Below are 72,089 nucleotides of genomic sequence, written 5' to 3' on the forward strand. Positions count from 1 at the left end.
TGCTAAGGTTAGTATGATGCGAGAGGTATGCTGCACTGTGCTGCTAAAGTTACTATAAGCTGAGAAATATGCTGCACTAAACTGCTACAGTTACTGTAAGTTGAGTGGTATGCTACATTAGCTGCTAACATTACTATATGCTGAGAGGTGAGCTATACTGAGCTGCTAAGGTTACTATAAGTTGAGAAGTAAGCTAAACTGCACTGCTAAGGTTACAATAAGTTGAGAGGTGTGCTACACTGTGTTGCTAAGGCTACATGTGGAGAGGTATGCTGCATTTAGCTGCAAAGTTTACTATAAATTGTGAGGTGTGCTACACTGAGAGGTTAAAGTTACTATAACCAGAGCAGTATTATACACTGAGCTGCTAAGGTTACTGTAAGCTGAGAGGTATGTTGCACTGAGGATTTTGAGGTAGTATAATTTGAGAGGGATGCTACACTAAGCTGTTTTGGTTACTATAAGCAGAAATGTGTGCTGCACTGAGCTGCTAAACTTATATGTTTTGAGGTGTGCTACACTGTGCTGCTAAGGTTACTATAAGCTGAGAGGTATGTTGCACTGAGGTTTGAAAGTTAGTATAAGTTGCAAGGTGTGCTAGACTAAGCTATTGAGGTTATTATAAGCAGAACTGTGTGCTGCATTGAGCTACTGCACATTATATGTTTCGTAGTATGCTACACTGACCTGCTAAGCTTACTATTAGCTGAGAGGTATGCTATACTGAACTGCTTTGGTTATTATAAGCTGTGAGGTATGCAACACTGAACAACAGTTGTTACTATAATGCTTCTTTGAACTGTTAAGTTTACCATAAGCTGAGAAGTATGCTACACTGAGCTGTTATGGTCACTATAAGTTGAGAGGTGTGCTACACTGAGCTTAGTTACTATTAGTAGAAAGCTGTGCTACACTGTGCTGCTAAGGTTAGTATAAGCTGAGAGGTATGCTGCACTGTACTGAAATGGTAACTATAATGTTGGAATGAACTGCTAAGGTTGGTATATGCTGAGAGGTATGCTGCACTGAGCTACTCAGCAGAGCGGTATTCTAAACTGACCTGATAAGGTTCTTAGAATTGGTGAGGTATGTTGCACTGAGCTACTAACTTTACTGTAAATTGAGATGTGTGCTACACTGAGCTATTAAGGTATGTATGAGCAGAGATTTATGATAGACTGAGCTGCTATGTTTGCTATAAGCTGAGAGGTATGCTACACTATACTGTTCTGCTTACTATAATGCTACACTGAGCTGCTAAGATTACTATAAGCTGAGAGGTATGCTACACTCAGCTGGCAAGGTTGCTATACATAGAGGGATATGCTACACTGAGCTGCTAAAGTTGCTATAAGCTGAGAGGTATGCTGCATTGAACTGTTAAAGTTATTATAAGTTGAGAGGTCTGCTACACTGAGCTGATAAGGTTATTATAAGGAGAAATGTGTACTTCACTAAACTGCTAATGTTACTATTAGTTGAGAGCTATGCAATGCTGAACTGCTATGGATAGTATGAGCTGAAATGTATGCTACACTAAACATTGATCATTACTATAATGCTACACAGCACTGCTAAGGTTTTTATAAGCTGAGAGGTATCCTACACTAAGCTGTTAGGGTTACTATAAGTTGAGAGGTGTTCTACACTGAGCTTAGTTACTATTAGCAGAAAGGTTTGCTGCACTGAGCTGCTGAAGTTACTATACATTGAGAGGTGTGTTACACTGTGCTGCTAAGGTTCATATAATCTGAGTGATGTGGTACACTGTGCTGCAATGGTAACTATAATGCTGGCATGAACTGCTAAGGTTGGTATAAGCTGAGAGGTATGCTGCACTGAGCTACTAGGGTTACTGTAAGGTGAAAGGTATGCTGCACACTGCTGCTAAAGTTCTTATAAGCAGAATGATGTGCTACACTGAGCTGCAAAGTTCCTATAAGTTGATAGATATGCTACACTGAGCTGCTAAGTTTCCTATAAGTGGAGAGGTATGTTACTCTGAGATGCAATGGTTACTATAAGCTGAGTGGTGTACTACACTGTGTTGCCATGGTTACTTTAATGCTGAGCTGAATTTCTAACATTAGTATAATTTTATTTATTTATTTATTTTAAATTTGTTTACCGGGAAAGTCCAACTTGGAAGGAAGACAATTTTCAGCGGAGACCCGGGCAGAAACGCTCCAGACGCATGCCTTTCTAACATGGGAGGAAACCAGAGAACCCAGATGAAACCCACACAAATGCAGGGAGGACATGCAGACTCCACACAGAAGGCACCCCAGCCGAGAATCAAATCAGAGAACCTCTTGCTGTGAGGCGACAATGCTACCGCTGCACCATTGCGCCGTCCAGCTGAGAGGTATGCTGCACTGTGCTACTATGGGTACTGTCAGCTGAGTGGTATGCTATACTAGCTGCTAACATCATTATATGCTGAGAGGTGAGTTATACTGAGCTGCTAAGGTCCATATACAATGGGAAATATGCTATACTTTACTAAAGTTGCAATAAGTTGAGAGGTGTGCTACAGTGAGCTGCTAGGGAAACTTCAAGTGGAGAGGTATGCTACACTGAGCTGCTAAGTTTATTATAAGTTGAGCAGTGTGCTACACTGAGGTATTAATGTTACTATAAACAGAGAGGTATTCTCCACTGAATTACTAAGGGTTCTACAAATGGAGAGCTATACTGCACTGAACTGCTAAGCTTACTTTAAGTTGACAGGTTTGCTACACAGCACTGCTATGGTTGCTGTAAGCTGAGAGGTGTGCCATACTGAACAGCTAAGGTTACTATAATCAGAGATGTATTTTACACTGAGCTGCTAAGATTACTATAGGTTGAGGGGTGTGCTACACTGAGCTGCTAAGGTTACTATAAGCTGAGAGGTATGCTACGCTGTGCTGCTAAGTTCCTATATGTGGAGAAGTATGCAAAACTGAGCTGCTAAAGTTCCTAAAAGCAGAGTGGTATGTTACACTGAGCTGCTATGGTTACTGTAAGATAAGAGGTATGCTGCAGTGTGCTGGTAAGGTTACTGTAAGCTGAACGGTATGCTGCACTGTGCTGCTGAGATTACTATATGCTGAAAGGTATGCTACACTGGGCTGCTAAGGTTACTATAAGCTGAAAGGTGTGCTGCACTGAGGTTTGAAAGTTAATATAAGTTGCAAGGTGTGCTACACTAAGCTATTGAGGTTATTATAAGCAGAACTGTGTGCTGCATTCAGCTACTACACATTATATGTTTCGTAGTATGCTACACTGAGCTGATAATGTTACTATAAGCTGATAGGTATGCTACACTGACCTGCTAAGCTTACTATTAGCTGAGAGGTATGCTATACTGAACTGCTTTGGTTATTATAAGCTGTGAGGTATGCGACACTAAACAACAGTTATTACTATAATGCTTCTTTGATCTGTTAAGTTTACCATAAGCTGAGAAGTATGCTACACTGAGCTGTTATGGTCACTATAAGTTGAGAGGTGTGCTACACTGAGCTTAGTTACTATTAGCAGAAAGCTGTGCTACACTGTGCTGCTAAGGTTAGTATAAGCTGAGTGGTATGCTGCACTGTACTGAAATGGTAACTATAATGTTGGAATGAACTGCTAAGGTTGGTATATGTTGAGAGGTATGCTGCACTGAGCTACTCAGCAGAGCGGTATTCTAAACTGACCTGATAAGGTTCTTAGAATTGGTGAGGTATGTTGCACTGAGCTACTAACTCTACTGAAAATTGAGATGTGTGCTACACTGAGCTATTAAGGTATGTATGAGCAGAGATTTATGATAGACTGAGCTGCTATGTTTGCTATAAGCTGAGAGGTATGCTACGATATACTGCTCTGCTTACTATAATGCTACACTGAGCCGCTAAGATTACTATAAGCTGAGAGGTATGCTACACTCAGCTGGCAAGGTTGCTATAAGTAGAGGGATATGCTACACTGAGCTGCTAAAGTTGCTATAAGCTGAGAGGTATGCTGCACTGAACTGTTAAAGTTATTATAAGTTGAGAGGTCTGCTACACTAAGCTGGTAAGGTTTTTATAAGGAGAAATGTGTGCTTCACTAAACTGCTAATGTTACTATTAGTTGAGAGGTATGCAATACTGAACTGCTATAGCTAGTATGAGCTGAAATGTATGCTACACTAAACATCGATGATTACTATAATGCTACACAGTACTGCTAAGGTTTTTATAAGCTGAGAGGTATCCTACACTAAGCTGTTAGGGTTACTATAAGTTGAGAGGTGTTCTACACTGAGCTTAGTTACTATTAGCAGAAAGGTTTGCTGCACTGAGCTGCTGAAGTTACTATACATTGAGAGGTGTGTTACACTGTGCTGCTAAGGTTCATATAATCTGAGTGATGTGGTACACTGTGCTGCAATGGTAACTATAATGCTGGCATGAACTGCTAAGGTTGGTATAAGCTGAGAGGTATGCTGCACTGAGCTACTAGGGTTACTGTAAGGTGAAAGGTATGCTGCACACTGCTGCTAAAGTTCTTATAAGCAGAATGATGTGCTACACTGAGCTGCAAAGTTCCTATAAGTTGATAGATATGCTACACTGAGCTGCTAAGTTTCCTGTAAGTGGAGAGGTATGCTACTCTGAGATGCAATGGTTACTATAAGCTGAGTGGTGTAATACACTGCATTGCCATGGTTACTATAATGCTGAGCTGAATTTCTAACATTAGTATAATTTTATTTATTTATTTTAAATTTGTTTACCGGGAAAGTCCAGCTTGGAAGGAAGACAATTTTCAGCGGAGACCCGGGCAGAAACGCTCCAGACACATGCCTTTCTAACATGGGAGGAAACCGGAGAACCCAGACGAAACCCACACAAATGCAGGGAGGACATGCAGACTCCACACAGAAGGCACCCCAGCCGAGAATCAAATCAGAGAACCTCTTGCTGTGAGGCGACAATGCTACCGCTGCACCATTGCGCCGTCCAGCTGAGAGGTATGCTGCACTGTGCAACTATGGGTACTGTCAGCTGAGTGGTATGCTATACTAGCTGCTAACATCATTATATGCTGAGATGTGAGTTATACTGAGCTGCTAAGGTCCCTATACAATGAAAAATATGCTATACTTTACTAAAGTTGCAATAAGTGGAGAGGTATGCTACACTGAGCAGCTAAGTTTATTATAAGTTGAGCAGTGTGCTACACTGAGGTATTAATGTTACTATAAACAGAGAGGTATTCTCCACTGAATTACTAAGGGTTCTACAAATGGAGAGGTATACTGCACTGAACTGCTAAGCTTACTTTAAGTTGACAGGTTTGCTACACAGCACTGCTATGTTTGCTGTAAGCTGAGAGGTGTGCCATACTGAACAGCTAAGGTTACTATAATCAGAGAGGTATTCTACACTGAGCTGCTAAGATTACTATAGGTTGAGGGGTGTGCTACACTGAGCTGCTAAGGTTACTATAAGCTGAGAGGTATGCTACGCTGTGCTGCTAAGTTCCTATATGTGGAGACATATGCTAAACTGAGCTGCTAAAGTTCCTAAAAGCAGAGTAGTATGTTACACTGAGCTGCTATGGTTACTATAAGATAAGAGGTTTGCTGCAGTGTGCTGGTAAGGTTACTGTAAGCTAAACGGTATGCTGCACTGTGCTGCTGAGATTACTATATGCTGAAAGGTATGCTACACTGGGCTGCTAAGGTTACTATAAGCTGAAAGGTGTGCTGCACTGTGTTGCTAAGTTTCCTATAAGTGGGGAGCTATGCTGCACTGAGCTGCTGATATTCCTATAAGCAGGGAGGTATTCTAAACTGACCTGCTAAGGTTCTTATAATTGGAGAGGCATGTTACACTGAGTTACTAAGAAAGCATATGACAGAGCTTCTAGAGAGGAGTTGTGGTATTGTATGAGGAAGTTGGGAGTGTCAGAGAAGTATGTAAGAGGGGTACAGGATATATACGAGGGAAGTGTGACAGTGTTGAGGTCTGTGTGGGAGTGATGGGTACATTTGAGGTGGAGGTGGGATTACATCAAGGATCAGCTCTGAGCCCTTTCTTGTTTGCAATGATGATGGACAGGTTGACAGATGAGATCAGACAGGAGTCCTCGTGGACTATGATATTTGCAGATGACATTGTGATCTGTAGTGAGAATAGGGAACAGGTGGAGGAGACCCTGGAGTGGGGGATATATGCTCTAGAGAGAAGAGGAATGAAGGTCAGCAGGACTAAGACAGAATATATGTGTATGAATGAGAGGGAGGATAGAGGAATGGTGAGGATGCAGGGAGTAGAGGTGGTGAAGGTAGATGAGTTTAAATACTTGGGATCAACAGTTCAGAGTAATGGTGAGTGTGGAAGAGAGGTGAAGAAGAGAGTACTGGCAGGATAGAGTGGGTGGAGAAGAGTGTCAGGAGTGATTTGTGACAGACAAGTACCAGTAAGAGTGAAAGGGAAGGTCTTCAAGAGGGTAGTGAGACCAGCTATGTTATATGGGTTGGAGACAGTGGCATTGACAAAAAGGCAGGAGTCAGAGCTGGATGTGGCAGAGTTAAAGATGTTAAGACTTGCACTGGGTGTGATGAGGATGGACAGGATTAGGAATAAGTATATTACAGGGTAAGCCCAGGTTGGAAGGTTTGGAGACAAAGCCAGAGAGGCAAGATTACATTGGTTTGGACATGTGCTTAAGAGGAATGCAGAGTATATTGGGAAAAGATGCTAAGGATGAAGCTGCTAGGTAACAGGAAAAGAGGAAGGCCTGAGGTAAGGTTTATGGATGTGGTGATAGAGGACATGCAAATGGCTGGTGTGACAGATCAAGATGCAGAGGACAGGAAGAAATGGAAACAGATGATCTGCTGTGGTGACCCCTAACAGGAGCAGCTGAAAGAAGAAGAAGAAGTAATACTGAGCTACTAAGGTTACTATAAACTGAGAGGTATGCTTCACTGAGCTGCTAGGTCTATTATACATTGCGGTGTGTACTACACTGAGCTGCTAAGCTTTGTATAATCTAAGATTTGTGCTACATTGTGCTTCTATAGCTACTATAAGCTGAGTGGTATGCTACAGGAAACTGCTATGGTTACTATAATGCTACACTGAACTAGTAAGGTTACTATAAACTGAGACGTATGCTACATTGAGCTGCTAAGGTTACTATAAGTTGAGAGGTGTGCTACACCGAGCTTCTAAAGTTACTATAAGCTGAGAGGTATGCTGCAGGGAGCTGTTAAAGTTACTATAAGTTGAGAAGTGTGCCACACTGAGCTATTAAGGTTACTATAAGCAACATGTTGTGCTTCGTTGTGCTGCTAAACGTATATGTTTCAAGGTGTACTACACTGAGCTGCTAATGTTACTATAAGCTTAGAGGTATGCTACACTGACCTGCTAAGCTTACTATTAGCAAAGAGGTATGCCACACTGAACAGCTATGGTTACTATAATGCTACACTGAACTGCTAAGGTTATTATAAACTGAGAGGTATGCTAAACAGAGCTGTTAAGGTTACTATAAGTGGAGAGGTATGCTACACTGAGCTAACTTACTTTTACCAGAAAGGTGTGCTGCACTGAGCTGCTGAAGTTACTGTAAGCTGAGAGGTGCACTGTGCGGAGATGCTTAGGTTACTATAAGCTGAGACATACGCTGTACTGTGCTGCTAAGGTTAGTATACGCTAAGCAGTGTGCTACACTGTGCTGCAATGATAAGTATAATGCTGGCTGAACTGCTAAGGTTGGAATAAGCTGAGAGGTATGCTGCTTTGAGCTGCTATGGCTAGTGTAAGGTGAGAAGTATGCTGCACACTGCTGCTAAGGTTCATATAAGCTGAGAGATATGCTACACTAAGCTGCAAAATTCCTATAAGTGGAGAGGAACACTACACTGAGCTACTAAGCTTCCAATAAATGAAGCAGCATGCTACACTATGATGATACATTTTCTATAAGCTGAGCGGTGTGCTATACTCTGCTGTCATGGTTACTATAATGCTAAGCTTTACTGCTAACCTTAGTATAAGCTGAGAGGTATGCTGCACTGTGCTGCTAAGTTTCCTATAAACATAGAGGTGTGCTTCACTGAGATTCTATGGTTCATATAAGTGGAGAGGTATGCTAAACTAACCTGTTAAGTTTCCTAAAAGTGGAGAGATATCTTACATTGAGCTGCTATGGTTACTATAAGTTAGGTGGTGTGCTGCAATGGTTACTACAATGCTATGCATATCTGATAAGGTTAGTATGAGCTGAGAGGTATGCTGCATTGAACTGCTAAAGTTACTAGAAGCTGAGAGGTATGATGCACTGTGCTACTAAGGCTACTGAATGCTGAGTGGTATGCTATACTAGCTGCTAAGGATATTATATGCTGGGACCTCTCAATCAATCAGGGAAAAATTTCAACAGAATCAGGGACAAGTCAAGAAAAAAAATCAGGGACAATCAGGGACACTTTTAAAATATTAGTGCTATTAACTTGAAACATTGACAGGATCAGAGCATATTAATTAATACACATTTTCTGAAATAAAAGAAGTCTATAACTCTTAATTATTGTCATTATTCATTAAGTGTAATTCACCACCACTCCTCCAAAAGTCACTAGTTTTAGGAGTTATTAAGAGGGACAGAGCTAAAATTTGAGTCAAAATCAGGGACATCCCTGAAAATCAGGGACAGCTGAGAGGTATGGGAGGTCAGTTTGACTGAGCTGCTAAGGTTACTATAAGGTGGAAAGTATGCTACAGTTAGCTACTAAGGTTACATTAATTTGAGAGGTGTGCTGCACTGAGCTGCTAAGGCTGCTACATGTGGAGAGGTATGTTACACTGAGCTGCCAAGTTTACTATAAGTTGACAAGTGTGCTATATTGAGGTGCTAAATTACTATAAGCAGAGAGGTATTCAATACTAAGGGTACTACAAATGGAGAGGTATACTACACTGAGCTGCTAAGGTTATTATAAGTTGACATTTGTGCTACACTGAGCTGCTAAGGCTATTATAACTTGAAGGGTGTATTACACTGAGCTGCAAACAAGTTGAGAGGTGTGTTACAGTGAGCTGTAAATCTTACTATAAGTAGAGAAGTAATGTTACACTGAGCTGCTAAAGTTACTGTAAATTCAGAGGTATACTACTCTCTGTTGCTAAGGTTACTATAAGTAGAGAGGTGAGCTACACTGTGCTCCAATGGTTACTATAATCCTGCACTGAACTGCTAAGGTGAGTATAAGCTGAGAGGTATGCTGCAATGAGCTGGTAGGGTTCACTGTAGCTGAGAGTTATGCAGCACACTGCTGCTAAGGTTCCTATAAACCCAGAGGTATTCCACACTGAGCTGCTAAGTTTCCTAAAAGTAGAGAGATAGGTTGCACTGAGCTGCTATGGTTACTATAAGCTGAGTAGTGTACTACACTGCACTGGAATGGTTGGTACAATGTTATGCTGAACTGCTAAGGTTAGTAGGCACTGAGAGGTATGCTCCACTGAGCTGCTAAGGTTACTATAGGCTGAGAGGTGTGCTGCAGTGTGCTTCTAAGGTTACTGTAAGCTGAATGGTATGCTGCACTGTGCTACTAAGTTCCCCATAAGGAAAGAGGTATGCTACACTGAACTGCTAAGTTTAATATAAGTTGAGAAGTTTGCTACACTAAGCTACTAAAGTTACAATAAATTGAGAAGCGAGCTACACTGAGCTACTAAGGCTACTACAAGTGGAGATGTATGCTACATTGAGCTGCTAAGTTCACTATACATTGAAATATGTGCTAACCTGAGCTGCTAAGGTGACTATAAGCAGGGAGGTATTCTACACTGAGCTGCTAAGGTTACTGTAAGTTGAGAGGAATGTTACACTCTGCTGCTAAGGCTATTAATAAGCAGAATGGTGTGCAAAGCTGTTTTCCAATGGTTACTATAATCCTACGCTGTAATTTTAAGGTTAGTAGAAGTTGAGAGGTATGCTGCAATGAGCTACTAAGGTTCTTATAAATACAGATGTGTGCTGCACTGAATGTTATGGTTCCGATAAACTGAGAGGTGTGCTTCACTGAGCTGCTATGTTTCTATAAGTCAAGAGGTATGCTAAACTGAGACACTAAGGCTACTCTAAACAAAGAGGTATATTACTCTGATCTGCTATGTTTGCTATAAGCAGAGTGGTATGCTATACTATGCTGCAATGGTTACTACAATCCTACACTGAACTGCTAAGGTTAGTATGAGCTGAGAGATATGCTGTACTGTGCTGTTAATATTATTATAATCTGAGAGGATTGCTGCAGTGTGCTGCTAAGGTTACTATATGCTGAGATGCGTGATACAATACATAAGGGAAGAGGTGTGCTACACTCAGCTGCTGATGTTCCTATAAGCAGGAAGGTATTCTTAACTGACCTGCTCAGGTTCCTTTAAGTGGAAAGTTATGTTACACTGAGCTAGTAAGGTTACTATAAACTGAGAGGTATGCTACACTGAACTGCTAAGTTTACTATAAATTGAGAAGTTTGCTACACTAAGCTAATAAGGTTACAATAAGTTGAGAGGTGAGCTACACTGAGCTACTAAGGCTAATACAAGTAGAGAGGTATGTTACATTGAGCTGCTAAGTTTACTATACATTGAAAGATATACTACCCTGAGCTGCTAAGGTACTATAAGCAGAGAGGTATTCTACACTGAGCTGCTAAGGTTACTGTAAGTTGAGTGGTGTACTACACCGAGCTACTAAGGTTACTGTAAGCAGAGAGATATGCCACACTGAGCTGCTAAGGTTACTGTACGTTGAGAGGAAAGCTACACTCTGTTGCTAAGGTTACTCTATGTGGAATGGTGTGCAAAGCTGATTTCCAATAGTTACTATAATCCTACTCTGTAATTTTAAAGTTAGTAGAAGGTGAGAGATATGCTGCAATGAGATGCTAAGATTCACTGCAACTTAGAGGTAGGCTGCACACTGCTGATAAGGTTCCTATAAACACAGAGGTGTGCTGCACTGAATGCTATGGTTCCTATAAGTTGAGAGATGTGCTACACTGAGCTGCTATGTTTCCATAAGTCAAGAGGTATGCTAAACTGAGGCACTAAGGCTACTGAATGCAAAGAGGTATGTTACACTGATCTGCCCTTGCTGCTATAAGCAGAGTAGTGTGCTATACTATGCTGCAATAGTTACTACAATGCTACACTGAACTGCTAAGGTTAGTATGAACTGAGAGGTATACTGTACTGTGCTGTTAAGATTACTATAATCTGAGTGTATTGCTGCAGTGTGCTGCTAAGGTTACTGTATGCTGAGAGGTATGCTACACTGTGCTGCTAAGGTTACTATAAGCTGAGAGGTGTGCTGCACTGTGTTGCTAAGGTTCCAATAAGTGGACAGGTATATTACGCTGAGCTGCAGATATTCCTATAAGCAGGGTGGCATTTTAAACTGACCTGCTAAGCTTCCTATTATTGGAGAGGTATATAACACTGAGCTATTAAGGTTACTATAAACTGATAGGTATGCTACACGGAGCTGCTAAGTTTACTATAAGTTAAAGTGTGTAATACAGTGAGCTGCTAACATTTGTATAAGATGAAATTTATGCTACACTGAGCTGCTATGTTTACTATAAGTTGAAAGGTTTGCAAGCTAAATGGCTAATGCTACTATACTGCTATACTGAACTGGTAAGTATACCATAAACTTAGAGGTATGGTACACAGAGTTGCTACCGCTACTGTAAGCAGAGAGATATGCTACTCTGAGTTGCTAAGATTACTATAAACTGAGAGGTATGCTGCACTGAGCTGTTAACATTACTATAAATTGAGAGTGTGCTACACTAAGCTGTTAAGTTTACCATAAGCAGAAAAGTGTGCTACACTGAGCTGATAAATTTATTATATATTGTGAGGTGTGCTACACTGAGGTGTTAGTTACTATAAGCTGAGAGGTATGCTACACTCAGCTGCTAAACTTACTATTAGCTGAGAGGTATGCTATACTGAGCTGTTATGGTTGCTATAGGCTGAGAGGTATGCTACACTGACTAGCTATGGTTATTATAATGTTACACTGAACTACTAACATTACTATAAGTGGAGAGGTATGCTACACTGAGATGTTAAGGTTTTATGAGTTGAGTAGTGTGCTACACTGAGCTAAGTTACTATTAGCAGAAAGGTGTGCTGCACTGAGCTGCTGAAGTTACTGTAAGTTGACAGGTGTGCTACACTGTGTTTCTAAGATTACTATAAGTTGTGCAGTGCATTACACTGTGCTGGAATAGTAACCATAATGCTGGGTTGAACTGTTAAGTCTGGTATAAGCTGAGTCATATACTGCACTGATCTGCTTTGGTTACTGTAAGGTGAGAGGTATGCTGCACACTGCCATTAAAGTTCCTATAGGCAGAGAGGTGTGCTATACTGAGCTGTTAAGGTTCCTATAAGTTGAGAAGCATGCTACACTGATCTGGAAAGTCCCTATAGGTGTAGTGGTGTGCTACACTGAGTTGCTAAGTTTTTTTATGTGGAGTGGTATGCTACACAGAGATGCTATGGTTACTATAAGCTGAGTGATGTCCTTCACTGTGCTGCCATGTTACCGTAATGCTGAGCTGAATTACTAATGTCAGTATAAGCTGAGAGTTGTGCTGCAGTGTGTTAGTAAGGTTACTATAAGCTGAGTGGTACGCTACACTAGCTGCCAAGGTTACTATCAGTGTTACTGTATGCTGAGATGTGAGCTACACTGAGCTTGCGGTGGAATATACGCGGATATAGTCATGTTATAGTGGGAGAAATTTTTTTTATTTAATTCACTATACTTTTTCCATTGTACATGCTATATAAGATTTTTGGACAATATTTTTATTTTTGGGAGGGTCCTTGTGAGATTATACCTGAGTTTTTGAATATTTAAATGATTCTACTCCCTTTTTAAAATTTACACATATTGTTGCTGATGAGATTTTATAACTTGATGTAAGACTAATCAAAGATAAAGTATCTAGGGTGTTTAAATCAGAGATCTTTCAGAAACCAACATATTCCAATAGATTTTTATATTTTAGTAGCTCCCATCCTTTTAAACAAAAGAAGGCTGTGGTTAAGGGGCAATTTGTTAGGGCCGCACGGATGGTTTTCATTTTCGCAAGATTTTTAGATGAGTGTGATAACCTCAAAGACATGTTTCAAAAGAGGGGGTACCCTAGTTCTTTGATAATGAGGTAATGGTAGAAGTAGTGAATAAGTGGGAGAGATGTTACTTTAAACCCCTGCTGTAATAAGGGCAACAAGAGGTTATAAATCGATATGGTAGGGTTATTGTTAATACCACTGAACATCATTCCTACTCTCATTCTAATGAAAATGATTTGAGTACACAGCTATCTAATGAGAATAATTTTTGTACTCCATTTGTCACAACATTTAATAACAGTATTAAAACGTTGATATTTTATTCAAGAACTGGGTTGTACTAGCTAAGAATAAAGAAACTAGACAAATAGTAGGATAATCCCCTATTATTGTGTATAAAAAAGGTAGAACCATAAAAATATTCTGGAACATACATATCTTGGCCCACAAAATGAGTATATGAAGAAATGCAGTTCATGCAATTATTGCGTTTATATTCAGGAAGGTTGTTCATTTAACATCAATTAACAATAAATGTTCATGTAACATAGAGAAAGTTGTGTATTGTGCAGTCTGCATGAAATGTCCCTGTTTTTACGTAGGTAAAACCGAAAGAAAATTGAAGAGCAGAATTTATGAACATGTAAGGGACATAAAAAATAAAAAAAACAGATCAATGCTTTAGCCAGACACACCATGAATATTCTGATCATATGTTTAAATTTATAATATTGGAAGTAATTATGTTGGATGCAAGGGGTGGTCCACGGGCAGTCATTCTAAAAAGCATGAAGCCTTATGGCAACTGAAAATGAATGCCATACAATGGCCAGGCCTAAATGATTGTTTTTCACTTGCAGGCTTTTTTAAAATTAAAAGCATTAGACAGGTGAATTATAAAGTATTTTATATACATGAGGTTTTAATTTCATGTATTTTTCTACTTATTTACTTATTGTTCTATTCATTATTTTAGTATTAAGTTTTTGATATTGTTTATTGAATGATGTTTTAATTGGGTATGTAAGGGGAAGGGGTGTGTTTTATATGATGGTTTTAGTAATTAATTTATTCTGAAGTAGTCCTTAATTGAGCAGGGATGGAAGCTTGGTTTCATTTGTGTGGATCCGATCATTTTTCATAATAAATATCCTTCGCAGTATCCTTACTGTGGAATTATTAGTATTTGGACATATATCAGTTGAGTCTCCTGCTCCGTTTGTGCTGTTCATTTGTTTTAGCTACACTGAGCTGCTAACGGTACTATAAGTTGAGAAGTATCCTACACTGAGCTGCTAAGGGTACTATAAGTTGAGAAGTATCCTACACATAGCTACTAAGGTTACTATAAATTGAGAGGTGTGCTTCACTGAGCTGCTCAGGCTACTACAAGTGCAGATGTATGCTACACAGAGGTGCTAAATTTACTATAAGTTGAGAAGTGTGCTATGCTATGGTGCTAAGTTTATTAAGTTTACTATAAGCAGAAAGCTATTCTGCACTGAACTGCTAAGGGTACTGTATGTGAAAAGGCATACTACACTGAGCTGCTAAGGTTATTACAAGTTGAGAAGTGTGCTACATTGAGCTGCTAAGGTTACTATAAAGTGGGAGGTATGCTACACTGTGCTGCTAAGATAACTGTAAGCTGAAAGAGGTGCTCCACTGTGCTGCTTAGGTTTCTATAAGCAGAGATATAGACTACATGGAGCTGCTAAAGTTCCTATAAGTGGGGATGTTTGCTACACTGAACTGCTAATGTTACTGTAAACTCAGAGGTGTGCTACACAAAGCTGCTAAGATTACTGTAAGTTGAGAGGTATGCTGCACAGTGGTGCTAAGGTTACTATAAGCAGAGTGGTGTGCTACACTGTGCTCCATTGGTTACTATAATCCTGTGCTGAATGGCTAAGGTTAGTATCAGCTGGGAGTTATGCTGCAATGAGCTGGTAAGGTTACTATATGTTAAGAGGTGTGCTACACTGAGCTAAGTCACTATTAGCAGAAAGGGGTTCTGCACTGAGCTGCTGAGGTTACTGTAAGTTGAGAGGTGTGCTACACTGTGCTACTAATGTTACTATAAGCTGAACAGTGTGCTATGCTGTGCTGCAATGGTAATTATAATGCTGGACTGAACTGCTAAGTTTGGCATAAGCTGACAGGTATGCTGTACTGAGCTGCTTGTTTACTGTAAGGTGAGAGGTATGCTGCACACTGCTGCTAAGGCTCCTGTAAGCAGAGAGGTGAACTTCACTGAGCTGCTAAGCTTCCTATAAGCTGAGAGGCATGCCACATTGAGCTCCAAAGTCCCTATAAGTGGAGAGGTATGCTACACTTAAATGCTATTGTTAATATAAGCTTTGTGGTGTGCTACAATGTGCTGCCATGCTTACCATGATGCTGAGCTGATTTGCTAACATTAGTATAAGCTGGAGGTATGCTGCACTGTGTTACTAAGGTTACTGTAAGCTGAGTGGTATGCTACACTAGCTGCTAACATTAGTTTATGCTGAGATGTGGGCTACACTGAGCTGCTAAGGTTAATATCAGTTGAGAAGTATGCTACACTTTGCTACGAAGGGTGCAATAAGTTGAGAGGTGTGCTACACTGAGCTATTAAGGCTTCTTCGAGTGGAGAGGTATGCTGCACTGAACTGCTAAGTTTACTATAAGTTGAGAAGTATGCTATACTGAGGTGCTAAGTTTACTATAAGCAGAAAGGTATTCTGCACTGAACTGCTAAGGGTACTACAAGTGGAGAGGTTACTAAACTGAGATGCTAAGGTTACTATAAGGTGTCAGGTGTGCTACACTGAGATGCTAAGGTTACTATAAGTTGAGCGATGCAATACACTGAACTTCTCAGAGTACTATAAGCAGAGAGGTATTTTACACTGAGCTGCTAAGGTTACCATAAGTTGAGAGGTGTGCTGCACTGAACTGCTAAGGTCACTGTAACCAGAGAGGTATGCTACATTGTTCTGCTAAGGTTACAATAAGCTGAGAGGAGTGCTGCACTGGGCTGCTAAGGTTCCTATAACTGTAAAGGTGTGCTACACTGAGCTGCTAAGGTTTCTCTAAGCAAAAAGGTGTGCTACACTGAGCTGATGATATTCCTATAAGGAGGGAGGTATTTTTAACTGACCTGCTAAGGTTCCTATAATTGGAGAGGTATGTTACACTGAGGTACTAAGGTTAGTATAAACTGAGAGGTATTCTACATTGAGCTGTATAATTTGCTATAAGTTGAAAGGTGTAAAAGCTGAGAGGTATGCTGCACTCAGGTGTTAAAATTACTATAAGTTGAGAGGTGTGCTACACTGAGCTGTTAAGGTTACTATAAGCAGAAATGATTGCTGCACTGAGCTAATAAAATTACTCTATGTTGCAAGGTGTGCTACACTGAGCTGCTAATGTTACTATAAGCTGTGAGGTATGCTACACTGCGCTGCTAAGTTTTCTATTAGCTGAGAGCTATGCTATAGTGAATTTCTATGGCTGCTATAAGCTGAGAGGTATGCTATGCTGACTACCTATGGTTATTATAATGCTACACTGAACTGCTATGGTTGCTATAAGTGATGTGCTCCATTGTGCTGCCATGGTTACCACAATGCTGAGCTGAATTGCTAAAATTAGTATAAGCTGAGAGGTATGCTACACTGTGCTACTAATATTATTGTAAGCTGAATGGTATGCTACACTAGCTGCTAATGTTACTATATGCTGAGATGTGAGTTACACTGAGCTGTTAAGGCTACTATAAATTGAGAAGCATCCTACATTTATCCACTAAGATTACAATAAGCTGAGAGGTGTGCTACACTGGGCTACTAAGGCTACTACAAGTAGAGAGGTATTCTACAGTGAGCTAAGATTACTATAAGTTGATAGGTGTGCTACACTGAGATGTGAACATTAGTATAAATTGAGAGATGTGCTACACTGAACTGATAAGGTTACCATATGCTGAAAGATAATCTACACTAAGCTGCTGAGGTTACCATAAGTTGAGCAGTGTGGTACACTGTGCTGCTAAGATTGATATAAGCTGGTAAGGTTTTTATTAGCTGTGAGGTACGCTACACTGAGCTGCTCTGGTTACTGTAAGTTGAGAGGTATGCTACACTGAGCTGTTAATGTTACTGTAAGTTGAGAGGTATGCTACACTGAGCTGTTAATGTTACTGTAAGTGAGCAGGTATGCTACACTGGGATCCTAAGATGATATATGTTGTCAGGTATGCTACGCTGAGCTGCTGATGTTCCTATAGGCAGGAAAGTATTCTAAACTGACCAGCTAAAGTTCCTATATTTGGAGTGGTAAGTTACACTGAGCTGCTAAGGTTACTATAAACTGAGAGATATGCTACAATGAGCTTTTGAGTTTACTATAAATTGAGATGTGTGCTACACTGAGATGGTAACGATTGCTATAATGCTACAGTGAACTGCTAAGTTTATTACAAGCTGAGGGAGATGCTCCACTGAGCTGCTAAAGCTACTATAAGCAGAAATGTATGCTACACTGAGCTGCTAAGCTTACTACGAGCTGAGAGTATTTTATACTGATCTGGTATGGTTACTGCAAGCTGTGAGGTATGCTATACTGAACAGCTATGGTTAGTATAATGCTACACTGAACTGATAAGTTAGTGTAAGCTGAGAGGTTTGCTAGACTGAGCTAAGTTATTATTATCAGAATGGTGTGCTGCACTGAGCTGCTATAGTTATTCTAAGTTGAGCAGTGTACTACACTGCCCTGCTGAGGTAACTATAAGCTGTGCAGTGTGCTACACTGTGCTGCAATGGTAACTATTAGTATAAGCTAAGAGGAATGCTGCACTGAGTTGCTTGGGTTACTGTAAAGTGAGAGGTATACTTCATACTGCTGCTAAGGTTCCTATAAGCAGAGAGGTATGCTACATTGAGTTTCAAAGTTCCTATAAGTGGAGCAGTATGCTACACTGAGCTGCTAAGGTTCCTTTAAGTGAAGAAGTATGCTGTACTGAGATGCTATGGTTACTATACGCTGAGAGGAGTACTGCACTGAGCTGCCATTGTTACCATAATGCTTAGCTGAATTATTTAAGTTAGAATAATCTGAGATATATGCTGTGGTGTTACTAAGGTTACTGTAAGCTGAGTGGTGTGCTACAATAGCTGCTAATGTTACTACATACTGAGAGGTGAACTACACTGAGCTGCTATGGTTACCATAAGTTGAGAAGTATGCTACACATAGCTCCTAAGGCTACAATACATTGAGAGTTGTGCTACACTGAGCTGCTAAGGCTACTAAAAGTGGAGAGGTATGCTACACTGAGCTGGTACATTTACTAGAAGTTGAGAGGTGTGCTACAGTGAGGTGCTAAGGTTACTATAAGCAGAAAGGTATTCTACACTAAGCAAGCTGCTAAGGATATTATAAGTTGACAGATGTGCTACACTGTGATGCTAAGGTTACTATAGGTTAAGTGGTGTGCTGAGACATATGCTGCACTGAGCTGTTAAGGTTGCAATAAGCAGACAGGTTTGCTACACTGAGATTCTAAGATTACTATAAGCTGAACAGTTGTTACACTGCACTGCTGTTGTTAACATAATGCTGAGCTGAATTACTAATATTAGAATAAGCTGAGAGGTATGCTGCACTGTGCTACTAAGGTTACTGGAAACTGAGTGGTGTGTTACACTAGCTGCTAATGTTACTATATGCTGAGAGGTGAGATACACTATGCTGCTGTGGTTATCATACGTTTCGAAGTATGTTACAAGTGGCTACTAAGGTTACAATAAGTTGAGAGTTGTGCTACACTGAGCTGCTAAGGCTACTACAAGTGGAAGGTATACTACACTGAGCTGTTAAGGTTACTTTAAGTTGACAGGTGTGCTACACTGAGATGCTAAGGTTACTGTAAGCAGAGAGGTATTCTACACTGAGCTGCCAAGGTTACCATAAGTTCAGAGGTGTGCTACATTTAGCTGCTAAAGTTTCTATAAGTGGAGAGGTAGACTACACAGAGCAGCTAAGATTTCTATAAGTGGGGAAGTATGCTACACTGAGCTGTTAACATTACTCTAAACTGAGAGGTATGCTACACTGAGCTGCTAATCTTACTAGAAGTTGAAAAATGTGCTACAGTAACACTCAAAATATTTAGTCAAAGATGACAAAATAAAATATTTAGGAATAACTTTAACCAAAAACACTAAAGATATCCTAAATATAAATTACAGTGAAATCTTAGAAAAGATCATGGTTCTCATAACAAAGTGGAATAATTTTCAATTTACAATGGACAATATTTATTTATTTATTTATTTTACATTTGTTAACCGGGATGGTCCGACTGGATACATGTCCTTTTTCAGCGGAGGCCCGGGGAGAAAAGCTCCAACAGAGTTACATTGATAATTAGGTACAGTAAATGAGCTGAAAGAACTTAACAAAAACATAGGCTATTTACATACAAGTACAAGACTGCCATTAATAACATATTAGCAAGGACGGTAGGCAGTATAATGACATAGAGTTAGACAGGATACATATTTCTTTATCACAGTATACAAAGTACTTATCATCTTAGCTAGTTGTTTATGTTTTAGTTAATGGCACAGAGCTAGTCCGGGTTTGAGCAAGGACATATTTTATTAGCAAGGAATATATTATTAATTATAAAAATTATAATATTACGTAAAATATTATATGTAATTCAACCCTTAGCTCTTCCTATTCCTAAACAGTACATAAAAGCTTTCAATATTTTAATACTTAAATTTCTTTGGCACCCCAATAAACCTAGGCTAGCACTTAAGCATCATCACCGTACCTGATTAAATGGCGGGATAGGTTTGCCTGATATAAATTTATACATTAGATCAGCCATGATTAAAACAATCATTTTATGGATAAATAAATTGCACAGCTAAATGGAAAGATATACAAGAATATATAATTGCAAAAAATAATCAATTAAATGTTTTAATAGCTATAATAAACTCTATAATAATAGTTTTCTTTGGTTGTTAAAAGATCATATACTTGCTAAACAAAAATTATCAATTAATTCAACTTATATTCCCATGACAATTACTAATTTTAAAAATCTTATGTATATACCCCAGAATACACAGCTTGGATCTTTTTACCTTTTCCTCTAGCATATACTCAGAATGCTATTATTACTTTTAATACAATCTTAGTGAATACTCTTACAGATAAACAGTCAACACTTTCATTTCAATTAATGGATAATGAGAAAATACTTTGGGCCAAATTCAGGAAGCCTCCGTGTAAGAGTTATAACTCTTACACGGAGGCTGCAGTGAAACTGTGTGATGTCAGTGAGGTGCATGAGGCATGCTGAATCACAGTAGTAACTCTTACACGGTCCATGTAAGAGAGTAGGGGCGTGTCTGTAGGCTAAGCCCTGCAAGCGGACACGCCCCCGGAAGACTAGAATGGCTGAAAGTAAACAGCCACGAGAGAGGCCATGGAAATGTGAATAAACACACTACACAACACATGCCCTGATAGACCATCACTGTATAAAGTGAAGAGATGTTATAAAATTAAATTAAAACCTTTTTTTTTTTTTTTAAACCCCGGAAATGTTTGCTACTGTGTGCGCTCGTGCGTGGTGTGCTACTAAGCGCAATCACAGTTAGCAGTCAGTGGAAAAGGATATAAGAACTAAATATGCAAAGTAAGCCAAGAAGTAATAGCTTAGCGGTAGAGTTGCCGGCCTAAGAGTAGGCAGGCAGGGTTCGAGCCCCACAACAACTTTTTTTTTTTGTAAATAAGCACGAAAAAGCCCCCTGACAGTATTGTACAAATGTAAATGTATTCCCTTTTGTAAAATGGAATGAAATGGAGCATATATTCGAAGTAACACAATAATAAAATAGTCAGAAATGTACTGATAGCTAAGCTGCTGTGAGACGGAATGCCCGTAGCTGAGTAGTGTTTAAAAAGCTGCAAACTGTATGCTCGTTGCTAAGCACCGGTTTAATAGGCTGAAACCGTTTGCAACTAGCTGTGCTTAGCTGAACATGTGTGTCACTAGCCAATTAAGGTTTATCCCAGCGCACACCGTTTGCGCGTCGCTCCCACAAGCTAACTGCCAGCGCACGTTACCTCCGCAAACGAGCGCAGACCTGGTTTTAAATGCTTAAAAGTGCTTTTGGCAAGTTTGATTGACAGGTCCTCAACTCATTTCTGTCAGGAAAATCAAAAGTCCGTTGCCAGAGTTGAACCCAGGATACCATGCACTAGAGTCAAGGTACTTCACCACTAAGCCATGACAGCAATACCATGAAATGCAGAAATAGCATATATATGGGATAAAATCCAGAATGGAGCATGAGAAAGCATTTTCAGTGAAGTAGATACAATTCCAAAATGGCCAATCAGAGAAATGTGCGGGAAAAGCGGCATATGTAAGCCCCAAAGGCGGGAATACACAGCAGAAATGATTGTAGAACAGACCTGTAGTTAGAATGAGTGGAGAGGGACGTTGCTTTCAAGCACAGCGTTGGGGCGTTGAGGAGACTAGATACATGGTTTGGCTCCTTGTCCATCATCACGAGGCCCAACTCATGCAGGGCCAGGTCTCATGGGGAGCGTATAGGGCAGAGGCATGGGACCAGTTGGCTCGTGATCTGACCAGTGCTACTGGCATTCCACGCACTGGTGAGCAGGTCCGTCACCACCATGCGGACCTGAAGCGACGCAAGGAAGACCAGTTGTCCGAATGGATCCAGGAGGCCTGGGATATGCCCAATGCCCCACTACTGAGTAAGTTACATTTTGCTTATGTATGTAAGGATTTCAACTGGCCGATACCATGGAGATGTGTAGCCAATATTACTTCTTTCGTATTACAGCTGCAGGTGTCCGCTCTGTGAATCGCGAGATGTATGGCCGTAGGCTGGTGCGGCTGCGCCACCATGCAGGTTAGTAACCCCACCCATTACTTGTAAATAAATATTGTACTGTAGCATGTATCAGAACACTGCAGTGTATTGATTAAAAGTAATATAATGTGCAAGCAGGAATTGTAAGTCTGCAGGTATGGCTGCAACAAGTTCATCAGTATGCAAGTGTAACTGGAAATATAATTGATAGAATTAAACAGTGCTGTAATACAGATGTCCCACCATGAATTAAATATAGTGTAACCTGCAGTAGTCCCAAGAGTACAGCTTTAGAATCTGAGGTAGTCATATGTGAGATATATCCCTGTTGAAATGCTGAATCATGACAGAAGTGAGGCTGTTGGAAAGTGTTTGAATCACCACCAGTCTAACATGTGAACAAAGCCTAGAAGTACCAACCTGAACTGTGAAGTTGCAGGATGTGTGAGAGTGACCGAAAGGGTCATGTATGAATAAATAAAGTAGTAATAACCCCTGAATATAGTAGCCCCAGTGTGTTTCTACAGAACTAAATGCATGTGGGAAGTACAACTTAATATCCCAAACTGATTTCAGTGTGTCAGAATCTGGAATGTCTAGGCCAAATGCTGTATATGGTGATCACAGTAAACAATTTGCAGATAGAATGAATGATTATCTGACAGACTAAACAGCCATAGTTGTCCCCTGTCCTGTCATCAAAGTGTAGCAGGATGATGTATCTGATAAAATTCAAAATAAGTAGGATAGTGATGTATTTGTAACAGGTGTAGCTTGACAGTCAAATAAAATTTATTTTGAAACATCAGCCTCAACTTAATTGTGTACCTTATACAAATGTAAATCAATGTGTAACATATGAATGTGTCATCACTTTCTATCTCCGCCCAACCCTATAATTCCATATAACAACACCCACTAAATAATGGTATGTGAACATTTCATTAATCATGGACATTTGTCCGTTTCAAAAATATATGCATGTCTGTTCGTGCATGTGCCCTGTTCATACCTGCAAATCTGATGGCCTGTTGCCATTAATCAACCCTGCATGTTGTTTGACTGTGTATTTCTGTTCAAATAATGCATGTGATATTGATATGCCCCTTGTTCAATGGTGTTAATATCTGGGTGTTTGTTTGATGGGAATACCAATGCATGCTGTTACAACTAATCTGAATGGAATAAAATGCCACTAACCCAAACTAACATAACAACTCACAAACCTAGAACGCTTGGGAAGGCGGGTCCCAGCGGACCCACCTCTCCCACCTCAGCTGGCACCTGCACCTGGCACTAGTGCCCAGGCCGGACCCCCCTCTGGTGGCCCTGTGCCACCTTCGGGTGGAAGCGCTGCAGGGGATGGGGCCGGTCCCCCCTCTGCAAGTGTGGCTGGAGGGGTTTGTACACTCACCCTCCATGGTGTCCGGTCTGTGGTGCGAAGGGAGATCTAAGACACTGTACTTGGGCCCCTACGCCAGCTTGAGGCTCGTGTGGCACAGCTAACGGCCCCGGCCGTTGCCCCGCCTACACAGCCCCCAGCACAGCCCCGTCCTGGGCTGTGAAGGAACAGTGGCAACTGCCTATGGGTGGGGATATCAGTTCCACTGTTGCCATCTGTGGGCTCATGCATCTTGGAAATCCCAACCTCCATCCCTGTCAATTGTGTAACCCCCGTGTGTCATACACGCCCCTGTATGCGTCTTGTCTGTCTTGTCTGTTAACCTACCCAACCTACCTCCCCAGCTATACCGACTTCCTTCACCTGACATACCACTCTCACCTGAAAAAAAAAAAGGGCACTCTGTACCCACAAAAAATTACGCCCCATACATAGCTGTCCATGTCGCACACATGTCTGCTTGACATTGAAACAGTTAATTACAATTGGCTCTACAACAAATATTAATGTTGTCCTGACACCTCTCTCAGGGGTGAAAGGTTTCCAATGTCTCACCAAAATACATGGAAATGCACAGATGTTGCTGCCAAAGACATGGGCATCTATGGGCCTTACCTATATCCCTCCTGCAAATCCCACGCTTGTTTCCCTACTGTCTTACCCTCTTTGTGACCCCTTTTCACCACTTTCCTGTCACCCCTTTTTCTTTTCTTTCAAAGAAATTAAGCGGGTGTCTTGTGTTAGTGAGCTCACCGTCAGTGCATGCGTGAGCTCCATAAGCAGCGCAGACCTGGTTTAAAGTGCTTAAAAGTGCCTTTATGGCACTTTGATTGACAGGTCCTGTACTCAGTTTGAAAGTTTGCTAAGAAAAATAAATTCCCACTGTCAGTCTCAAACCCAGGACCTTGATAACATTAGTCTGTATGACCTACCACTAAGCCATGCCTGCTTTACAAGAATGCAGTGCTAAAATAAATATAACATGTAATAGTAGGAATCAGTATAAAGGCAATATAGGAGATGTACTATCCAAAGCATGTCAGGTAGAGTTTTAATGGCCAAATTACTGGATTCCCATACTAGTTCAGTGTGAACAGAAACAGCCCTGCTACCTGTTAGCTTGTACATAATAATGTAAGGTAATGTACATATGTGAAGGTATGTATATCTACACATACATATATATAAATATATATTAATACATATGAAATATAGTCGTAGGTCTCAGTAGCCATACACACCCACTACAGGAAACAGTGAACATAATTGCAGCAACCTGAATCTGCAACACAGCCTGACCCCTGTGTGACCTACTTACCCTTCTAACTGCTTAAAGGTGGCCTCAGCACTTTGATTGACAGGTCCTGTACTCAGTTTGAAAGTTTGCAAAGTAAAAAAAATTCCCACTGTCAGTCTCGAACCCAGGACCTTGGTAACATTAGTCTGTATGACCTACCACTAAGCCATGCCTGCTTTGCAAGAGCACAGTGCTAAAATAAATATAACATGTAATAGTAGGAATCAGTATAAAGGCAATATAGGAGATGTACTATCCAAAGCATGTCAGGTAGAGTTTTAATGGCCAAATTACTGGATTCCCATACTAGTTCAGTGTGAACAGAAACAGCCCTGCTACCTGTTAGGTTGTACATAGTAACGTAAGGTAATGTACATATGTGAAGGTATGTATATCTACACATACATATATATAAATATATATTAATACATATGAAATATAGTTGTAGGTCTCAGTAGCCATACACACTCACTACAGGAAACAGTGAAGATATATGCAGCAACCAGAATCTGCAACACAGCCTGGCTCCTGTGAGACCTACTAAGCCCTTTAACTGCTTAAAGGTGCCTCCAGCACTTTGATTGATAGGCCCTATACTCAACTCAAAAGCAGAATATGAGCATACTAGTAGGCCCTACCACAAGACCATTGTAACACTAGTCTGTATGACCTACCACTAAGCCATGACTCTCATACAGGAATATAGTGCTAAATAAGTGGAACATGTAATAGTAGGAATGAAGATAAAGGCAATATAGTATGTCTACTACCCAAAGCATGTCATGCAGACTTTTATAGTCCCAATTACTGGATTCCCATACTAGTGTAGTGTTAACAGAAACAGCCCTGCTAATTGTTAGCTTGTACCCAATAATGTCAGCTAATGTACATATATGAAAGTATGTATATGTACACACATATATATATATTTATATAGCAATACATATGACATATAGTTGTAGGTGTCAGTATGCATACACACTCACTACAGGGAACAGGCAAGATAAATGCAGCAACCTGAATCTACTACACAGCATGAAGCATGGTAGATGTACTAACCTTCACACTCACAAAACACTGTCAACAGCATACCAGCATGGTCCACGCCCTACAATCTGAAAGGGCAACGCCTATCTCACATACCCTTTTATAGCAGTGTCCTGAAATCACAGTGAGACATGCAATCAGTACACACCCAGCTGCATGCAATTAGCAAATGCTGCCTTACAATTGGTGCAGAGGCCATCACATGGACCTATGCAGATACCTACAAAAGCACTGAGTTCCCACACTACATTCATGCAATACATTCATTGCACAAACACTACGGATGAAGAGAGAGAGAGAGAGACAGAGAAAACAAACAAACAACCAAACAACCAAACAAATATTAGGACTGCCAGCAGCAAAATCAGCAGCAAGCAGCAAGGAGCAAGCAGCAAGCAGCACCACTGGCACAGCAACAGCTGCCACAAACACAGGTAATGCAAAGTAGCAGGTTAATCCTGTGTATACTGTGACACCTCCAAATGTATCATAGTTCACTATCTATAGGTATGTCCATGAGATAGGTTGTGTGTACATAGTCATGAAATATAAACATATGTAATATTGTTGTACATGTGGGCCATAACTAACACTTCCATAGCTTAGAACACAAGGCCAGTTGTGCATATGATGCAGTAGTTCCCAGGGTCAGTAGAGGTTCCTCCTCATTGGTGTGGGACCACTGTGTATGTATGGCACTGTTCAGGTACATATCCTGTAGTATGGCCAGGGATTAATATCAGTCTGTCATGTGGTGCTATGTCCTCCAGGGGTGAATGTAGCACACATCCAGGGATACCATTTCGTAACAGTGATGATATGTGTTCTGCAATGATGAGGGTGGCTCTCACCTGGACATGTGAGAGGATAGGGAGGTTACAGTCATCTGGGATAACTAATAACACGTGTGTAGGACAATGGGGGGGGGGGGTACCTGCACCTAAACTGTCTGCAACAATGTTGCCAATATCTGTGCATTTGGTGAATGTGAAGCATCTTAACACTGCAGACAACAGATGCCTTCCCGTCATGTGAATCTGCCCTGTGCTGCAGTAGCCTCCTACTATTGTTATACAATATGCCTGTATCTGTAGTCCACTGGACAGGATTAATAAGTGGTGTGCAGTTCTGGGTTAGATAACTGTGTGCACAGTACATGCAGTATGTGGGATGTCTGTGGTAAGCATATGCAAAGGTGCTGGCGGTGTGTGTTGTGGCTTCCACTGGCCCAGTGGGCTGCATGGATAGCATCACTGTCATAACTACTGAATAACTGTGTAATAACATGCATACATAGCAAGGTAGTGTACTGTGCTTGTGGTGTTGTTCGGATATGTATATCCAGGCTGAGTAATGTGTGTCCACATCACAGGGTTGGATGGCAGCACACATCCAGTATGTATGGATGAACACCCAGAATGTGTCAGACGTGTCACCTGTGCAGATGTATCTGGCCATTACCTGTGCATCCCCCACAACACACACACATGCAACATATGGCAGAAGTACTATAGCAGTACACACATGTTCATAGGTTCATACTAGGCTATCTGCCCGAGGGCATTTACAAGCCTAGCCCATCATTTTGTGGCTTATGCCACCCCTTTAGTATGGGGAACCATACCCATTATTTTGCTGTGCCTCTGTCGAGCAGTGACACTGAGGTAATCCCTGGGGTATATCTGCGATCTCCCATCCATTGGTCAAGATTTCTCTTGAACAAGGCCAGCGAGGTGCTCTGCCTCACATATACCGTGATTTTGTTCCACAGCATAGGGAGTCTTTGGGTGATGAATCTATCCCTCCAGCACGTCCTATTAATAGCCGTGTCGAGGTTTAAGTCTCCCACCCTTGTGGCTCTGATGGATCTAGATTTTTTGAGGTGAAGCATATTCATCAAATCTGGGTTTGACATGGCCTTGTATGTTAGGCAAAGGTCACCTCTGAGCAAGCGGTAAGCGACTGAATAGAACATACATGGACATGCTGGAGGGGCATATTCCTATTAATAGCCGTGTCGAGGTTTAAGTCTCCCACCCTTGTGGCTCTGATGGATCTAGATTTTTTGAGGTGAAGCATATTCATCAAATCTGGGTTTGACATGGCCTTGTATGTTAGGCAAAGGTCACCTCTGAGCAAGCGGTAAGCGACTGAATAGAACATACATGGACATGCTGGAGGGGCATATTCCTAACCGAGAGGCTCCCTTCACTCTGTAATGAGCTCGAACAGTTGAGAATGAACAGTTCATAGGTTCATACTAGGCTATTTGCCCTAGGGCATTGGTAAGCCTAGTAGAATGTGTTTGTCTTTTGCCACCCAATCACAAGTTATGCTGCTATGCCCTTGTCCGACTTTAGTATACTGTGCCTCTGTCTAACAGTGACATAGAAGTGATACCTGGGGTACAACTATGATCTCCATCCACTCATCCAGATTCCTATGGAAGAGAGTCAATGAGGGACTCTGCCTAACCAGTAGTGTGAGCTCATTACAGAGTGAAGGGAGCCACTCGGTTAGGAATATGCCCCTCCAGCATGTCCATGTATGTCAGTGCTGAGGTCCAGCTCTCCTGAGCATGTGGCTGTATGGGACTCTGATTGCCTGAGGTGCATCACGTTCATTACTGCTAGGTAGGACATGGCTGTATATGGCACGCACAGATTGCCTCTGAACAGGCAGTATGCCACTGAGTCCAGCTGGATTCACTTTACCTGGGCAGCATATGACATCTGTGTGAGCCATTGCATCCCCTTGATGATGTACTGTTGTCCTGTACCAGTTGCTGTAGGTGTCTCGTTAGGTGTAACATGGAAGTACGTACAGTAAGCAATGCAGATAACAGTAGTGAGTCACAGATGTGTTGAGAAGATGTGTACTATGTGGAAGTAGCATACCAGTGAAATAACAAGCTAACAGATAACAAGCATATAAACAAAGGTAGATCCAGGAGGCCTGGATGTAGTGTTTGCTACAACAAACAAGGTGTAGCAATGTCAGTAAGATACAGCTCAGATATGCAGGCACTATAAACCTGAAACCAGATGTCCCCAGCTATGAATGGCAGAGTATAGCCTATTGTCACACATGAGTGCAGACCACAAACCTCGTTAATGTTAAATAACTGGCCTGAAGGCCAACTGCCCATACCAGAAGTAATACACTTGTACACTGGGCCCACAATCAGCAGTTCCCAACTTCAATGGATGAAAGATATGTGTCCTGCCACCACAGTGCTTGCCACCAACCTCCCTAATGTAAAACAACTGGTCTGAAGGCCAAGTACTTAGTACAAATGACATAGAATGATAGCTACACTGTAATCAGGTTTTAACCAATCAGTAATAAGTAGAAGTTAACACTCCCTGTATAGAATGTGTACCATGTATTGTTGAGATACTATGCTGATAACCTGTTTGTGTACCTTTCCAGATAGACATGGCACCTAAAAGGAATCCTGCCTACTCTGCTGCAGAGGATGGCGTGATCCACCAGAGCCTGGTGCGTGACTATGCCATCCTGTTCTCACGCACCACCCAGAATCAGCAGGAGAGGTCTGCACTGTGGCAAAACCTCGTTAGCAGGATAAATGATGTTGGCATGCATGATAGGACATATGAGCAGGTGAGACATCACTGCAGTGATTTGATAAGAAATGTCCGCCAGCGTGCTGCAGATATCCGCAGGCAACAGGTTGCCACAGGTGGAGGGGTGGCCACACATCCCCCCCTCACCAGACAGGAGGGGCTACTGCTAAGTGTTGTGGATCCAGCCCCAGAACAACAGCAACAATCATGCATCCTGATGGAGGTTGGATCCACACAGCAGCAAGACAGCGGCGTGCAGGTAAGATGCCATATTCATTTATTGTTATTACTTTTACATTTGTTGACCCAGATAGTCTAGCTGGATATAAGTTCATTTTCAGTAGAGGCCTGTGGAGAAAAGCTCCACACATAACGTAATAAAGGCAGACAGACAAGTTGTCAATACAGACAGCCAACATAATAGAATTGTACACCAGCCTGTTAATTAAATCAACATACATGTAAGGAAGTCAAACAGTTTAGAGTCATACACAATGTACCGTTGGTTTCAAAGCAATCCTACCTAAAGCATAATGGTTATGCAATAAGGCAAAAGCCATATACATAATAGTTAGGGCTCAGAAGGGTAGAGAAGTAGAAGGAGTATGACAGATACAATGATATGGAAGAGGCAGGAGTCAAGAAGAGAAGTGAGGAAAAGAAGGAAGACAGTCAAGAGGAGGTGGGAGGGATGGGAGAAGTAGGTCAGAGCATAGAAGGACATCAAGGTGAAAGAAACAGGGTAGAAGCTAGTTTCTATGCACAATGAGGGGTTAAAGGTGAAGAGAGGGTAGGGAGAGGGACGTTAGCCTGGACTCCAAGAAGAACAAAGCCAGTGGTTTTGGAAGTACAGTTTGAGTTGACGTTTGAAGAGAGGTAAGGGTGAGATTAGAGTTAACTCCTGGTATGTACATATGACTGTTCTGTACGCTGTTACTTCATGCACGCATAAGGTGTGCATGTGGTATGTATCTGTCATCATGATATATATACAGACATGATGTGCAGCTGATGTGTATAAGGGAACTAGTGTACTACTGTACTGTATCATGTGCAAAACGAATGGCACACATGTGCCCACTGACATTACTCTCTTCACACTTCCAGGTCCCTCCCATCTAGCAATGAGGCAGGCCATACATGCTGGTGAGTCTTTTAACATTATCTGTAAAACAATTTATAAAACTAGGAAGAGTAGTGTAACTCTGTAGTAGACATGCTGGTGACTGTGTTCACAATAACTGTAATTGACAGGTAGTAAATTGAGTAGTGTAACACGGTACTGATGTGTGTGTTTACTGTGGGGTGTGCATGTGTGCAAGTGTGCCTGTGCCCAAGTGTGCATGTGTGTTAGTGTCCATGAGTGCATGTGTCCATTTCTGAATGTGTGCATTAGTATTGAAGTGCATCTCTTTCAAATATGTATTGAGACTGTAATCTGTGTTCCATGTTTTCCTCCCGTAGGTTCTGGTGCTGCTCTGGTGACCTGCAGCAGGGAACCTGAATCTTGTGCCCCAGGTACTTATGATGATGAAATGTCTGTAATGGTGCAGGAAGGTGTGTCTGGGTCCGCCATTGGTCAGCCAATTGACAGTACACAGCTTTCAACCCCGTCAATGCGCACAGTCATCCTGCCGTTACATCCTTTGTCACCATTGTCCCTAGGTGATGGACAGTCAGCAGTGGGCATAGATCAGGGTAATGTGGTACCTGTGGTACATGCATCCTCACAAGGCAGCCATGTGCAGAGGCCTCCAATGGTACCACGCAGACAGTCGCCCATGGGTTCTCGTGGGGGCATCCGTGGCCGTACTGCCTCTGGCCGATGTGCCCAAGGAGGTATGTCAACCTCCACTATGTTTAGAACTGTCATGCAGGCACAGGCACGTATGGAAAGGTACACCAGACAGGGTCTGAGGGAGCTGAGAGCATGTCACATAGCCATGACAGACGGCATGCGTGATGTTGAGAATGCTATCCGTAACTTCACAGATGTCGTTGACAGACGTTGTGGGGGCATAGAACAGCTGCTCCACAACCAGATGTCCATGGGCCAGGGCGATGGTGTGCGTTTGCGACGTCGACGTGGCTGTATGCCAGCAAGAGCACCAGCTGGCAGTGGCCGCAGACGACAATGGGCCCACTCGCGCGCCTCAAGTGCCAGCACCAGCCCCAGCAATGCTGGGTCTGTGCTGTCATCCAGACGCCCCAGGAGACCACGTGCACGTGGCTCTGGACAGTCCCAACAGGGAACTGTGTCCAGTCAACACACCCCTGCTTCCGATGACAGTACCCAGTCTGGGTTAGTACCGGATACGGCCTGTAGCACCCCTGCCAGGCACAGGTACCGTGTCCGTGCCCACAGACACTGATCTGGATGACCTGACAGGTGCAGTCTGTGGCTGTCCACAAAACCCTGTACATGGCAGCCATTATGTGGGACTGTGTGCGTGCTTACACACATGCAGAAACCTGACACCTAACACCTAGGGCAAACACATACACACACACACTGCAGCAACAACGGTCCACGCTGTACTGCTCGCCCTCACAAACACACATACACACACATGTCAATTGGTGTTACCAGTGGCCGGCTTGGGCATACCTAACCCACACCCTGTGCATATGATGACACTGTGCCACCTCCTGCATACTACAACATCGGTGCAGGTAAAGGTAAACACGTTGCTGATGCACAGGGTGACTACATAGATGTGTATAAGTAGTAACATGTTGGTAACTGTTGACTGTTGCAGTATAAATGTGTGTATATCCCAGCAGTCCTGCTGCATTAACTGTATGAATGTCCTCAATTGTTATCTGCACCCATACTACTTAACAAAGTGTACCAGCTGCACACCATCACATGCTAACATTGACTATGGCAATGCGCATCTTGTGCTGTTATGTAGATTCAGCTACATGTATCTGTTCTGTCACACATGCATTTATACACACCCTGCTACCCACACACATGCACACGCTCACCTGCCATTCCCATTATTTATCACCCTACATGAGTAGCTGTTGATACATGACAGGTACACATTTCAGAAGTGCACTATGTTGTTTACTACTGGCATCCCCTTCTCTACCTGTACTCACAGGGTGCAGGCAACCTCATCAGTTGGAAGATGTAATGTGCATCAGGTACTGTAGTACCCTGATTGCCACAGCAAACATGTTTCCCATTAGGAAATGCACACACAGACACATCCCACATCCACACACTTGCCACATTCAGGCTTCAGAACACTATCTAGGTATATTGGTACATGTCCGTGTTACAGTAGCATGTAACACTATACTGAGTACTGGCAGTTAGTTGTCTGTTGTCATGTTGTCTGTATAGAATAAAAGAATTGTTTGATTATCCTACTCCGTTTTGTGGACATTACTTGAAGAAGTGTTACCTTACATGTGTTATCAGTACCACCACCTTCTGTTTTGTAGTTTTGTTTGTATAGGGTGCTATCAACATCACTGCTTGTTAAGGGTAATGACCACCCTGCAGTGCATAGCCCCATGTGGCAAAAGCCACATCCCACCCCATCATTGTGCACACACACTAACCCCACCAACAGTAAAACACATACTTTCCATTTGCAAGATTCAAACCCATACTTAACTGTGCAATGACAGTAGAAACAGACACATTAGCAGAGTGTGCTATTTGCAGTAGTTGGAGAAATCTTTACTAATGCTGTACTTAGAGGGTGCTGACATCATCTGTGTGTAGGAGGAGGGATGTGCACCCTGTAGTGTGTTCTCCCAGTTGGCAAAAGGCAGTTAACCCTCCCAGCATAGTGCACACGCATAAACCACACTCATACTAACACACATACATTCCCTTTGCAGGATTCAAACCCCTACCTAACTACGTTATGACACTGAAGAAAGATGCATTAGCAGAGCGCGCTATGCAAATTACTGGAGGACTTTACTACAGGTGATATAGTTATACAGTCCTGACATCATCAGTGTTTCAAAAGGGGGATCTGCATCCTGTACGATACTGTCACAGTTGCTAATAGGGACATTTCCCACACACACATCGATGTGTTGGAGGTTTGCATATGTGGGGATCCAGAACTCCAGTGTGATTAGTATATGGTTTGATTGCAACAATGAGGGATATACTCCCAGTGGTGAGCAGTTTGTACTCATGTTTGTAAAGATCAGCTCTAGTATATCTGCCCCTCTTGTGGGAAGGTTGGTTACCTGTTCCATAGCCAAAGAATGTCTGATCAATGGGAACCTTAGAGCTTGGGTATTGTGGCTTGTGTAATGTTCACAGTCTATGTTTGGGTAGCTGGCATCACCCAGTATGATGGTGTTTGCAGAGTAATCTAAACTCTCCTGTGTCAGCATGAAGGCTGTGTGGGAGTCCTGAGTTTGAGAGGGTGCTGTAAGAGCTCCTCTGTGTCTCTTTCCATGTGGTCCAGGGAGGTATGTCCCAACAGGTAGCTGACTGTGACCCTCCCCTTGCTCTGTCTGGAGGGTGGCACGTCTGTCAACAGCTCATGTCAAGCAAGTGCACACCCCTCATAAATGATGTGGAAACCTTCAAAGGCCCAAGGCCTGTTGAAAATATGGACCAGACTGCAGATACCTGTATAGAGGCATTCTGTGGACACATTCAGGAATGCATGGCTCATGAAGCCACATATGAAAGCATGACCCAATTTTCCAAAGGCAGATGTCCGGGCGCCGGACACCAGCCATAAACACACTATACAATAGAAGGATGACGCCACTACATGATACAACAACCTCCCAAAATGTGAAGGCACCACTGATGAGTATTGGAAGACAACTACAGACACCCATATGATTGTCTAAGGCCATCTTTGAGAGAGGATTCCACAAGCCACTGAGGATAATCACAAGGCTGCCTGTAGTTATGTTAGTAACCTGGGTGGTACTACCCAGATATGCTCAGAGGAAATCCAATATGTCACACAAAATATAAAACACACAGACATTGCCATCATCCTAGTGGACAGGTTCAATGCTGCCTTCTCTCCCCACCACACCAAAAGGGAAAATATGTCTCGCAGCACAGTGCTTCCCCCCCTGACATCACAGATGCTCAGGTAAGAGATGCCCTTCCCAAAGCAATAAACACTGCATCAATGGGACCAGACAGTGTCCCAGGCTGTGTCCTACATGAACCACAAGAAGAGCTACACCCAGACATAACACCACTGTTCAATCCCAGCCTTAATACACGATATGTGGCCAGAGAGTGGCATACAGCAACAGTGGTCCCTCAACATGCAGGTGGTGCCGTCACGGATCCTGGACACTACTCGCCCCATATGTCTGACTAGCTTTGTCTGCAAAGCTATGGCAAGGATCATCATGAACCTCACATATCTAGATATTGTGGACCTACAGACATGTCACCATACACAGTTTGGCTTTGTCAATGGCAAATCCTGCCTATCAAACCTGTTTGCTTTCTTTGAAACAGTCACCAAGGCCACTGTCAAGGGGTAGGAGGTCCACACAGCCTACCTGGACCTTGCATAAGCCTTGGATACAATACCCACTTGTGCATTCTAGGGAAGCTCACCAGTGTACATATTAACCCCTATGTCACTATGGGTATTGCACAGTGGCTCAAGGGCAGAACACACATGGTAGAATTGCTGGAGCCATGTCAGCCTCCAACCTGGTACAAGTGGTGTCCCACAAGGCACAGCCCTAGGAGCTGTCATGTTTATTATATATTTGTCATAGGTACAGGCCAACATGGAAGTACTGTGGCTCAGCAAGTCACAGGTGACTGCATACCGAACACCATAATCAACTCAACAGCTAACACACGCATCCTCCAAATGGGACTCTTGCAAACAAACAACTTGTGCCACAGCCATGGCCTCAACGTGAATGACAGAAAGAGTATAGTCATCCCCTTTGTCAAACACTAAGTGACCACAATGTACCACATATGTGTTAATCCAGTAAGTGCAGACCAAGGAATTATGGACCTTGGGGTACAGGTTGATAGCATTCTACCATTTGACAACAACATGGACAAAGTGGTTAGGTAAGCATGTTATATGGGCCACATCATCATGGGATCCACATGTAGGCCAGGGAGGACATTGTGCCCTTTACTCATCCCTCATCATGCCCATAATTGACTATGATGAACCTGTCGGCATGCACCTTACCAGACACCTGCAGCAACTGGAGCTACCACATATGTACCTCGACAAGGGGATCAAAGTGCTCAAACAGATGCCACATACTGACTGGTTAAAGTAGCAGCAGCTCTACTCAGTGACATACTGCCTCTTCATAGGCAATCTGTGCCTGACATAGAAGGCCAGGTCATACCCTCACGTAATGGCCATGCTGCATCTCAGAATATCCAGATCCCACCAGGATACACGCTGGAAATACTGGAACCTCAGGAGTGATATACATAGGACATGGTGGAGGGGCACATTCACAACTCAGAGGCTCCCTTCATTCCTGATTATTATCCCAATAGAGGTTAGGCGGACTGACTCAGTGACTATCTTCAAGAGTGATATTAATGACTGGATGTGACATTGTAGGGTTACCCTGGGTATCACTTATGTGTCACTGTGAGAAAGAGGCACAGTATACTAACCTTGGAAAAGGGCATAGCAAGACAGATTCACAATGCATGTTGAAAGGCACGCACACTCTGGCTAGGTGGATACATGCCCTGGGCAGATATCCCTGTACGAACCTATGGACCTATGTCTCTTTTCACCATTGGCCCTATGTGCTGTCAATCACCAATGTAATCTCAATACTCCGGTAGCATGTGCAAAGGTCAGTTGTCAGTCACCTCTATGGTACAGTTGTGGAATATGTGTGTCATGTAGTAATGTCACAGCTGCCACATGTACACAGTCAACCCTATCCCCTACCCATTGATGTACATCACATGTATGAGATGGAAACACATGGCCAAACTGTAACAACAACATACAAGTCAGTCAGATGCATGGACACATATGACTCAGTCATTGTCCATGCCACCACAGCTGATGTGGGATGTCGCTCACTGGGATACATGATAGGGAACATGGAAGGGATCACTGAGCAAGTGACACAGGCTGGTAGACTCCTGACCTTGGTTGGCATCAGACCCTCACCAGGGATTCCGACAAATTACTGAATGCTAATGAATAAGTTTAGCTACAACACCCTAGCTGAATGGTTCTTAGCATGCAGTCACTGCATTGCTATGGAATACTGTCTTACCACTCCCACAACAGGTGAGAACATGCAGCTCCTGTACATGAACAACATGTAGACTTTATGCCCCAGACCAGGTGTGCATCCCTCACTACTAGGCTGATAGCATCTACATCTCACACTGTATATACACATCCCACATGCAGCATCTGCACAGAAGACCACGGTCATAATGTTACCCTGTGCAAATACCATGTATTCACATGTGGCAGGCATCACACATGGTAACTATTGAAAGTCACAGGTACATATGTGTATTTGGCACACACATACATCATGTGTTCATTGCCATAACCGGTGTAATCAATGTCATGCATTATTGTGAGGGACAACCCACACATGGGCATTCTGTGTGTGCACAACACACATGGCATGTCTGTAATCAAAAGCCATACATAATTGTGATATCGTTTAGAAAGGGGTATGTGCATCCTGTAGTGTGTTTTCCCAGTTGCCATGCTGACATCATCAGAGTTTAGAAAGTGGAATGATATCCCTCTGGTGTGTTTTCCCAGTTGCCAAAAGGGATATATCAATCATACACACTTATCCCCCTTCACACACACTTGCCACCTGCTGGATTCAAACCCCTACCTAACTATGTTAAGACACTAGAGACGGATGCATTAGCACAGTGCGCTATTCGCATTACTGGGGGATTTCCTTTCCCCTGATATACTTATAGGGTGCTGACATCATCAGAGTTTAGAAAGTGGAATGATCATCCTCTGGTGTGTTTTCCCAGTTGCCAAAAGGGATGTTTCTTTCATACACACTTACCCCCCTTCACACACACTTGCTACTTGCTGGATTCAAGCCCCTACCTGACTATGTTATGACACTAGAGACGGACGCATTAGCACGGCGCATTATTCGCATTACTGGTGGATTTCCTTTCCCCTGATATACTTATAGGGTGCTGACATCATCAGAGTTTAGAAAGTGGAATGATCATCCTCTGGTGTGTTTTCCCAGTTGCCAATAGGGATGTTTCTTTCATGCACACTTACCCCCCTTCACACACACTTGCCACCTGCTGGATTCAACCCCCTACCTAACCATGTTATGACACTACAGACAGACGCATTAGCACGGCGTGCTATTCGGATTACTGAGAGAATCCCTTTCTCCAATATACTTATAGGGTGCTTACATGATCAGTGTCTAGAAAGGGGGATGAGCATCCTCTGGTGTGTTTTCACATTTGCTAGGGGTAACATTTGGACCAAGTGTGTGAGCATGCCCAGTTCAGCCTTCCCATGGCATGTTGTGTGAAAGATGTCTCATTTATCTAAGTGTGTGAGCATGCCCAGTGTGGGCTTTACATATGTTGAACTCTGCAGCCCATCACATTTGTGGATGAGTGTGACCTTCAACAAATACCTCCAGTTTATGGTTGTGTGTTCTGTGCCATGTTGTGTAGTTACTGTCCGAATGCTTTTGTGTGAACAAAACAGGGAGTATACTGTGCCTGCAGGTTTTGCATGGGATACTTTGCACACAATTGTCAACATCCATTCATACTGACCTAACACTGTAACACTGTCTAGTGTAGTGTTTCAGTACTTTCACTGTGGTGGTCAGTATCCTGGGCTTTAGTCCTATCACTGCTTTACATTTCCATAGTGTGCACAACAGCCTGGTTAGGGTCCAGTTGTGCACATCTGCACAAAGGCAGTGCCTCTACAGACCCTGTTAATTGCTGCCCCATAAGCTTAACAAGTGTAGTCTGCAAATCTATGGAGAGGATCATAATTGAGCTCATAAACAAAGATATAGGGGACATGCAGACATTGTACCCATCCCATTTTGGCTTGGTCAGGGGCAGATCATGCCTTTTGTACTGGGTTGACATCTTCAAATTGGTCACTTAGGCCATTGTTGGGGAAAGGCAGTCCATACAGCCTACCTTGGCCTTGCAAACACTTTCAACACAATACCCCACTCAGGTATTGTGGAAAACCCTAACAACTGAAATGTAAACCCATATGTCACAAGATGGGTTGCAAACTGGCTTAAGGATGGGACCCACAGGGTTAGAGTTGCTGGCACTATGTTAGACTCCAGGCTGGTCACAGGTGGTGTCACACAGGGCTCAGTCCTTGGCCCCCATTGTTTGTCATGTACTTCCCAGAAGTACAGGCCAACATGGGAGGACTTTGGATGACAATGTTAGCAGATGACTGCACACTGGGCACCATAGTGGACAGTGCATCACACACAGATATCCTTCAGAAGGGACTCACAGTAACTGATAGCTGGTGCCAGGGCCATGGCCTGAAGTCAAAGTGCACAACATGTGTAGACATACCCTTCAGGAAAAGCAAGGTGACCCCAAGCTACCATATAGGTGGCAATCCTCTAAGCACAGAGGAGGTTATCATGGACCTGGGGACCCAGGTTGACAGTCGCCATTTTTCTGAGACTCACATTTCTAAAGTGGCTAGGAAGACCTTCTACATTGCCCACCTGATCAGGATGGGATTCACATCCAGATCTAGTGGGTCATTGTTCCCCTGTACTCTTCACTTATCAGACCGGTGATCGAGTGGAATGCCCTATTCTGGCTGTATCTCACCCAACATCTGCAGCAATTGGAGACACCCTGACTGTCCCCCACCTAAAGGATCAAGGAACCCCAACAGCTGTCATATGCTGCCAGATTGAAGACACTCACACTCTATTCACTCACATACCATCTGCTTAGAGGTGACATGTGCCTGACATGTGAGGCCATGTCCAAACAGAGATTAATGGACATGCTCCACCTCAGACTCAGAAGATCCACCTGAACCACTAGTGCAGGTGACTTACACCTTAGCAGGGATGTATGTTGGACATGTTGGAGGGATGGAGTTATCACCGGAGACTCCCTATGCTGTGGAATACAATCCTGGTCCATTTGAGGCAGAGCACCTTGCTGGCTGTGTTCAAGAGGTATCTTGACCTAATGCTAGTTGGAGAATGTGTTTGTCCATCAACACATTGTAAGCGTAGTTTGCCATGTCATATGTCTTGTTTAGTATACTGTGCCTCTGTCTACCTGTGACATAACATTGATACCCAGGGTAAACCTCCCATCTCCCATCCACTCATTAGGATTCCTGTTGAGGGACTCAACCAGTGTCTCTATGGACAACCTGTACTGGTAGTTTACTCATGTGTGGGGTGGCTTCTGTGTTTTGGATAATGCAGTACAGCCTGTCCTATATATGTCAGTGCTGGGGTTCAGGTCCCTCATGTGCATAGCTCCCTGCCATTCAGATTGTACAAGGTGCAGCATGTGCATTGATTCCAGCTTGGACATGGCTTTCTACATCAGGCACAGCTTGCATCTGGGTGGACAGCATGGCAGTGTGTGGAGCTGCACTCTGTTTAATCAGACTACACATTACATGTGTTCCAGCTCTGTCATACTCCTGGTGAGGTACTGTTGTGGACTTTACAGGTGCTGGATGTGTGTGCATGAGGTACACCCACAGGGGCTGTTGTGGTCATTTCTAATGCTGATGAAAGATAACTGCAGAACCAGAATGACCTCCCTTAGCTAGATGTCAGACAGCATGGACCATACAATCACAACTGAAAACAGGACCCTCTCCACAAAGGGAAAGTGTCCTGTCTGGTGGACCCCAGCCATAAACAAACTGTATGACAGATGAGGGTTACTAATGCAAGACAGACCTACATGTCCAAAGGGAAGACAGCTGTGATCAGCACTAGTAGAAAGCTACATTATCTCATAAAGACATGCAAGGTCAACTTGGGGACATAAATCACCAAAGACAATGAAGGTAACCACACTGCTTTCTTCAGTTATGTCAGACACCTGGTTGTGAACCCTCGGATATGCTCAGAGTTGGTACACAACAACATATATTCCAGTGACCTGACAGATATTGGCAACATTCCGGACAGCTTCAGTGCGATTTACCCTCCCTCACCCCCAAAACAAGATAGTTATCACTGCTGTATGTAACCTCACTGTCATCTTGGATGTCCATGTGAGAGCCACACTCAGCAACGACAAGTACACAGCATCCATGGGACCTGCTGGTATCTCCAGTTGCATGCTATGTGAACTCCAGAAGGAGCTGGACCCATATATACAACTGCTATTTAACCTTAGTCTTGCTACAGGATATGTACCTGAACACTGGCATACGGCAACAGTGGTCCCACTCCACAAAGGAGATGCCTCCACAGACCATGGCAACTACCACCACACAGGCTTAACCAGCCTTGTCTGCAAAGATATGGGAGGAGTCATGGAGCTCTTACACAGACACATTACTGACCTACGGACCCTTGTTCCCACCTAGTTCAGCTTTGTACAGGGCAGATCCTGCTTTTTGCACCTTTGCACCCGAAAAGTACCTACCATGAAGATCAGGGTTCTTCAACACATGTCATATGCTTCCAGAATAGAGGAAGTCCAGCTTTGTTCAGTGTCATACCGCATACTTACAGGTGACCTATGCCTGACATACAAGACCATGTCCAATCAGGATTTGGTGGACATGCTCCACTGCAAGCAATCCAAATCCACCAGAGCCATGAGAGCTGAGTATTTGAACCTCAGCACATACATGTATAGGACATGCTGGAGGGACAGAGTCATAACTCAGAGGCATCTCACACTCTAGCAGAGTATCCCAGTTCATGTTTGACAGAGTCCCTCACTGACTCTCTTCAGGAGACATCTGGACAACTGCATATGAGACGGAGGCACAGACTAGACAGAGACACAGTCATGTTATTCAATTACGTAAGGGGGTCATAATGTGTCACTACTAAGTCAGAGGCACAATATTCAGAATCTATTATGTACACTTATTACCACTATAAGGGGTGGCAATAACCACATCACTATGGCTAGGCTTATACATGCACTAGGGCAGATAGCCTAGTAGTACACTATGACACTATGAAACACCGGTGTATGTGTAGCTATTGTCAATCAAACAGTATGATGTGGCTTGGGGGGGCTTGATATCTCCCTGTATTCCAACATTGTTTTGTCTATTCCTTCTAGCATGTCTAGGGATCAGTTGCTAGTGTCCTCTCCTGCTCAGCTGGTGAACCTGGGAATATTGAGGCACTGTTACAGTTGCCTCATGTACACTGACAACCCTCTCCTTCTGCCATAAAACACACATACATGTGAGAGATGCAACTATATAGCCAAAGTGGAGGCTGAGCTCTCTCAACATAGGACTAGCAAGACCAGAGAGGGTGAAGGTAACCACACACACATCTTTAATCCAGTCTCACATGGCACTGTCACAACTTAAGATCATACACATAGACACACAGAGACACTCTCGGAGGCTCTGATCAGAAGTCTACCAGAATGGCGGTGGCCACCACAGCAGACACTCACACAACTGACTCCACAGGGCACAGCACATGCAACACATTGACCACAGAGTCGGTGTGCCAAACAGTCACAGCCCTTAAGGCCAAACACAATGCCAGACACACTTGTCATAGGTGACTCCATAGTCAGACACACTGATGTCCCACTCACCTGATCAGGTACAGAGGAGGTCACAGTAAGCTGCCTATCGGGCACTGGAATCCACCACATAATGCAAGCACTCAGGTCACTAAACTGCAAGTACAGGTCTGACCCAGTCATAATCCATGCTGGTGTGAACGACCTGAGATGTACCTCCCTGGACTACATGGAAAGAGACATAGAGGATCCCTCTGATTATGTAGGCCAGGCAGGTATGACCCTGACCTTCGGCAGTATCCTACCTTCACCAAGTATGATGCCACATAAACAGAGACAAGATGATCAGCTGTAGTATTTTGATTAGACTATGGTGTCATTCTAAGGGGGACCAATGTCTGGCTGCCTGGGATGATATGCTGGACAGGCCACGGTGATTTGCAAGGGACGGCTTGCACCTGTCACCCTGGGCTTCGGATTTCAGATGATGCTCTTGCCACCCCATTGTGTCTTTTTATGCAAGATTCAGATTCTACACCTACCACCCTAGAACACAGTAAAGGAAAGACACTAAGGCTAATGCTGCTCAATGCCCAAGGTCTCAACCTCAAGCTGCACACACTCTATGCCCTTCTCAGTATGTAGCACATTGATGTCTGTGCTGTGCCTGAAACCTGGTTCACAGCTTCTGACAGCACCCCGGCACTATCGGGTGTTACCTCATATCATGCATTCTGGCACCAGCATCCCGACAACACCAAGAAGGATGGTGGGTGTCCATATTCATCAAGGACACCCTCACCTCATGGTTGGTGGCAACACACGATGCATCGGAGACCATCCAGGTGCCAGTGACCGTAGGCAAGACTGCTCTGCAGTTTGTAGCATGTTACATGCCACCGCTCAAACTCAGGTACCTCACACAGCTATCCTGCAAACACTGAAGGGGATAAATGTATCTCCAAACACCATCCTACTGGGTGATTCCAACTATCCACATATAGACTGGGATCACTAATCATGCCACAACACTCTAACACAAAGGTTCCAAGAGTTCATACACTAAAATGCCATGGAACAACTGGTCCCAATCCCCTCAAGTGGAGGCAACATACTAGAACACATCATCACGAACATGGGGTCACACTGTTCAACACCAGACGATACCCATCATTGGTGAGATCAGATCATGGACTACTCTCAGTGGGAGTCCACATCCCACCCACACCCCAGATGGGAAAAGAAATGGTGAAGACCTTCTCAAATGCCGACTTCACATTTCTGAGGACTGGTGTGGTCTCTTTCAAGGCCCCCAGGCCAGCGGACACCATTACCCAAGCCACTGTATCACTTAGAAATACCTTCTACCAGCACCTCCAGGACTGCATGGTTCAGGCAATCCCAAATAATAATGACTCTTTGTACCACAGGCAAGCATCCAGCCTGGTGGACCCTAGCCATAAACAAGCTGTGCAACACAAGGAAGGAGCTACTATGAGATAGAGCGTAATCCGTAGGGGGGAAGACACCCCTGCTCATTGTGAGTAAAACACTGGGTTCCCCCATACAATCATCCGAGGCATGTTTTGAGAGTAAACCCACTCAGGACTCCAGGGACAATCATGAGGCCTTTTTTACCTATGTTTGAAACCTGGGAGGAAACTCCCAGATATGCTCAGACTTAGTTCAGAATGATGTTGATATCACTGCACCTACAGACATTGGCAACATACTGGCTGACAGATTCAGTGCAGATTTCCCCCCCCTCCCCCCAACTGGGGGGGTATGTACACCAGAGGATTGTAGCCCCCCAAACATCTCCACTGCTGGGGTGGGAACTGCTCAATCCAAGGCAGAAAACACTTTATCCATGGGACCAGATGGTGTCCCCAGTTGTGTGCTCCATGAACTCATTGAGTAATTACACCCGCAGTTAGGGCAGCTGTTTAATCTTAGCCACACCTCAGGATATGTTCCCAAGGAGTGGCATACAGCAATGGTGGACCCACTTCACAAAGGAGGTGCCTCCACCAACCCCAGAAACTACCATCCCATCAGCTTGACAAGCCTGTTCTGCTAAGCTATGGAGAGGATCATAATGGGAATTCTAAATGAAGACATAGGGGACTTGCAGACATTGGATCCAATCCAGTTTGGCTTTGTCAAGGGCAGATCATGCCTTTTAAACTTGGTTGACTTTTTCAAAACACTCACCCAGGCCATTGATGTGGGCAAGGCAGTCCACACAGCCTACCTTGACCTGGCAAAGGCTTTCGACACAATACCCCACTCAGGTATCATTGAAAACATCACCAGCTTAATTGTGAACCCATACATCACAGCATGGGTTGCAAACTGCCTAAGTGACGGAACACACAGGGTCAAAGTTGCTGGTGCCAGTTCACACTCCAGAGCTGTCACAAGTGGTGTCCCACAGGGCTCAGTCCTGGGCCCACATTTGTTCAGTATCTACTTTTCAGAAGCACGAGCAAACACAGGAGGATTATGGCTGACAAAGTTTGAAGATGACTGCAAACTGGGAAGCATAGTTGGAAACCCATCTGACACAGACATCCTTCAGAAGGGTCTCATAGACACAGATAACTGGTGCCACGGCCATGGCCTTACATTAAACACTAAACAATGCATAGCCATACCCTTCAGGAAGAACAAGGTTACCACTACTTCCCATCTAGGTGGCAATCCTCTAAGCACAACGTAGGTTATCAGGGACCTGGGCACTCAGGTTGACAGTGACCTTTTGTTTGACACTCACATTGCCAGGGTAGTTTGGAAGGCCTTCTACATTGGCCACCTCATCATGCAGTGATTCACATCTAGATCAAGGGAGGTCATCGTTCCCTGTACTCATCACTCATCAGACCAATGATTGCATACAATGCCCCATTCAGATTGGATGGGCCCACAAATTCCTCGACAGGAGGTGAAAGGGTCTCAAACATATTTCTTATGCTTCCCGACTGAAGGAATTCCAGCTGTATTCAGTCACTTACTGTCTGCTCAGAGGTGACCTGTGCCTGACATACAAGGCTATGTCCAACCCAGAATTAATGAACATGCTTCACCTCAAGACCTCTACATCCATCAGAACTACAAGGGCAGGAGACCTAAACCTCAACACAGATATTAATAGGATGTGCTGGAGGGACAGATTCATCACCCAGAGAGTCCATATGCTGTGGAACAAAATCCTGGTACATGTGAGGCTGAGCACCTCACTGGCTTTGTTCAAGTGAGATCTTGACCAATGGATGGGAGATTGCAGGTATACCCCAGGGATAACCTCAGTATCACTGCTTGACAGAGGCACAGCAAAATAATGGGCATATTATCTATCAACTTGCAGGGGTGGCAGAAGCCACAAAACTCTGGGCTAGGCTTATTAATGCCCTAGGGCAGATAGCCTAGTATGAACCTATGAACCTATGGACATAGGCCTGGGGCAGTTCCTGCTATTAGGACAGTGGTCTGCAGCAGGCTATATAGTAGTAGTCGGTTTTAGCCATTGGTTTTTGACCATGGCTATTCCATGTTGCTTCTTGCTGTGGTACAAACATGGGTGTGTGGTTATCCATGCTATTTATTGCTAGTCACCCTCATTTTGTATCTTGTTCCATGTTTTGCACATGTACATCACTGTATGACGTGCAGCTGTTTCCGCAGGGTCATATGCGTGGATATGGATGTTAGTTGGGGTCCTCAGGTGTGCATATTGTACATGATATTACATTACTTAACACATGGCATTCATGCCTCAGGTGGTGCTGCAGGGCCACCTCTGTCGGATACACATACTACACTCCTGTACGTTTGGAAGCAGGTTGTGTCATGTTAGGCATCCCTGTTACTGTATGAGTGAGTCAGAGCGGGTATCAGTCCCAGTGTTCCTACTGACCAAGCGTATGTGCTATGTGTTGCCTCTTTGCCAAGGCCAGGGCATACTGGGCATGCCTCCTTCTGCCTACTGGGACAAGGTCAGGTTGTTCCTCCTCCGAGTCACCCCCTGCCTGTGGTGGCCTTGGCAATGGTGGGGGGATGTTTGGCCCAGCCCTGTGCTGGTCCTGCTGCAGCTGTTTCCGCAGGATCATATTATGTAGCATAGCACATATCATGATCATTTGGGTACATGTAGTTGGTGTGTACTGCAAAGCTCCACCAGATGTGTCCAGACACCGGAACCGTGACTTGAGCAGCCCAAACACACGCTCTATGGTATTACGTGTTTGTGCGTGTGCCTCATTATGGTGTTCCTGTTCAGGTGTGTGTGCATTTCTGATGGGTGTCATCAGCCACGGCTCAAGTGCATAACCTGCATCCCCCACTAGGTGTCCGTGTGGGAAGTCCCCATTGGCAAATGATTGGTACAGCTGCGTCAGATGCCAGATGTGGGAATCGTGGTAGCTCCCAGGGCAGCCAGCACACACATTCATTATTATGCCCTGGGCATCATACACGACCTGGCAGTTGATGGAGGGGTATCCCTTGTGGTTAATGTAGGCTCTACCCCGCTCACCGGCTGGTGCTTTGATGCGTATGTGCGTGCAGTCTATTGCACCCAGCACCTCAGGGTATCCCGCTATTTGCTGGAAGAGACGCATATTGCTGGCCACAACCTCACGGTCATTAGGGACATATATATGATCACTGACATGTGGTGACATGGCATCCAGGAACTGGTGCAGTACCCTGGAGGCTGATGCCTGTGATATCCCCATCATATCACCAGTTGGTCTCTGGAAGGTACCTGTTGCTAGTATTCTTAGGCCAACACATACCTTGGTTTCCACTGGGATGGGTTCCCCTCTGTTGGTTCTGTGTGTGAGGCGTGGCCTGCACAGCTCAACAATCTGCTGCAGGAGCTCTCTGTCCACTCTATAGCGCTCTACTATCTCCAGCTCATGTAACCCATGGTAGGTGACCCTGGGCCTGTATACTCTTCTCCTTCTCACTCTGGGTTGTCTGTCAGCATCTGCATTATCACCACCCTCAGCAATTCGCCTATGTCTGATTATAACAGCTATGGCAGCCCCTAGCATTTCTGCTCTGAGTTCAGCTTTTTTCAGTTTTCAATTCTGATAGCTTACTTTCTTGCAGTATCTCTTGTGAGAAACAGCCTGCACTGCTCTTTGCAGTGTTTTAAGTGCTGGGTTGGGCTTCTAGTCTGTCTGCATAATTGCCTGCTTCCAATTGTTTCCACCAATTAACTCCAGCAGTATTCCCTGGCAGTTTCCCTGTATTTTGGTTGTTTCCTGTTTCCTCTCTGTTTCCTGAAGGGGAGCAATGTGCACACCAGCTTAAACACGCTCACAGTCACTTAAACGCGTACACATCCCTACACGGTGTTACACGCCAAGACACATCCTTACACGGTGTTAGCTAGGCTGATTCATGCTAAAATGCGCACACTGCCTTACACACGCACACGCGCAAACCATTGTAAACAGTTTGCAACACGCTCCCACATGTTGAACCTGCCTTACACGCGCTGCACAGCGCATGCACGTATATCAAGAAACTTTGAGTGTAGGGATAGCGTATACCCTCAATTTCTTGACTTTCCTAGTGTTCTGTTGGGACACACCTCCCTCCCTGATGTCTGTCTGTCATCTGTTACCTTACATTGCCCTCCAATCTGGTACATTTATCACTATCCTTCCCCGTGATGTCACCTACCTCTTACTCTGTTCCTCCCCTTCTCTAACTCTTACACTACTCAGAAAGTGCTCATTACCTATGTGGCAGTGTGATTCAGTATTGTAACCCTCATTTACATAGGATTGCCTAGTAATGCTTAGTTACATGTCTTACACGGAGCTTCCCCCCCTTGACAACCACTAAACGGAGGCCATATTGTTTTTGGTCTGCAAGTCCCTCCATTGACATTTCATGTAATACATAAATCCCACAATTGTGGGTTTATAAGCTTCGGTTTTCAGTTTTAGGTAGCGCACCCCGTTTGCGCGGGTGTGCGCTGCAGTTAAACACATAAATCCCATGAAAAAAAAAAAGTTATATAACTTATTTTTGCAACACTTTTTCCTGCCAATGGCCACATATTTGGCCATTGGCATGCTTAATTAAACATATGCACCCTTTATTTGGAGCTGACATAGCTCCGTTTTTAATTTTGCAGAAATGTACTCAGTTGTCAGCTGAGTACATTTCTGCAGCTAACACGTCCGTTACATGGACTGGTTTCTGCTTCGTGGATCGCTCAAATACCTCATTTGCATATCTTTGAGCTGCAAATGAGGTATTGAGCATTTCCATGCCCACTCCATGTAAGAGACGTGTTAGCTGTCTCTTACACGGAGATTTGGGCTGTTCCTGAATCAGGAGGCTTACACGGAGGCTTACACTACTCTTGAACTCCGTGTAAGCCTTCCTGAATCTGGCCCTTTCACTAGATCACATTGTATACAAATTTAACTTAAGTTCAGATCTACGGCTGGATATACAAAACTGCAGATTTGCTTTAGAAAATAGGCTATCTTTGATGCAACGTATTAAAAATGAGATTCTTTGATGCAAAGTTATATTAAAAATGAGATTTCTAAATTAATAGAATACTTGATATCATTTACTTTTTAAAGTACTCCAGAGAAAAGTAATCTTTCTAGAATTAATAGAACTGCAGAAAACAAGATGGATTTTTTTTAGAGATAACTACTGGGAATATTTTGTAACTGTTAATGTCTATTATCCATGTGACAGTGAAAAAAATCATTTTAACATCCTGAATTCAAACTTCATTGGGTTGGATGATTTTTTTCAAAGACATTTTTGCATAAAGCATTTATTACACCTCATAAAATACTTTTGATTTCTAAAAAAAGCTGGTTGTTAGAGATGTGGATTAGATATTATTGCTGATTGGCAACATATGCCTTATGAATGCAACAGTATATACCCACTTTGGAGTAATATTAACTTTTTTACAGGCTTTATTTAGTGGAAAATTCAATCTAAATAAATCTTTAATTCTATTCAATGCACTTGTTCCCTCTTGTATTAAAAAGTTGATCATCCTCTTCTTTGGATACTTCTTACAATTGCAAGAAGAGTAATAACAAAAAATTGGAAGACAACTACCACACCAACTATGAAAGAATTTTTTAATATTGCAATGGAAACATGTCAAATGTGTTAACCATTAAGCAAAAATCCACTAGAATGGGTCTATAGTAAAAGAACGAATAATCAAAATTTCGAATGCTCAGATGAGCAAAAATGCAGCAACTCAAAAAATTATTGTGGGGGGGGTTGCACCCCACACATCCCCACTAAATATATATTCTAACTCAGAGATCACACTACAGTGAAGAAAGGGCAAATATTCCGATCTTCACTGTACTGCGATAAAAAAATCCAAACCTCGAGTTACTGCATTTTCGCTCATCTGAGCGTTTGCAATTTTGATTATTCATTCTTTTAATATAGACCCCACTAGAATAACTTCATCTTTAAATTCTTGGATGAAATTAAAGAGACTGTTGAATAAATGGACACTATTTCATTTTTCATATAATTAAATGTTAAACATGCTTAGAGGTTACAAATTTTCAGTAGACACCTTGTAAATAGTTAATTTTTTTCTTTTTTCGATTAATTTATTGTTTATGTTTATTTCTTGACACTTTTGTATTTCTTTTTGATGATCTAATGCAATTTATATATATATATATCTTTCTGAGTAATATTTTTGTCATCAAATTGAAATAATAAAAATATTTAGCAAAATAAAAAAAAAGAAAAATGTGTTACACTAAGCTGGTAGCATTTTTATAAGCTGAGCGGAATGCTACACTGAGCTGCTTTGGTTACTATAAGCTGAGACGTATGCTACACTGAACTGTTAAAGTTACTATAAGTGGACAGGTATGCTACACTGAAATGTTAAGGTTACTGAAAATTGAGAGGTATACTACATTGATTTGCTAAGATTGCTACAAGTTGAGAGGTGTGCTACACTGAGCTGCTAAGCTTAGTATAAAAGGAGAGGTATACTACACTGAGCTGCTAAGATTAGAGTAATTTGAGAGGTATGCTACACTGTGCTGCTAAGGATACTATAAGCAGAGTGGTGTGCCACGCTGTGCTCCAATTGTTACTATAATCCTCCGCTGAATGGCTAAAGTTAGTATAAGCTGAAAGATATGCTGCAATGAGCTTCTTAGCTTACTACTAAATGAGAGGTATGCTATACTTAACTACTATTTTTACTATAATTGAGAGGTATGTTACATTCAACAGCTATGGGTAGTATAATGCTACACTGAACTGATAAGGTTGCTGTAAGTTGAGCAGTATGCTACACAGAGCTGCTAATGTTACTATAAGCTGAGAGGTATGCTACACTGAGCTGCTAAGCTTACTACTAGCTGAGAGGTATGCTATACTGAACTGGTATGGTTACTATAAGCTGAGAGATGTGTTACAATGAACAGCTATGATTAGTATAATGCTACACTGAACTGATAAAGTTACTCTACATTGAGAGGTGTGCTGCACTGGGCTGTTAAGGTTATAATAAGCTGCACAGTTTGCTACACTGTGCTGCAATGGTAAGTATAATGTTGGGCTGAACTGCTAGGTTTAGTATAAGCTGAGAGGAATGCTGCACTGAGCTGTAAGGTGACAGGTATGTAGATGACTGCTGCTAAAGTTCCTATAAGCAGAGATGTACGCTACACTGAGCTACAAAATTCCTATAAGTAGAGTACACAGAACTGCTATGTTTCCTTTAAGTGGAGAGGTATGCTACACTGAGATGCTATGGTTACTATAAGCTGGGCAGTTGTTGCACTGTGCTGCCATTGTTACCATAATGCTGAGCTGAATTACTAACATTAGAATAAGCTGAGAGGTATGCTGCACTGTGCTACTAAGGTTACTCTAAGCTGAGTGGTGTGCTACACCAGCTGCTAACATTACTATATGCTGAGAGGTGAGATACACTGAGCTGCTATGGTTACCATAAGTTGAGAAGTATGCTACACATAGCTACCAAGATTACAATACATTGAGAGTTGTGCTACACTGAGCTTCTAAGCCTACTACAAGTGGAGAGGTATGCTATACCGAAGTGCCAAGGTTACAATAAGTAGAAAGGTATTCTACAGTGAACTGCTAAGGGTACTACAAGTGGAGAAGTATACCACACTGAGCTGCTAGGGTTATTATAAGTTGAGAGCTGTGCTACACTGAAATTCTAATGTTACTATAAGCAGAGAGGTATTCCACACTGAGTTGCTTAGGTTACCATAAGTTCAGAGGTGTGGTACATTGAGCTGCTAAGTTAACTTTAAGCTGAGAGGTATGCTACACTGTGCTGCTAAGGTTATGGTAAGCTGAGAAGTGTGCTGCACTGGGCTGCTAAAGTTCCTATATCTGGAGAGGTGTGCTACACTGAGCTGCTAAAGTTTCTATAGGTGGAGAGGTAGGCTACACAGAGCTGCTAATGTTCCTATAAATGGAGAGGTATACTATGCTGAGCTGCTAAAATTATTATAAACATTGAGGAAAGCTACACTGAGCTGCTAATCTTAGTATAAGTTGACAAATGTGCTACACTGAGCTGCTCTGTTTACTATAAGTGGAGAGGTATGTTACCCTGAGCTGTTAAGGTTACTATAAGTTGAAAGGTATGCTACACTCAGCTGATAATGTTACTTTAAGCTGAGATGTATGCTACACTGAGCTGCTCAGCTTACTACTAGATGAGAGGTGTGCTATACTGAGCTGCTATTGTTACTATAAGCTGAGGGGTATGTTTCACTCCACAGGTATGGTTAGTATAATGCTACACTGAACTGATAAGGTTACTATAAGTTGAGAGGTATGCTACATTAAGCTGCTAAGCTTATTACTAGCTGAGAGGTATGCTATACTGAACGGGTATGGTTACTATAAGCTGAGAGGTATGTTACACTGAGAAGCTATGGTTAGTAAAATGCTACACTGATCTGATAAAGTTACTGTAAGTTGAGAGGTGTGCTACACTGAGCTGCTAATGTTACTATAAGCTGAGAGCTATGCTACACTGAGCTGCACAGCTTACTACTAGCTGAGAGGTATGCTATACTGAACTGGTATGGTTTCTATAAGCTGAGAGGTATGTTACACTGAGCAGCTATGGTTAGTAAAATGCTACACTGATCTGATAAGGTTACTCTAATTTGAGAGGTGTGCTACACTGAAGTGTTAAGGTTACTATATGGAGAAAGGTATGCTACACTGAACTGCTTAGGTTACCATATGTTCAGAGGTGTGCTATATTGTGCTGCTAAGGTTACTGTAAGTTGAGAAGTATGCTACACTGTGCTGCTAAGGTTACTATAAGTTGACAGGTGTGCTACACTGAGATGCTAAGGTTATTATAAGTTGAGAGCTGTGCTACACTGAACTGCTAAGGTTACTATAAGCAGAGAGGTATTCTACACTGAGCTGCTTATGTTACCATAAGTTCAGAGGTGTGCTACATTGAGCTGCTAAGGTTACTTTAAGCTGAGAGGTATGCTACGCTGTGCTGCTATGGTTACTGTAAGCTGAGAAGTGTGCTGGACTGGGCTGCTAAGGTTCCTATATATGGAGAGGGCTGCTACACTGAGCTGCTAATGTTCCTATAAATGGAGAGGTATAATACACTGAGCTATTAAGGTTACTATAAGTAGAAATGTTTGCTACACTGAGATGCTAAGGTTACTATAAGCTGAGTAGTTGTTACACTGTGCTGCCATTCTTACCATAATGCTGAGCTGAATTATTAATGTTCGAATAAGCTGAGAGACATTCTGCACTGTGCTACTAAGGTTACTGTAAGCTGAGTGGTATGCTACACTAGCTGCTAACATTACTATATGCTGAGAGGTGAGCTACACTGAGCTGCTATGGTTACCATAAGTTGAGAATTATGCTACACGTAGCTACTAAGGTTACAGTAAGTTGAGTGATGTGCTACACTCAGCTGCTAAGGCTATATAAGTGGAGAGGTATGCTACACTGAGCTGCTAACTTTACTATAAGTTGAGAGGTGTGCTACACTGAGATGCTAAAGTTACTGTAAGCAGAAAAGTATTCTACACTGAACTGCGATGGGTACTACAAGTGGAGAGGTGTACTGAACCGAGCTGCTAAGATTAGTATAAGTTGACAGTTGTGCTGCATGGAGGTGCTAAGGTTACTATAACCAGAGAGGTATTCTGCATTGAAATGCTAAGGTTACCATAAGTTGAGAGGTGAGCTACATTCAGCTGCTAAGGTTACTTTAAGCTGAGCGGTATGTTATGCTGTGCTGGTAAGTTTACTATAACCTGAGAAGTATTCTGCACTGTGCTGCTAAGGTTTTTATGCTACACTGAGCTTTTAAGTTTTGTATAAAAGAATAGTTAGGCTGCACTGAGCTGCTAAAGTTCCTATAAATTGAGAGGTATACTATACTGAACTGCTAATGTTACTATAGACTGAGAGGTTTGCTACACTGAGCTGCTAATCTTACTGTAAGTTGAAAAATGTGTTACACTGAGCTGGTAAGGTTTTTATAAGCTGAGATCTATGCTACATTGAGATGCTCTGGTTACTATAAGCTGCAATGTACACTACACAGCGCTGATAAGGTTACTATAAGCAGACAGGTTTGCTACACTGAGATGCTAAGGTTACTATAAGTTGTGAGGTATGATGCAATGACCTGTTAAGGTTTCTATAAGCAGAAAGGTGTGCTGCATAGAGAAGCTAAGGTTAGTATTTCTTGCAAGCTGTGCTACACTGAGCTGCTAAGGTTACTATAAGTTGACAGGTTTACCTCATTGAGCTGCTAAGATTGCTATAAGTTGAGAGGTGCCCTGTTAAGGTTACTATAAGTTGAGAGGTATGCTACACTGAGCTGCTAAGTTTACTAGAAGTTGAGAGGTGTGCTACACTGCTAAAGTTTCTATAAGCAGAGTGGTAGGCTACACTGAGCTTCTAAAGTTTTGATAAGTGGAGTAGTATGCCACACTGGGCTGCTAATAGTACTATAAAATGAGAGGTATGCTACATTGAACTTTTAATCTTAGTATAAGTTAAAAAATTCACTGCACTGAGCTAGTAATGTTTTTATAAGCTGAGAGGTATGCTACACTGGAGCTACTGTGTTTATTATAAGCTGAGAGGTGTGCTACACTGAGCTGCTAAGGTTACTATCAGTAGAGAGGTATGCTACCTTTTGATGCTAAGGTTACTATATGTTGAGTGGCATGTTACCCTAACCTGTTAATGTTTCTATAAGCAGAAAGGTGTGTTGCAATGACAAGTTAAACTTAATATTTGTTGCAAGATGTGCTACACTGAGCTGCAAATGTTACTGCAAGTTGAGAGTTGTACTACACAGAGCTTCTAAGGTTATTACAATTTTAGAGGTTTGCTACACTGAGCTGCTAAGGTTACTATAAGTTGACAGTTGTGCTGCACAGAGATGCTAAGGTTACTATCAGCAGAGGTATTCTACATTGAGCTGCTAAGGTTACCATAAGTTGAGAGGTGAGCTACATTGAGCTGCTAAGGTTACTTTAAGCTAAGTAGTGTGTGCTACACTGTGGTGGTAAGGTTTCTATGCTACACCGAGCTTCTAAGTTTTATATAAATGGAGACTTAGGCTACACGAAGCTGCTAAAGTTCCTATAAATTGACAGGTATACTACACTGAGCTGCTAATCTTACTGTAAGTTGAAAAATGTGCTACACTGAGCTGGTTTTCATAGGCTGAGATCTATGCTACGCTGAGCTGCTCTGGTTACTATAAGCTGTGAGGTACACTACACAGAGTTGTTAAGGTTACTATAAGCAGATAGGTTTGCTACACTGAGATACTAAGGTTACTATAAGTTGAGAGGTGTGCTACACTGCTAAGGTTTCCATAAGCAGAGTCGTAGGCTACACTGAGCTACTAAAGTTTTTATAAATGTAGTGGTATGCCACACTGAGCTGCTAATATCACTATAAAATGAGAAGTATGCTACATTGAGCTTCTAATCTTAGTACAAGTTAAAAAATGTGCTGCACTGAGCTGGTAAGGTTTTTATAAGCTGAGAGGTATGCTCCACTGAGCTGCTGTGGTTATTATAAGCTGAGAGGTGTGCTACACTGAGCTAATAAGGTTCCTAAAAGCAGAGAGCTGTTGCAATTACTATAAAGCTGAGTGGTGTCCTACACAGTACTGCAATAGTTACTGCAATGCTACCCTGAACTGTTAATGTTAGCATGAGCTGAGAGGTATGCTGCACTAAGTAGCTAAGGTTATTGTAAGTTGAGAGTTATACTGCAGTATGCTGCTGAGGTTACTGTAAACTCAGTGGTATGCTGCACTGTGCTGCTAAGTTTACTATATGCTGAGAGATATGCAGCAATGTGCTGCTAAGGTTGCTCTAAGCTGAGATGTCAGCTGCACTGCACTGCTAAGGTTTATATAAGCATAGAGGCATTCAAAACTGACCTACTAACGTTCCTATAATTGCACATGTATGTTACACTGAGCTGCTAAGGTTACTATAAACTGAGAGGTATGCTACACCTAGCAGCTAATCTTACTATAAGTTGAAAAATGCATTACACTGAGCTGGAAAGATTTTTATAAGCTTAGAGGTATGCTATACTAAACTGTTAAGGTTACTATTAGCTGAGAGGTATGCTACACTGAGATGCTAAGGTTACTATAAGTTTGGAAGTATTTTACACTGATCTGTTGATGTTTCTATAAGCAGAAAGGTGTGCTGCATTGAAAAGCTAAACTTAGTATTTGTTGCAAGCTGGGCTACACTGAGCTGCTAAGGTTACTGTAAGTTGTGAGGTGTACTACACTGAGCTGCTAAGGTTACTACAAGTAGAGAGCTATGCTACACTGTGCTGCTAAGGTTACTAAAAGTGGAGTGGTGTGCAACGCTGTGCTCCAGTGGTTACTATATTCATGTGCTGAACTGCTAAGGTTAGAGTAAGCTGAGAGGTATGCTGCATACTGCGGCTAAGGTTCCTAAAAGCTGAGAGGTGTGCTACACTGATCTGCTATTGTTCCTATAAGTGGTGAGGTATGCTAAAATGCGCTGCTAAGGTTCCTAAAAGCAGAGAGATTTGTTACATGTTACACTGAGCTGCTATGATTACTATAAGCTGAGTGGTGTGGTACACCATGTCGCAATGGTTACTACAATGTGACACTGAATTGCTAAGGTTAGTATGAGCTAAGAGGTACGCTGCACTGAGCAGGTAAGGTTACTATAAGCTGAGAGGTATTCTGAGGTGTGCTGCTAAGGTTACTGTCAGCTGAGATGTATGCTGCAGTGTGCTGCTAAGGTTCCTATAAGTGAAGAGGTGTGCTACACTGACCTGCTGATGTTCCTATAAGCAGGGAGATATTCTAAACTATCCTGCTAAGTTTCCAATAATTGGAGAGATATATTACACTGAGCAACTAAGGTTACAATAAACTGAAAGGTATGTTACACTGAGCTGCTAAATTTACTATAAGCTGAGGGGTGTGCTACACTGAGCTGCTAAGGTTTCTGTAAGCTGAGATTTATGCTACTTTGAGCTGCTCTGGCTAATATAAGTTGAGAGGTATGCTACACTGAGCTGCTAAGGCTACTATAAGCAGAGAGGTATGTTACACTGAACCGCTAAGGTTGCTACAAATTGAGAGATATGCTACAGTGAGCTGCTAATGTTGCTATAAGTTGACCGGAATGCTACACTGAACAGCTATGGTTACTATAATGCTACACAGAATAGTTAAAGTTACTATTAGCTGAGAGGTATGCTACATTGAGCTACTAAGTTTACTACAAATTGAGAGGTGTGCTACTCTGCTGCACTCCGCTGCTGAAGTTACTGCAATTGGAGAGATGTGCTATGATGTGATGCTAAGGTAAGTATAAGCTGATAGGTATGCTACACTGTACTGCAGTGGTAACTATAATATTGGGCTGAACTGCTAAGGTTGGTGTAAGTAGAGAAGTATGCTGCTCTGAGCTGCTATGGTTACTGTAAGGTGAGAGGTATTTTGCACTGTACTGCTAAGGTTACTATAAGCTGAGTTGTATGCTACACTAACTGATAACATTACTATGGGCTAAGAGGTGAGGTACGCTGAGTTGGTAAGATTAACATAAGTTGAGAGGTTTGCTTCTCTGAGCTGATAAGGCTACTACAAGAGGAGAGGTATGCTACACTGAGCTATTACGTTTACTATAACTTGAGAGGTGTGCTACACTGAGGTGTTAAGGTTACTATAAGCAGAGAGGTATTCTACACTGAACTGATACTGGTACTACAAGTGGAGAGGTATACAACACTGAGCTGCTAAGCTAAAGTTACTATAAGTTGGCAGCTGTGCTGCATTGAGCTGCTAAAGTTAGTATAAGTTGTGAGGTGTGCTACACTGAACTGCTAATATTACTATAGGCAGAGAGGTATTCTACACTGAACTGTTAAGGATACTGCAAGCAGATAGGTATTTTACACTGCACTGCTAAGTTAACTATAAGTTCAGAGGTGTGCTCCACTGAGCTACTAAGGTTTCTATAAGCTGGGAGGTATGCTACGGTGTGTTGCTAAGGTTAGTATAAGCTGACGTGTACTGCACTGTGTTGCTAATGTTAGTATAAACTGAGAGGTATGCTACACTAAGCTGCTAATCTTACTACAAGTTGAATTTTGTGCTACTCTGAGCTACTAAGATTTTTAAAAGCTGAGTGGTATGTTACACTGAGCCATTCTGGTTACTATAAGTTGAGATGTGTGCTACCCTGAGCTGATAAGGTTATTATAAGAAGAAAGGTGTGCTTCACTGAGCTGCTAAAGTTGTTATATGTTGTGAGGTGTGCTACACTGAGCTGCTAAGCTTTCTATTACCAGGGAGGTATGCAATACTGAACTGCTGTGGTTACTATAAGATGACAGGTATGCTACACTGAACAGCTATGGTTGCTATAATGCTACACTGAACTACTAAGGTTACTTTAAGCTGATGCTACACAGTGCTGTTAAAGTTACTATACATTGAGAGGTGTGCTACACTAAGCTAAGTTAGTATTATCAGAATAGAGTGCTGCACTGAGTTACTGATGTTACTGTAAGTTGACAGATGGGTTACACTGTGTTGCTAAGGTTACTGTAAGCTGAATGGTGTGCTACACTGTGCGGTAGTAATCCTAGGCTGAACTGCTAAGTTTGTATAAGATGAGAGGCATGCTGCCCTGAGCTGCTAGGGTTATTGTAAGGTGAGAAGTATGCTGCAATCTGTAGCTAAGGTTCCGATAAGCAGATAGGTGTGCTATACTGAGTTGCAAAGTTCCTATAAGTGGAGAGGGATGCAACATTGAGATGCTATGGTTACTATACGCTGAGCGGTGTGCTACGTTGTACTGCTAATGTTACTATAATATGAGGGGTATGCTGCACTGAGATGTTAAAACTACTATAAATTGAAAGATGTGCTACACTGAGCTGTTGAGGTTATTATAAGCAAGCAGAAATGTGTGTTGCACTGAGCTGTTAAACTTATTATATTTTGCGAGGTGTGCTACACTGAGTGCCAATGTTACTATAAGCTGAGAGGTATGCTACTCTGACTGTGAAGTTCCTATAAATGGAGTGATATGCAACACTGAGATGCTAAGGTTCCTTTAAGTGGAGAGGTATGCTACATTGAGATGCTGTGGTTACTATAATCTGAATGGTATGCTGCCATGTGCTGCCATAGTTAGCATAGTGCTGCGCTGAGGTACTAAATATAGAATAAGCAGAGAGGTGTGCTGCACTGTGCTATGAAGGTTACCATAAGCTGAGTGGTATGCTACACTAGCTGCTAACATTACTGTATGATGAGAGGTGAGCTACACTGAGCTGCTAAGGTTACAATAACTTGAGAGGTGTGCTACATTGTGCTGCCAATGTTTCTCTCAGCTGAGAGGTATGCTACACTCTGCTGATAATGTTACTTTAAGCTGATAGGTGTGGTGTGCTGTGCTGCTAAGGCTACTACAAGTGGAGAGGTATTCTACTTTGAGCTGCTAAGTTTACTATGAGTTGAGAGGTGTGCTACACTGAGATCCTATGTTTACAATAAGCAGAAACGTACTCTACACTGAACTGCTAAGGGTACTCAAGTGGAGAGGTGTGCTACACTGAGCTGCTAAGGTTACCATAAGTTGAGAGGTGTGCTACATTGTGCTGCTATGGTTACTAAAAGCAGAGTGGTGTGCAGCTCTGTGCTTTAGTGGTTACTATAATCATGCGCTGAACTGCTAAGGTTATTATAATCTGAGAGGTATGCTGCCATGAACTGCTAAGGTTCACTGTAGCTGAGATGTGTTGTGCATACTGCTGGTAAGGTTCATATAAACATAGAAGTGTGCTACACTGAGCTGCCAAGGTTCCTAAAAGCAGAAAGCTATGTTACACTGAGCTGCTATGGTTACTATAAGTTGAGTGGTGTGCTACACTGTGCTGCAATGGTTGCTACAATGTGATGTTGAAAGGCTAAGGTTAGTATGAGCTTAGAGGTATACTGCACTTAGCTACTAAGGTTACTATAAGCTAAGAGGTATGCTGCAGTGTGCTGCAGCATACCTCTTAGCTTATAGTAACCTTAGTAGCTAAGGTTACTAAGGTTACTATAAGCTAAGAGGTATGCTGCAGTGTGCTGCTAAGGCTACTGTAAGCCAAGAGATGTGCTGCACTGTGCTTATAAGGTTTCTATAAGTGGAGGGGTATGCTACACTGAGTTGCTGATGTTCCTATAAGCAGAGAGGTATTCTAAAATGACCTGGTAAGGTTTCTAGAATTGGAGAGTTAAGTTAGACTGAGCTACTAGGTTACCATAAACTGAGAGATATGCTACACTCAGCTGCTAAGTTTGCTATCTATAAGTTGAGGTGTGTGCTACACTGAGCTGCTAATGTTTGTGTAAGCTGAGATTTATACTAGACTGAGCTGCTATGGTTACTATAAGCTGGGAGGTATGCTACACTAAAATGCTATGGTTACTATAATGCTAGACTGAACTGCTAAGGTTACTATACGCAGAAAAGTATGCTACACTGAGCTGCTAAGGTTCATTTAAGTGGAGAGGTATACTACACCGAGATGCTGTGGTTACTATAAGCTGAGCAGTGTGCTACACTGTGCTGCCATGATTACCATAATGCTGAGCTGAATTACTAATGATTGAATAAGCTGAGAGGAATTCTGCAGTGTGCTATGAATGTTACTGTAAGCTGAGTTGTATGCTACACTAGCTACTAACCTTACTGTATGCTGAGAGGTGAGCTACACTGAGCTGCTAAGGTTACAATAAATTGATAGGTGTGCCACACTGAGCAGCTAAGGCTAGTACAATTGGAGAGGTATGCTACACTGAGCTGCTAAGGTTACCATAAGTTGAAAGGTGTGCTACATTGTGCTTCCAATTTTACTCTAAGCTGGGAGGTGTGCTACACTGAGTCACTAAAGTTACTGTAAGTTGAGAGGTGTGCTACACTGTGCTGCTAAGGTTCCTATAACTGGAGAGGTATGCTAAACTAAGCTACTAAGTTTCCTAAAAGCAGAGAAATTCATGACACTGAGCTGCTATGGTTACCATAAGTGGAGTGGTGTGCTGCACCGTGCTGCAATGGTTACTACAATGTGATGCTGAACTGCTAAGGTTAGTATGAGCTTAGAGCTATGCTGCACTGAGCTGCTAAGGTTATTATAAACTGAGAGGTATTTTTAAGTGTGCTGCTAAGGTTACTATAAGCTGACAAGTATGCTGCACTGTGCTGCTATGGTTCCTATAAGTGGAGAGGTGTGCTACACTGAGCTGCTGATGTTCCTATAAGTGACCTGGTAAGGTTCCTAGAATTGGATTACACTGAGCTATTAGGTTACTATAAACTGAGAGGTATGCTACACTGAGCTGTTGAGTTTACTACAAGCTTAGGTGTGTGCTACACTGAGCTGCTAATGTTTGTGTAAGCTGGGATTTATGCTAGACTGAGCTGCTATGGGTACTATAAGCTGAGAGGTATGTTGTACTAAACTGCTATGGTTACTATAATGGTAGACTGAACTGTTAAGGTTACTATAAGCTGAAAGGTAGGCTACACTGAGCTGCTAAGGCTACTATAAGCAGAGAGATATGCTACACTGAACTGCTAAGGTTCCTTTAAGTGGAGAGGTATGCTTCACTGAGATTCTATGGTTACTGTAAGCTGAACAGTGTGCTACATTGTGCTGCCATGGTTACAATATGGCTGAGCTGAATTACTAATGTTAGAATAAGTCCACAAATAAAATACCCTAGGGAAGCCAAGAATAAATGGATGACCAGGCATACTGCCTTAATAAAGGTACGGTGGGATGTTGGTGAAGAAGCTGGGCTACCGGTAAAGCCTTGAGAAAGGCTGTGCATACCCGAGTGCTTGTGGTTGAATGCTGAGTAAAGCCTTTAGAAAGGCTTCGTATACAGGTCATAGTTCCGGCTGGTCAGGTCGCCTGGTGAAAGGAACCGCTAGTGTGGCAGCTAGAAATCAAAGATGAAACACACAGAAAAAACAGGCAAAAGAATGTAAATGTGGCTCAGCTAAGGTGCTCTGCTCGCCTTGGTGGCAAAAAATCAACGTAGTCGAAGTTCAGATTCTAGAAGGTTGTACTTTATTGAAGTAAAAAGTACCAGAAGTACAATCACCATTGAAGCGTAGTTCCTTAAAGGAATGAGTGATCCTGAGGATTTCCTTTTATAAGAGTACCTGGGGGTGTGTCAGTGGGAGCCAATCAAGTGTGGGTGAAAACACCTTTATTGTGATTGGGCACGACAACTTGACATCACACCTTACAATCTGATAGGTTAGATACCCTGAGCCAGCTCATACGTGGTTAGTAGAATCACTCTAAACATACAATAGTGAAGTTCAGAGATTATCTAAAATTAGCTAAAAAAATGTAGTTAACTAAAAATAGTCTTGCTGGAAAAAAATCAACCCTTGCTGGTAAAATACATTGTTAGGCTACACTTTTCAAAATCTTCGTCAGGATGGTGGATGACCTAAAAGAGCACAATAGGCAAAGCCGAGCATACTAGAGAAATAGCAACAACATGTATGTAAAATAACATGTATGTAAAATAAGAAACTGGCTAGAAAACCAAAAAATAAGACCAAAAAATAAGAACCAGGCTAGATATCCAAAAAAAAAAAAAGATACAGAAACTAAAAAGAGAAACAAAATAGTGAAAAATTCTTAAATAATGGATATCAATAGAAACTAATGTATTAAGATATGGAACTGAATGAGGGCTGTTAATTAAAAAAAAATCTTAAAATGACACTGATATGTAACCTGAAAAGCTAGAAAGACACGAAAAAAAGTAATATTGTACCATTGTAGAAAACACGAAAGACAAAAACATATATATAGATGAACCATTAACCAGAAACAAATTGACCAAAAACAAATGAGTCCGAATTTGCCAGGGGAAGTATGAGACCATGGGCTGGAGGTAGACTGGTGAGATCAAAACTGGCTGTCGCACGAAAGGTAACATTTGAAATGTATGCTGCACTGTGCTACAAAGGTTACTGTAAGCTGAGTAGCATGCTACACTAGCTGCTAACATTACTATATGCTGAGAGGTGAGCTACACTGAGCTGCTAAGGTTACAATACGTTAAGAAGTATGCTACACTTAGCTACTAAGGTTACAATAAATTGAGAGGTGTGCCACACTGACCTGCTAAGACTTTTACAAGTGGAGAGGTATGCTACACTGTGCTGCTAAATTTATTATAAGTTGAAAAGCATACTACACTGAGGTGTTATGATTATTATAAGCAGAAAGGTATTCTACACTGAACTGTTAAGGGTAATACAAGGGAGAGATATGCTACATTGAGCTGCTAAGGTTGCTAAACGTTGACAGGTATGCTATACTATATCCTGAGAGGTGAGCTACAATGAGCTGCTAAGGTAAGTTGACAAGTATGCTACACTTAGCTACTAAGGTTATAATAAATTGAGATATGTGCCATACTGAGCTGCTGTGGCTACAAGTAGAGAGGTATGCTACACTGAGCTATAAATTGAAAGGTGTGCTACACTGAAGTGCTATGTTTACTCTAACCAGAATGGTATTCTACACTGAACTGCTAAGGGTACTACAAATAAAGAGGTATGCTACATTGAGCTGCTAAGTTTACTGTAAGTTGACAGGTGTGCTACACTGAGATGCTAAGGTTACTATAAGCAGAGAGGTATTCTACACTGAGCAGCTAAGGTTACTATAAGCTGAGAGGTGTGCTGCACTGTGCTGCTAAGTTTTCTGTCAGTGGAGAGATATGCTACACTGAGCTCCTAATTTTACTATAAATTGAGCAGTATGCTGCACTAAGCTGCTAATCTAATGACAAGTTCTATTGTGTGCTACACTGTGCTGGTAAGATGTTTATAAGCTGAGAGTTATGTTACACTGAGCTGCTCTGGTTACTATAAGTTGAGAGGTGTGCTTCCCTGAGCTGTTAAGGTTACTACAAGCAGAAAAGTGTGCTTTACTGAGCTGCGGAAGTTATTATATGTTGCAAGGTGTGCTAAACTGAGCTGCTAATGTTACTATAAGCTGCCTGGCATGCTACAGTGAGCTGTTAAGGTCACTATAAGCTGAGGAGTGTGCTACATTGTGCTGCCATTGTTACTATAATGCTGAGCTGAACTGCTAACATTGGTGTAAGCTGAAAGGTATGCTACACTGTGTTGCTAAGGTTACTGCAACCTGAGTAGTATGCTACAATATAGACCCTAAAATCCGTGACTTGAAATGGAACATGGAAAATGACTTATTTAAATTCAAAAGGCTCCAGTGCCAATGTTATCATTTGTCTTAATATAAATATTGTACCCAGAGGCCTTCGAGTTTTGAATATGCCTACATATAGGGACACATACCGATGCTTTTGGCACAATGGCAAAAATTTAATTTAGAAACTAGTACAGCCTGAGTAAGGAGAAGGTCACAGTAAGCTGCCTGTCGGGCGCTAGAATCCGCCACATAACGCAAGCACTCAGGTCTCTCAACAGCAGGTACAAGTACGAATCAGTCATTGTCCACGCTGGTGTCAACGACCTGAGACGTACCTCCTTGGACTACATGAAAAGGGACATCGAGGAGCTCTCTGATTATGTAGCCCAGGCAGGTATGACCCTGACCTTGAGCAGTATCCTACCTTCACCTAGAATGATGCCACAATACAGTGATAAGATGATCAGCTTTAATAATTGGCTTAAATTCTGGTGTCATTCAAAGGGGATCCAATGTCTGTCTGCCTGGGATGACATGCTGGACAAGCCACGCTGCTTCGCAAGGGACGGCTTGCACCTGTCACCCCTGGGCTTCTGGATATTGGCAAAGGCTCTTGCCACCCCCATAGTGCCTTTTTAGGCAAGGCTCAAATTCTAAACCTACCACCCTAGAACACCAAAAAGGAAAAACTAAGGGTAATGCTGCTCAATGCCAGAAGTCTCAATCTCAAGATGCACGCACTCAAGGCCCTTCTCAATATGGAGAACATCGATGTCTGTGCTGTGATAGAAACCTGGTTCAAGGCTCCTGAGAGCACCCCAGCACTAACAGGTTTCACCTCATATCATACGTTCCGGCCCCAAAATCCGGACAACACCAAGAAAGGAGGGGGGGTGTCCATATTCATAAAGGACACCCACACCTCAAGGTTGGTGGCAACGCACGATGCATCGGAGACCATCCAGGTGCAATTAACCATAGGCAAGACTGCTCTGCAATTTGTAGCATGTTATAGGCCACCCTCTCAAACTCAGGAACCTCACATGGCCTTCCTGAAAACATTGGAAGGAATAAATGTATCTCCAAACACCATCATACTAGGTGACTTCAACTACCCTAATATAGACTGGGAACACTACTCAAGCCCGAACACTCTAACCCAAAGATTCCTGGAGTTCATAAACTCAAATGCCATGGAACAACTAGTCACCATCCCCACAAGAGGAGAAAACATACTTGATCTCATCATCACGAACATGGGATCAAAATGTTCAACACCAGAAGTATACCCCTCACTGGTGAGATCAGATCATAAACTAATCTCGCTGGAGGTCCTCATTCCGCCCCCACCTGAAACAAAAAAGACCACAGTGAAAAACTTCTCAAAAGCCGATTTCACACTTCTAAAAACTAGTGTGGTCTCCTTTAAGGCCCCTGAGCCAGTGGTAAACATTACTCAAACCGCTGAATCACTTACAAATGCCTTCTACCAGCACCTACAGGACTGCATGGATCAGGCAATCCCAAACAAAACTAAGACTCTCTGTACCAAAGGCAAGTGTCCAGTCTGGTGGACCCCAGCCATAAACAAGCTCTACAACAAAAGGAGGAAGCTACTACAAGATAGAGCAAAATCCTTGAAAGGTAAGACACCTTTGATCATTATAAGTAAAAAACTAAGAGCTCTCATAAAATCATCCAAGGCAAATTTTGAGAGAAAAATCGCCAAGGACTCTAAACACAATCATAAGGCCTTCTTTAGCTATGTTAGAAACCTAGGAGGAAACTCCCAGATATGCTCAGAATTAGTTCAAAATGATGTGAAAATTACTGAACCTACACACATTGCTAACATACTGGCTGACAGGTTCAGTGCAAACTCCCCCCCAAAAGGAGAGATATCTATTCCAGAGGATTGTAGCCAGCCAAACATCTCCAACGCCCAGGTGAGAACTGCCCTCACTAAGGCAAAAAACACAGCATCCATGGGACCGGATGGTGTCCCCGGCTGTGTTCTTCATGAACTCAATGAGGAATTAAACCCACAGTTAGGACAGCTGTTTAATCTTAGCCTCACCTCAGGATACGTACCCAAGGAGTGGCGCACGGCGACTGTGGTCCCACTTCATAAGGGCGGTGCCTCCACAGACCCTGGAAATTACCACCCCATTAGCTTGACAAGCCTTATCTGCAAAGCCATGGAGAGGATCATAATGGAACTCATAAATAAAGACATAGGGAACTTGCAGACTTTGGATCCAACCCAGTTTGGCTTTGTCAAAGGCAGATCCTGCCTCTTAAACTTGGTTGACTTTTTCGAGACAATCACCAAGGCCATTGATGAGGGAAAGGCAGTCCATACAGCCTACCTCGACCTGGCAAAGGCCTTTGACACAATACCCCACTCAGGTATCATCGAAAAACTCATCAGCTTGAATGTAAACCCATACATCACAAGATGGGTTGCAAACTGGCTAAGTGACAGAACCCACAGGGTCAGAGTTGCTGGAGCCATGTCAGACTCAAAGCCTGTCACAAGTGGTGTCCCACAGGGCTCAGTCCTGGGTCCACTCTTGTTCAGCATCTACTTTTCTGAAGTACAAGCAAACACAGGAGAGTTATGGCTGACAAAGTTTGCAGATGACTGCAAACTGGGCGCCATAGTCGAAAACACATCTGACACAGATATCCTCAAGAAGGGCCTCACAGAAATGGATAACTGGTGCCAGAGCCATGGCCTGAAGTTAAACGCCAAAAAATGCATAGTCATACCCTTCGGGAAAAACAAGGTTACCCCTAGCTGCCATATAGGTGGCAATCCACTGAGCACAGAAAAAGTCATCAGGGATCTGGGGACCCAGGTTGACAGTAGCCTTTCATTTGACACTCATGTTGCTAAAGTAGTTAGGAAAACCTTCTATATCGCCCACCTGATCATGAAGGGATTCACATCTAGATCAAGGGAGATCATCGTCCCCCTGTACTCATCACTCATTAGACCTATGATTGAGTACAATGCCCCATTCGGAATGTATCTGACCAGACACCTGCTGCAGCTTGAAAGGCCCCAAAAGTTCCTCACCAAAAGGATAAAGGGTCTCAAAAATGTCTTATGCTGCCCGACTGAAAGAACTCCAGCTCTATTCAGTCTCATACCGCTTGCTCAGAGGTGACCTGTGCCTGACATATAAGGCCATGTCAAACCCAGATTTGATGAATATGCTTCACCTCAAATAATCTAGATCCCTCAGAACCACAAGGGCGGAGACTTAAACCTTGACACGGTTATAAATAGAACATGCTGGAGGGACAGATTCATCACCCAGAGACTCCCTATGCTGTGGAACAAAATCCCGGTACATGTGAGGCAGAGCACCTCGCTGGCCTTGTTCAAGAGGAATCTTGACCAATGGATGGGAGATCGCAGATATACCTCAGGGATTACTTCAGTGTCACTGCTTGACAGAGGCACAGAAAAATGATAGGCATAGTTTTTATTCAAACTAAAGGGGTGGCGAAAGCCACATAACTATGGGCTAGGCTTATAAATGCCCTTGGGCAGATAGCCTAGTATGAACCTATGAACCTATGAACCTATATCAGACTCCTTATTAAGTTTTTTCAACTAATGGAATCTGAGTTGAATGATAAGATCATTCAGCAACAGTGAGAGTTGTTAACTGCAGTCAGAGAAGAACAGACTGATTTATTCCTCAATGACCTGATAGAAAAGGTCTTGAGTTATGAGAAAGGGCTACTTCAGCAAAAGGAAAGGAAGTTAGTGAGGGATGTTTATGATTTCTCCCACCAACATGTTTTTTCCTGGCTGAGGGTACGTGATAGCCAGGGTAAGGCTGTGACCAATCAAGGCACAGAACTGGCAAAATCGTCCAAAGAGGAAACTTTTGAGGGTTCTTCATCCAATTCAGCTACATATTCAAATGGACTGTCTCCAGAACCTCTTACATCAGTTTATTCTATTCCATTGGTGGACCCTCAGCCTATTGTCAGTTCCAGTTCCACCTCCACGAACGTAGATGCAAGTCCAGTGGTAAGATGCAAGATTATTCCACCACAGAATGAGCAGGCTTTTCCTACATTGCCACTCCCTTTTTGCAACCTAAGGAAGAAGTTGTTTGATCAGGAGATGCAACAAGGAGGCCAGAAGAGAAAGGAAACTCCATTGTCATTTCAAATGCGAACATTGAAGAAGATGTGGGGCCTCAACACTCAGGATTAGTCTGAAACATTTACGGTTATACGCTGAGTGAAGCAGAGTGTTTACTTTTAACAAAAGGTTTGTCTTTTATACCTTCCACAAAAGCTAATTTTAGTGACTTATTGACTGAATTACATTTATTTGCCTGTAATGTAGTGTTGAAATTATTGTTTGGCTCTAATGAGTCTACTTGTTTGTCTTTATCTAAAAAAACTAGTATTTTTGCACCAAGTTTGCTTCGCAACATTGAAGTGTTTGTACAAGCATGTGCAAAGGACTTATATGAAGGATATAAGAAAGAATATTATAGATTGTATAATAATTGTGTATAAAAAGAGAAACGGCTTCAGGTAAAACCCCTGTGCACAAAACCAGAACTATAAATAACCAAAAATACACCGAGGTACTACACAATAGCGTCTTTAATTACACAAAAAATAAGAACAGTGGTGAGCGCTTTTACAAAACTAATTGCTTCATCAGATTTTAGTTTTGCAAAAGCGCTCACCACTGTTCTTATTTTTTGTGTAATTAAAGACGCTATTGTGTGGTACCTCGGTGTATTTTTGGTTATTTATTGTATAATAATTGATCTAAAAGTGAGCAAAAAGCTATATGCAGTTTGCAAAATAATGAAAGAATTGTGATTCGTCCCTCAGTCAAGGGTAGACTCATTATAATCTTAGATTCTAGTTGCTACTATGATGAAATGCAGTCAATGTTATCCTATTCGAATGTGTATCAGGTAGTTTCTGTAAATGTAGTTAATTCCATGATGAGGCGTACCACAAACACACTTCAAGAATATATGTGTATGGGTTTGATCAGTAAAGAACTGTGTGAGTTCTTTTGTGTAGAGAAACCTCTCATTCTGCAAATGCATGGTCTCCCTAAAATACATAAACATCTTATCCACCCTAAGTTTAGACCAATAGTGGCTGGTGCAGGATGGCTCATGGAGCCTATCTCAGTTTATGTGGACAAACGACTTAGAATAGTGGTTGATATTTGTCCAGTTGTATTGAGAGATACTGAATACTTCTTAAGTGACCTATTTAAGCTAAGTAAAGGTCCATTGAAGGAAAAGTTTGACTTATTAGTCACTTTAGATGTGGTTTTGTTGTTTACTTGCATCCCCAATCAGGAAGGGATTGCTATGGTCAAGGCCTGCTTAACTAGACATGGTAAACATGGAATGCAGCAGATAGATTTTATGTGTCTGCTCTTGGAGCTAGTGTCTGAAAATAATATATTTTTGTTTAATAATACATGTTACTGGCAGATAGCAGGAGTGGCCATGGGCATCAGCTGCATTAATTCTTACGCAAATTTGGTAATGGTGGAATGGGAATATCAGCATATCCATCAAACGGGAGATATACATATACGCTTTCATAGACATTTTGTTGACAATCAGTTTATAGGCTGGAGAGGTCAAGAGGAAGATCTTATTGAATTCCTTCAGATCTTGAATAGTAGTAGTATTTTTCTTCAGTTTACAATGAATAGATCCAACGAAAGTATTGATTTATTTGGATGTAATTGTTACTAAAACAGAGGAGGGTCTCTCCACTAATTTGCATAGAAAGGATTGCTTCTGTCCCTCTTTTTTGCATAGGGATAGTATGAACCCACCCCATATCTTTATAAGCATAATAAGGGGCCAAGCAATGGGAATATCACGGTTATCCTATGAAGATGCTGATTTTGTAAATGAATTACATTATTTAAAGAATGCTTCTGTTGAAAGAGGCTATAGTCAAGAAGTTGATCAGGCCTATGTGAAGGTAGTAAATGAAAGGCGTGTTTGTGGTAGACCATATTGTTTAGAATGTCAGACCTGAACATGAGCCTAAGCAGCTCACTCAGTCAATTCCTGTTGTGATTTCCTACACGCAACATGTCAATAGAGTGAAGGGTATAATCTGCAGGAATTGGCACATTTTATTGGTGGATGATACAGCCAAGCAACTTGTAGGCTCATACCCTAGGTTCATTTATAAGAATAAAAAGAACCTTAAGTGACAGTTATGTTACCCTAGGATGCACCACTCCACAGATGTCATACAAGCAGGCACTGTTAAATGTGGAGCCCATAATGTTTGCGAATATATAGATGAATCTAGTTTTTTTTAGACATCCTGATACTAGTTATTTATGGCATCTAAGGGCTAAGGTGGATTATAACAGTAATAATTATGTGTATGTTGCACATTGTATAACATGTTTTAAGTTCTATGTAGGGAAAACTAACCGTCATCTTAAGGAAAGGATAAGGGACCATATTTATTGTATCAGAAGATGATATGATTATAGTGCCCAAGGTAAACACACACACTCAGCAGGGGTTAAACATACCTTTCTGTTTCAAGTTTTCCATACCCAAATAGAGGACACTAGGATGGGTGATTTAGTTAATATAACAGAGAAAGTGGAACTCCAATGGATTTTAAGGTTAGGTGACCATCTTGGGCTGAATGACTCCACCCACCCCCCTTAAACTGGTACTAAAGAGTAGAAATATTAAATAAAATAAAGTTTAATTTAAATAACATTTAAATGACTAAGTAAATCAATGGAACAGTATAAGTGTGGCCATTTGCTTTATTTTACTCCATTTTTATTGCATTTTTATATGAGTTACAATATATCTTTATGCTTTGATGAATGATGAAGTTTTTTTATATAAAACATTTTTCGAGGGCTTTTTATAGACTGTGATTAGCTAAATCTAATTTATGAGCTGTGTATAATGATTGGTATACACTGTTTTTACTAATATGTCTGATGAAGTAATGTGGATCATTACAAAAGCATTTACACTTAAATAAATTTCTGGATTTTATCAGTGGACTTGCTACCCTTCATCATTTCTGGTTTTTGTTTTTGCAATTTATAGATTTGCTCTTAGTTCTTTCAGGACTGTGTTTTTTGCTACAATAGGTGCTAGCATTACTAAATGGTGAGAGGTAAGATACACTCAGCTGCTAAGGTTTTTCTAAGTTGTGAAGTACGCTATACTGAGCTGCTAAGGTTACTATACTGAACTGCTAAGGTTAGTACAAGTGAAGAGGTATGCTACATTGAGCTGCTAAGTTTACTATAAGTTAAGGTTTGTGCTGCACTGAGCTGTTAAGGTTTGTGTAAGCTGAGATTAATACTACACTGAGCTGCTATAGTTAATATATGCTGAGAAGTATCCTACACTAAACAGCTATGGTTACTATAATGCTAGACTGAAATGCTAAAGTTACTGTAAGCTGAGTGATATGGTACACTGAGCTGCTTAGACTACTATAAGCTGAGAGGTTTGCTACACTGAGCTGTAAAAGTTACTATAAGCTGAAAGGTATGCTGCACTGAGCTGCTACAGTTGCTATAAGTTGAGAGGTATGCTATACTGTGCTGTTAAAGTTACTTTAAGCAGAAGGGTTTGCTTCATGGAGATGCTAAACTTTTTAAATGTTGTGAGGTGTGCTACACTGAGCTGGTAATGCTATTATAAGCTGGGAGGTATGCTACACTGACCTGGTAAGCCTACTATTAGCTGTGAGGTATTCTACACTGAACTGCTAAGATTATATAAGCTGAGCAGTATGCTACACTGAGCTGTTAAAGTTAGTACAAGTTGAGAGGTGTGCTACACTGAGCTAAGTTACTGTTAACAGAAATATTTGCTGCACTGAGCTTCTGAAGTTATTGTAATTTGAGAGGTGTGCTTTGCTAAAATGTTAAAGTTACTATAAGCTGAGATGTATACTACACTGTACTGCAGTGGTAACTATAATGTTGGCCTGAATTGCTAAGGTTGGTATTGCCTGAGAGGTATGCTGCTCTGAGCTGCTAGGGTTTCTGTAAGCTGAAAGGTATGCTGCACACCACTGCTGAGTTTCCCTTAAGCAGAGATGTGTGCTACACTGAGCTGTTAAGGTTATTATAAGTTGAGATA

Source organism: Protopterus annectens, chromosome 13.part0 (assembly GCF_019279795.1).
Source record: "Protopterus annectens isolate FY-2018-M chromosome 13.part0, PAN1.0, whole genome shotgun sequence".
Taxonomy (NCBI): Eukaryota; Metazoa; Chordata; order Ceratodontiformes; family Protopteridae; genus Protopterus; species Protopterus annectens.